General features: G+C 43.1%; 3 protein-coding genes across 3 annotated transcripts in view; all 3 read right to left on the reverse strand.

The window, feature by feature from the left end:
* met (MET proto-oncogene, receptor tyrosine kinase) overlaps nt 1-4,999 on the reverse strand; it is a 101,808-nt gene extending 96,809 nt beyond the window's left edge. The window contains exons 1-2 of the mRNA XM_080737408.1: nt 4,560-4,999; nt 875-2,105 (exon numbers count right to left, since the gene is read on the reverse strand). Coding sequence (XP_080593534.1) covers nt 875-2,105; nt 4,560-4,573 — 1,245 coding nt within the window. The 5' untranslated portion in view covers nt 4,574-4,999. The remainder of the gene's footprint in view (nt 1-874; nt 2,106-4,559) is intronic.
* A 22,372-nt stretch (nt 5,000-27,371) lies between these two features.
* cav1 (caveolin 1) lies at nt 27,372-36,126 on the reverse strand. The gene is made up of 2 exons (XM_080736078.1): nt 35,865-36,126; nt 27,372-27,759 (listed from the first exon to the last, which is right to left on the reverse strand). The coding sequence occupies exons 1-2, from the start codon at nt 35,967-35,969 to the stop codon at nt 27,418-27,420; spliced, it is 447 nt and encodes a 148-aa protein (XP_080592204.1). The 5' UTR covers nt 35,970-36,126; the 3' UTR covers nt 27,372-27,417.
* A 5,451-nt stretch (nt 36,127-41,577) lies between these two features.
* cav2 (caveolin 2) lies at nt 41,578-43,856 on the reverse strand (the record flags this gene model as incomplete). The annotated part of the gene is made up of 3 exons (XM_080737509.1): nt 41,578-41,728; nt 43,162-43,349; nt 43,701-43,856. The coding sequence occupies 3 exons, from the start codon at nt 43,854-43,856 to the stop codon at nt 41,578-41,580; spliced, it is 495 nt and encodes a 164-aa protein (XP_080593635.1).
* Nucleotides 43,857-71,927: the final 28,071 nt, after the last annotated feature.

Here is a 71,927-nt window from a genome sequence, read left to right on the forward strand (position 1 = left end):
GGTGGGAGGAACCGGGCGTAATGGTATGAGGAGATAATCAACCCAGGTCTGTCAGGGTTAACAAACATGTGACTGGCTTTACCAACAGCACCTTAAGTTGAGACTATGGCCATTTTTGTTTCATTGTAAGGGAAGGGAGGAAAGATAACTTAACCACTTAAAAAAGTCAATCTACAAGCTCGCAATGTGTCATGATGTGAAGTGCTGAGATCTTTTTTTTTTTTTTTAATGGAGATGTGTTTTTAAATTACCAAAATAGTAAGTGGTAAATATTTAGTGTATGGAATTTGCCATAATTGGGAAATGAGCACAGAGTTCTGATCTTTTTTTATATAGTTGTATAATATTGCAATAATAATGTGTGGTTGTCACAAAATCCCAAGGCACACCTGGACTTGTCTCACGGCACAACAGCGTGTCTCGATACACTGTTTGGGAACCACTGACCTACTGTGGTTGTCTTGTATTGACACAGCATAGACTGAAAAGGTATTATTAAACAATGTGAAAGATATTCTGTTCAGTCAAATCTCACATGATATCACATAATGATTATCGTTGGAACAGATATGCACGAGTATTTCAATTTCCCACAGAAAGCTGGAAACAAAAACTGGGGTTTTTAAAATGACAATTCTGAACTTGTCAATGCAACCCCCCAACACACACACAAAAATACACGTCACACATGCACGCGCACACACACACACACACACACACACACACACACACACACACACACACTCACTCACTCACTCACACATGCGGACAAGGACACGGACTCACACATGCGCGATTGCGCGCACACACACACACACACACACACACACACACACACACACACACACACACACACGCCGGCCACAGGTCTTACCACGTTGTAGCAGGACTTCTTGTCGGAGCCAGTGAAGTGGTAGGGGTCCACGGTGTTGCACTGCTTCATGTATCTCTTGAACAGGTTGTTGATGTTCTCCAGTGAGATGACGCAGACGGCAGAGTGGGCGGTGGGCTCCGGCGAGTCGGGCTTGCTCCGGGCGAAGGCGGCGAACAGCACGTCGTCTCCCTCCACCACCTTCAGCTGCTTCTGCAGGTCGGGGTCGTGGCCCACCTTGGTGACGGTGGCCGCCTGCACCACGTTGAACACCTTCAGGTCCTCCATGGAGCGCCGCCGCCGCCGCCGCCTCTTGTCCGGGGCGATGCACTCCAGGGGCATCTCCACGTAGCGGCGGATCTCCAGGTCGGAGGAGCACATGCGGACGATGCGGGTGTGGTAGGCCTCGGAGTCGTGGCTCACCCTCTGCACGGTGAGGAAGTAGGTGAAGGGCCCGCTGTGGAAGGAGTGGACGTAGTGCAGGTGGTAGCTCCCGCGCAGCGGCGGGATCAGGTCGATGTACGAGCGGTTGGAGAAGAAGGTGAAGCCGTTCTGGCTCGTCTTCATCTTCCTCACGGACATGGTGTGGGGCTCCTCATCGCCGGTGGCTTTGGAGGCGTTGCGCGGGCCGGGGAACTCGGAGTTCCCCACGAAGAAATGGATGACGTTGCTCTCGACGTTGAGCACCTGGGAGCCCAGCGGGCTGGTCACCCGGTTGGGGTCGCTGGGTTGAAATCTGTCGCTGGCTTGGAATTTAGACTGAAAGCAGTAGACTTCCTGGTCGACGGGTTGAAGGCCGGAACCCTCGTCGAGAACGTGCCGTCTGCAAACGCCGTGGTCGGCCGAGCCGCAGCTGAACAAGCCTTTGTCGTAAATGGTCTCCACCAGCAGGGCTATGTTGTGGTTGTCCACCCTTTGGGTCTCACCGGCACCTTCCTGCTTGCTTCCAGAACAGGTCTGGTTCCCAAACAGAGGCCCGGTGTGGAACTCTGACAGCACCTTGAGGTCAGGGGACAGGGCGTAGATCCGGTTGACGGCTCCGACGTATACGATGCCGTTCAGCGTCACCAGGTTCTGGATGGTGCTGTTGGCAGTGAAAGTGGGGAGGTCATAGGTCACCGAGAGGTTGAGTTTGGAGTCTTGGGGCGATTGATCACACTGGCTTCTCACCCAGGGGCACAGCGCCCAGAGCAGCACAGCCATGAGAGAGGCTTCCACTGAGCCGAGCTTCATCCTGTTCCAAAGATAAGAGACAGCAAAGTGAGAGATGACAATTTTAAAGCATTCCTGCTGCAAAGAACAAAGGAGTGCGAGAGAAAAAAATATATTCATCAAAGAAATGGCTACAAATCAGCGTTCTATCACCATACAAATGTCTGAACAGATGGGCCTACTTGTTTCAAGTCTGACGGTGTAGAAAAAGCAGGGAAAAAGCAGGAATCTCTGACTAAATAAGGATCATTGGGAGAGACTCATGTTCCATTATCAGTCTCACAATTGGAGCTACTGTGTGTTGGTGTCATGGTTTGCTCACTGTACAACAGCATCAAAAGTGAAATCATTGCTGATTGTGTGTCTTGTTGCGTTATGGCCTCACAAAGACTGACATCAACTTCATCAGCACTTCTACTGTGACTCCCCTGACCCCAGACCAGCCAGCAGTGAGCCACGACGTTGACCGAGCTGCACGTCTGTGGTCTTTTAGCTCTGTTTCCCAACCGGCCACAGCACAAGTCAATTCGGTGAATCACACACACAGAGTGCGGCTCACTCTGTGTCTGAAGGCCAATGCAACCCACAGGGCTAAGTTTAGACAGTGTTCTCAAGGGAGCGCTAGATAAACTCAATTAAAAAAGGGGGGGAGACCCGCCGCGCAAAATGATAAATAGCCCTGCGCCTAAATGGCAATCCACTGGGAGATCCTTTTACAGAGAGAGAGAGTGAGAAAGAGAGAGAGTGAGTGAGAGAGAAAGAGTGAGAGAGAGAGAGAGAGACCATTCACCAGATCATTTGCAAAATTAAGATTTGCATGATATCTGAATCTAACCTTTCACACTGACTCACCACAAACAGTGGATGTCAACCACAATCCAACTTAATCATAAACAATGCTGAGTTATTGCTCCTTTTTAAGATGCTATCCTCAAATGGTGCATGATGATCAGTGCCAAATGTTATTGAATGATCAAAACATTACTCATTAATAATAATCCCATGATCATCTTACTTTACTTCTCTCAACAATACAATACAATAACAAACAACAGCACAAGTAAGCTGTATAGATTGTGCAACAGGGGTCTTCAACATTTTCAGGCCAAGGGGACCCTTTAGTTGAGAGATGAAGCAGGGACCCCCACAACCTTTCCATAGATTACATATAGTTTCATTGTTTGACAACACAATTATCAGTGTATGTTGGATTCATGTCAGTTTGTGTTTTCAGATATTTAACAACTTGAACCATCAATATAAACTTGACCTTTCACTCTGTACTTAATCTACTCTTTTTCCCCAATACACCAAAGCTCTATGCCAAAAATAGAAGATCTGCAAACTCACAACACTTTGCAGCGCGAGGCGCTGTGAGCTTGTAGATTTTCTATTTTTGGCTACATTTCTCAGAATATGGACACTAAAGTTCAAGTGGTTAATATACAAAATATATATCACTCAAAGATTTGGAGGCCCCCCTATAGTAACTCTGAGGACCCCCTAGGGGTCCCGGACCCCCTGTTGAAGACCCTTGTTGTAGAACATAACAAACGGAGCAGGTGTGTGTGCAGCAGCAAAAACGTGGTGTGTGAGTAACTTGTTATTTATTTGTGTAAAAATACATGAGCAAGGGGGGGAATAATAGAAAAAACTTGAAGCTTAGCTTCACACGATTATTTCGCCACCTGCATCCGACAGGATTCATTTAACACCAGTGTTGGTCAGGGTTGTTTGAACACACAAAGGGGGGTCAGTCTGGTCAGTGCAGGAGTGAAATCGAGAGGAAAGTGACTCATAGCAGGGGGGCTCAGAGAAAACACCATCTGAAGCAAGTGTACAGGATCGTGAATTTCAAAACAACACGTTTTCAACAGCGCGAATTCCGGAGGAGTGACTGCAATTATTACACTTGTCCATCATTCATCGGGCATTCTTTCGGGCTCTGAGTCGCTCGCCGTTAGAAACCACGTGAAATAAAGTAACGCAAAACAGTAGCCGAAAAACCATAAAACGATAAATGACGCACACGTCAAGGATGTTGTAGGCTATGGCATCAATCACAATAAACAAAACGGGCACGCACCATGCGTAAAAGATCCTCAGCGTTTATCCATATCCATATGCTATGTAACTCTGAGACTGTAGGCTAAATTTTTAACCGAATGGTGCCTTGTTTGCAGTTAAAAGACAAATGGAAAATCCATTAACAAATGGATTAATGCAGTGTTTCTCAAACTTTTAAATTAGTGTGAGTTTGAAGGTCTCCCCTTAACTCTGACACCATACAAATGGAACCAAATGGACCCGTTAGAGTCCATTTGTATGCTGTCAGAGTTAGACTTGTATGGGTCAATTTAGACCCCATAAAGGAACCCATAGACTATATAGTCCCCGAAATCCACTTTGAGAACCACTGGATTAACGGAATCAGTTACCAGAGTTAGTTTGACAGCGTATAGCCGTTAAAACTCACCTGTTAGTCGGCATGTGTTTTCCAGTGTTCCTGCGGTTCAGATCATATTCCTGATGCGCTCTCTGGATGATGCGAGGGTCAGACAGTGTGTGTCCAGTCCAGACAGTGTCCACTTCTTCTTTCTGGACTCCTTGATCAAGTCTTCCAAAGTGATGCGGTGTCGGACTTTGATTAAGCTGTTCTTCTCCTACAGTTGTTTCCAGCTGTGTGTGTGTGTGTGTGTGTGTGTGTGTGTGTGTGTGTGTGTGTGTGTGTGTGTGTGTGTGTGTGTGTGTGTGTGGCGCGCGCGCTAAATAGTTATTTTCTCTCTTATTAGTTAGAGAAGTTGGAGTTCTCTATCTTCACATTACAATTTACAACATAGGACAAGACATGTGTCACTTATCTCCGAGGATGAGACGCGTGCGTGTATGTGTAGTATGGCAGGCTATGTGTGTGCGTGGGGGGGTCACCCTGGTATTCCAAAACGCTGCTGTCCCTGATGCCCCGCCTCTCCTCTCCTCTCCCCTCTCCTCTCCGCGGAGACTTGAGGGTTCTCGTGGATTCAGGTGTGTGAAAGGTGGTTTTAAATGTTTTTAGTCGAGTTGCTAATTATTTATGTTATACAAAATAGAAATATGTTGATGATTTAACTTTTTACAAAATGAACCTCCAAGAGCCTATTAAAATAGGTAATTCCCGTGACAATTAGGCTAAAAATGTATAGCAAAGGTCTGAGATAAAGAAAAAGTATAGTCATGGTGTTGGGTCCATGTTTTGCTGATGAATTGTCATTGTTTTTGCCCATTTCACCTGACTTCCATTCCCAGCAGCGGGACCAGGACCAGTCCAGTGTGAGTCACAGCTATGGTCTTCAAGTTTAGAACGGTGCGCGCTCAGCCGTAACTAAGTTATAATAAAGGCTAAACCAACTGTGTGTCTCAGCCATGAATCACGGTGGGGTGACAAAAACCCCTTTGTCCCGCTTCCTGAAAAAGGAGGGCAGTTGAAACTGGAGTGATTGGAAACCATGATAATAACACAGAGAAATGTAATGGGTATGAAGACAAGTTGTGTCACTCACTTTCTGTAATTCCCTTTTGTAGACGAATCCCTTGATAATCAACATATAACACTGCAGTCTAGAACAGCGGGCCTATTTATGATTTAATTTAGATGTCTCTAATTAAGCATCCACCAACCCTGATTGTTGAGGTAAACCTGCAGGCAGGCATCTCACAAATATTAGCCTAAGTGATGGAACTTCTTGAACCATATTAAAACTCAAGAATGTGTTGACTCTATACACCCCCATCACCCTATAAGATATGATTACATGACTGTGGTTAAATATTCTACACATTATAATCACAGACGATCACTGCTTCCCTTATGCGTAACTTTGCTATTGCAGAAAACATAGCCTAGTAGGCCTAATATCTACCTTTGAAATGGCCCAGATGTCCTCAGACCATGTAGGTCTATTTCATATTCTTGTAAAAAGGAGTCTATTACAAAAACAGTGTGACAAATACTAGGCCTATACTGTAGATGTAGCTATAGGTAAGTTGCAAAGTATTGATCTAAAACTAAAATGACTAATTGGCCAATTAGTAAATTGACTTGTGCAGCAACATAAACCTGAGTTAATTCTCAACGCACTCCTTCTGTGTCTGTTCTGTATTTTGCAGAAGGCTACTGCTACCTCAGGGTATATTTTCTGACGCACTTACCAAGGGGTGCGCCCGCGGCCCAGGGTGTGTTATGTGTGTGACTGTATATACCCGAGGGGTGTGTCTACTCTGTGTGGCTGCTGTGGTGGAACCGAGGGCCTGTTCGCCAAGGAGGAAAAAAGGTCAGCACGGTCGGCGGTCAAACCTCGCGACTGTAATCAGCGGTTGTCGGCATGTGGAAGCTAGAAACCCCACTGCATGACACGCGCTGCAGGAATGATCTGCATCCTGCACACACACCACCTGCAAAACATGGACATCAACAACTTGCATAAGTTGCATTCACTCCATCATTTCGCATCTAAACTGATTTAGTTTGGTTGGTGCCCCCTGCTGGTGTGCAAGCTGAACAGCATTGTTTTCCCACCCATTCCCACCATTGCTTTGGTGCTCATCTGCAGCTAATGAAAGGGTGGTAGACTAGAGACTAGAGTGCGAGGGAGTAGTAATCTCACAGACAATAGCGAGGGGATTATCAGGGGAAGAGCAGGGTTGTGCTCAGTCTTGATTTGCGTGTCTGTCATCCATCTCATGTTCAGTAACTAAGCCTATATTCTGAGAGAGGATATATTTATCACCTGCGGCGGTCAATACAAACCCAGGTTAACTGCTGACTGTGAAAGATACGGTCACTGTAAACTCTGATTGATGCCACTGACCCAACAGAGCCCCCAGGCAGCTTCATTCTGTTGATGGAGTCCTTTACCTTTTGGTTGAGGGATGAAGGGGGGTAATTAAGTCATTAAAGCCTCAATCTTTCAGCAACATAATATATATCCTCAGTGACACTGACAAAGCAACAGAACATCACATCTCCATGCACCACAGATTTACACTCCTGGGAACAGAGACAGATCAAGGAAGTAACAAACACATTGTTTTTGTAATTCCTTCGTGTTCAAGGTGTCCAGTTTGTCATGAAGGCCTGAGCGCAGGGATGTGCAGAGAATGTTAAAGAGAGGCAGGGGCTGAAATTTCTAAAAGGGACTTTGGTGGAAATATCTAAAATAGCAGACCTCCAAGCTCACAACGCGTTGCGCTGCGACGCAACGTGTTGTGAGCTTGAAGGTCGTCTATTTTCGGTGCGTTATATACTACATTGAACTAAGCATAATGAATTCAATACAAGAGATGTTGCGTAACGGCATGGATTTCTACACAGAGAGGGCAATTCTTTCAACACAAGATGCTGCGTTCAAGTTCAGGAGAGTTTGTTCAAAGCAAGTCTCTTGAAAGCTGCCTTCAGGTATAGCATGGAAAGAGGGCATTTGCATTTCTTTCACCAAAGTATAAACTGCATTCATGGTCTGGAGAGGGCACTTTCTACAGACGGATAAAAGGGCAGGGGCTCAAGCCCCCTTTGATGTGTGCACGTGCCTGCCTGAGTGCATGCCGTCATTCCATTTCCAAACCAAATGTCAGTAATAAACACGCGCCACAGAGGGGGAATCACATTGAGGCAGTGTTTTTGCCTCCAGTGAAACCCTGTGGACAACCCAGACCCTGATCACACATCAGTCACAGCTGTTCTACAACTGAACCTCTTTCTTTCAATCACTTTCAATAGATCAACATCTCTGGCAGAGGATGCAGAGACTAATGAAATGCATTGTATTGTAACTCCTACAACTGAACCTCATCACTTTCAATAGATCAACATCTCTGGCATTGGATTCAGAGACTAATGAAACGCATTGCATTTTAACTTCTCTAGGTAGCTCTACGTCTATTTGTCAGAGGGCAAGTCATTCTTGGTTCTTTTATTTGCTTCAGTGGATTTTAGGGTGATTAAGTGGTCAAGGCCTCAATCACTCAATGGCATATCTCCTCTGAGTCTGACGGGGGTCTTCTTTAAAAACACATGCCTGCAGGGGTTATCAGAGTTCACGGCTGATAACTAAATAGCTGGTACCCCTTGGTGGTACACTGTAAGATATTATAAGTTATATTCCAACAGCTGCTCATTTCAGTGTATTTAACACCATGTGAACCTGTGAAAGCACTTAATGTATTATTTACTTACAGTATATGTAGGCCTATTGAAAATAAAATTACATAATGTATATGGTTTTAATATCAATTCTGTTACAAAGTTAGATCATTGTATGTAGTCCAAAGTGACAACACACCTATGGTTCTCAAACAGTAAAATTGCTTGGTTAATTTTACCATTCTCAACCTTGCTGGTAAGGGACCAACATTTACTAGTTTTCTATTCAACCAAACTCAACTGTGTCTCAACTCTTCCAAGAGTTTGCTTGTTTTCTATTAAACCAGGTAGTTAATTGTGCCTAAACTGTGGTTTTAAACTCAAAAGCGTCATTCCTACCGGGCACGATAAAGATATTGTTTTAAAAATCACAACCACAACGATAACGCTGACATAATTGATGTGAATGCCGACATAACTATTTATCTTTATCGTGCCCGCTGGGAGTGACGCTTAAGGCCGTTGCTGGTTTTCTCTTCAACCAGGTGGTTGTTAGTTGCATACAGTATCCCACTATAAGTCAGTCCCATGGTTCCATGTCAATGAAAACCAGCTGTACTCCCTGTCCCCAGGATTGGAGTTGACAGCCACTGCCTTACATTATTTTGAGCAGGAGGATGGTAGACAATAGACATCCTTGTCTTACATCTCTTGTTTGTGTCACAGGCACACTTATAATGAAAAAGGAAATAAAAAGATTCCAATCTTGCGGTTTCCAGTGGAGATAGCTGCATTCATTGAACAGATAAGTGTCACTTAATAAGAAGCCACAGTCCGTATATCTGCCTATATCTCAGAAGGCACGCAGGGACTCACAACATAGTTCATGTTGTGACCTGCCAAAGGGCATCAAATGAAACTAATAAAGAAGAAATGGTATTGTCTGAGTGAAAGACAGATGTTGACTTGTCCAAATCCATTTAGTATTATAGAGTCAAGAGGTTTTTTGTTTAAATTTCATTTATCCAAAATAGCCCTGTTGAGATTGATAAGATCTTATAAATAAATACCAGCCAGCGGTGGTATGGTTTAGTTTAAAAAACAACGAGGGCTTCTTGTAGAAAGTACTAGATTATCTCAGAGAAGGTGAGACGATGTAAAGAGAAAAAGATAAAAGAAGAGGAAGGTACAGCGAAGAGAAATAGATGAATCTTCCCTAGGGCTGAGAACCGCTTTAAAGAACCACAGAAGTAATACATTTTCCAGTCTAATTCCTCACAGAAGAGTATTTAAAAAAAAAAATCTGTTCTATATATTCTGTCTGTCTGGGCTTTAGTTATTTTATAATAAACTACTTGGACAATCAACTAAACATACATGTTTGGATATTTGCTCATTGATGAATTCTTATACATTTGGTTTAGGGTTAGTACTGTGCATTAGGCATGAGTGCGCTATAAAAAACCTCCAGTAAAAACAAAATAGGCCCGAGAGTAGTGTATTGGCACTCTGTTAAAATATTACAAAACATATTACTATGGCTGATTGTATGATTTAAATAATTTTAGTTATTTTAATCTATTAAAAAATCTAATAAAATTACTTTCACTATGCAGAATTTTCCATTTACATCTACTTTCCATCCAGTCTCCTTTTCCTAGAGGGAAACTGCTCTCTGCTGGCATTAAAACTGTTTATGGGACACCTTCAAGAGCTCTTAAAAACTCTCCTCATGCTAGGTGTTTACTCATGGAAGTATGGACGTCTTTACTAAAACAAACTAAGCACCACCAGTGAATACACTAGGGCCTCTGTGCTTCTTTTCCCCAGCTAAATTCTATTCTGTTACGTTCAATTCAACTTTGGAATTATGGAATTATACCTAAATTAGAACACTTTCACACATCTTGGAGGGCAGGCAGAGGATAAACAATGCATTGTTTGGTAACCAGTAGGTAGCATTGTATTATCTAAAAAAATAATAATAATACTATTTTATTTGGAACAGTTGTTGTTAAGAACACAAAATATGCCAAAACGACACTTGAATCTGCTTCAGGATACATTTCTGCCAACCAGGCTAAGATGAGCTCTATGTACCATTTTCAGTTGAATTAGACTGAGACGTGCACATGAGGTACAGTTGTTGAAATGATTCAATATAAACCGTCTGGTAGGTAGCATTGTATATAGGCCTATCGTCCTCCTTCCTGTTTGTCCCCCCAGCAGCTAGATACATGTACAACAGTCACATAGTTGAAGACAGTCATGGTGTTGACTGGCGGTGAGGTGGTGTAAAACCAGGTGTGCCAGAGGGGGTAGTGGAACATCTGTAGCTGGCTGATGTGGTATTGGCCGGGCCTGGGGCCCATGGCTCCCCGCCAGCAGCCTTCCTGTTGTGTGATGTCATCGCATGCTTCATCATTGTTGCCTTTCACTGCAGCAACAGCTGATGGTGTGTCTGGCCAAAAGTCCCCCCCCCCCGCTCCGCTCCCCACGTGGGTCTCTCTGATGTTTCATTCAAGTTCAGATGCAAATCTGTTGTAAATGAACAAAACCAATAGTAGATGAAAGAGATTCTCCAGATTGTGTCCTCCCCAAAATATATTTTCAATAATAGATCTAGCCTGTCTGTGGCAGTCCTACTGTGTCTTCAGTTCATCTTCAGCTGCCTGGCAGAGCAGAGACTGTATGTTGTCACTATAGTGGATGAAAGGGTTCTTCAAAATTACAAAACTTGATAAAAGAAAACCAGCTGTTTAAGAGAGCAAAGGTAGCACCTTTATCACATAACATGCAGACATCTGGTCAAATATCACAGGCTGCACAAGCCATCTCAAATAGCCCAAAGTTATTTCACTGGTGTACAGTATTAATCTTGTTTATGGTCACGTAGATAAAGAAATCTGAGACAATTCAATTAAAGCCGTCTGACACGGAGACCTATAGGTTAATAGCGTGTGCTCCTTTTGTCACTCATGACCAGGACAGTCAGCATGGGAAAAGCACACAGGGCACATACTGTATAATAGTGATTTTCAAATGTAGCGTCAGAAGATAAAACATATAAAACATAGCAAATCACTTTCAATTAAATGAGTTATAACGAAAATTGCTTTTCATTTCTTAAATCATGGACAATTGTGTTCAAATAGGCAGGGCATGAAACTCTAATGCCATATCCTTGTCAGTATCTGAATTTCAGCACCACAATCCCCTTTCCTAAAAGGCTTAAATCGAAGGTCAGTGAATCCAAACCTTGGTATGAGTGCAGCAAATTAGCTATGCAAAAAGAGGGGAGGGGGGTTCTCAAATATAGGGAGATTACTACCTCAGAAATTCAAAACAAATGTGCTAATTTCACCTGTGGATGTCTATCAAGAGATTTAGAAGAAGGCAGCCCCTCTTTCCTCGATGATGGCCATGCAAGCAGCGCCCACTTATGGCAGTTTTTCATCTTTTATATAACTGTCTTCTATAAAGTCAAACAACTATAGGGATAAAAGGGACACAGACAGACATACAACAGTACACTGACAACAGCATCGTCAGCAGCACCAATGGCCATCAGCCTGGTGTCAAAAATGAAAGAAGGAAGGCAGACAATGGAAATAATTACATTTCTAGCCCTTTTATTTATGCAGCCCTTTTATTTATGCAGGTAATCTCCTTGAGATTGAACAATATTTTTCCACAGACACTAGGCCATGATACCAACATCAAAGATGCCTTACTGTAGATATCATCAGATTAAAGAAATATACCTCATCATCTACTTACCCCCCACTTACTGTAAACAAAAGACTATACTTACCACCTAATTCTTCCCTCTACACCAAATATCTTCGCTGAAAATAGCAGATCTACAAGCTTACAACGGGTTGCGACGTGTCGTGTATATGCCTATCTGTGTGCATAGGTCGACATAATAATAACCAATTAAGTCACTCATGACCTGGGCTAACTAGCCTACAACATAAAGGTACTCGGCACCCCACAAACGTGTTTATTGAATCTTGCTAAGATTCAGAGTGAAAATTAATTCTGGTGGTCATCCAGAATTCTTGGAATTCCATGCTTGTCTCCCATGTCCATTAGGTGGACTGGGGGGTCGGCAAGCAGGAGCCCTCTGCCTGGGCCCTTAGGTGGCCGAAACGACCAGTTGGAGTTGGCCCTGCTTAAAGGGAAACTATGTGACTTTACGACTATTTTTAATATATCGTTGTTGTCGGTTGGAAAACCTAATGTCCAAAACCGTCCGTTTTGTATTTATCATTTTAAAAATTAACTAAATTAGTGAAAACAGCAGATCTACAAGCACACAACGGCCGTTGTGTGCTTGTAGATCTGCTGTTTTCACTACTTTTGTGTGACGGCCTTATATGAAGAAGCAGGGCTTTACTTTGCGAAAAACGTACAAATTTGAAACTTGGAGATACAAGGTTTCGGCCCGACAGTGTATATACATTTTATAGCAGTCATTACCCTTTATCAGTCACTATATTATTGTGCTGGGGTGTACTTTGGTTCTGTTCCACTGTTTATGTTGACATTTATCCCTCGGAGGGATGTTTTTGTCAGAGGTAGCTGGTCAGGGCTCTTAATTGCTCCCTTTGAAATGTATGGTTTAGATTTAGAATGTATTTTGAAAGAAGGTTAATGAGTATGCCTGAAAAAAAATATTAGAGGACTCAACTCAGTCTCAGTAGGGAATCTACCATAAGACCACCGGGGGGGATTACCTGTCTCCCTCCGGATTATACATTTAATCTGCAAATCTGCATGCTCTGCATTCGCATCAGCAAAGAGGGTCACTGAGAGGGTTAAAGGTAGCCAGAATATTGTTCTCAGCACGGACCTGGAATGGTGGCTCTAAAACTGCAGAGGCAGCAGCAGCCGGAGAAGTGCCAGGCTGTAGATTATAAGAAGGGATCTAGTCTGGGCAAATTCAGAGGCTAACATATCCACCTTAAGAGAAAAGCGTTCTTCATAGGGTTCTCCATGTGGGTGTTGATGGGCATAAAAGGGATTCTAATGTATGGGAATTCCCAGATATGCGCTTAATATTGATGGGCATAAAAGGGATTCTATTAGTGTGGTTGGCCTAACAGGGCATCATCTGGGAATCAGATGTGGAGTCAGATGTGGAGGTCAGCTCCATATATGGAGATCTAAGTGATGATCCAGTCATCTCCATGTATGGATATCCATGAGGTCAGTCTTGTGATCTTCATTGCGACCGTAGGTCGCAGTTTACCATCAGAACCGCCACAGCTTGTCCGTAGACGTCCGTCCGGACAGGTAACGCCTGACACTGTGGTTCCCCTGACACATCACTGTGACATCACAGGTGACATCACAGTGATGTCAGATACTAAGAGCAGGGATCTCCATATATGGGCTTAAACTGGTGACATCACAGTGATGTCAGATACTCAGAGCTTGGGCTTAATATTAATTACATCAGTGATCTTCATATACAGTATGATTGCCAGAACATGCTGTCTTGTCATTGAGTCAACAATGTGATGTCACAACAGGTCAGCTATAGACATTGAGGCGTTACTCACTGACGGACAGTATCTGCCAGGTTTCATAGTAAACTGCATTACTTTTTGACACAAATGCATGTGTGTCCCCATCCGGAATTAATGGGGGTACATTTATTGTAATCAAATTTTTGTATTAGGAATGCGACAAAAACCAAAAAATATTATTGTGTGTCACGAGTAATCAATAGAAAAAAAGTCATTTTGGGGGTGACCTATACTCCTTTAAGCTGCTACGAAGTTGTGATGTAACCTGCATTTGTGTGAACAAAGAAACACCCATTGAGCTGGTGTAAAAGTGTGTAAATGAGTGTGTGAAATTTTAACTTTAAAACTTCCTTTAAAATTACGATATAATGCTGCCGTTTGTACTTGTATGATGCTGCTGCTATTTGAAGTGGGAGCACAAAATGTTGTACATTTAAACATCTTATCTTATCTAAAGAATGAAGTTAGACTTCCTTATACAGTATGAGTGTGCAAGAGTCAATCTAGTATAGTCCCAAAAGATCAAGGGCCAATGTAAAGTGGATCTTCTCTAAACAAAGCACAGAAACGTTTAGTGAGCTAATAAATTGAAGCATCCCATAGACCCCAGCATTGAGATGGGCGACTGTCTGTACTTGATGTATTATGACAACTAAAAATCACCCAGGAAACACTGTAGATGGCCCTTCATCATAAACTCTCACTCTAGTGTGTATGTTATGTCCGTTGCGAGAGGAAACAGCTGGTGCTGATGGAGTCATGCAGGTGCTGAAAAGCCACAGTGTTTATGTCACCTCACCTCTGTGTTTCCACTGACGAACACCACTGTCAATGGCTGAGTCATCCTGACCTGCGAAAAGGAAAGGAGACCACACATCACGACTCACTTTGGCCTCACGTTTGTTCATCAATTTGATTCAGTTCAATTTGCATGGATTCATCTTGATTGCATTTTATTGGGTTCAATTCAGTTGAGATACATTTAAGAATTTGAGTTAAAGAGTTGGCACCATAGTTTTGTGCTTTTTCTGTTTTGTATGTGTCTATGGAGTTAACATGATTTACTCTAATAGACCCCCAGGTGTGGTTATATGCAAATATGTCTTCCCTGTGTATTTTTGGTTACTTCCTGAAAGTCAAAAGTTCCAATTGAGATACACTGATATAATGACATCATAATATCATCCCCTCCCCTTCTTACCATTCAACAACACTGTGGGTGTGGCTAAATTCAGCTGGGTCACTCACTTCCCACCTGAAAACCAAGCATACTTAATGATCAGGTGGGTGTGGCCACATAAAAACACAATTTTAACACTTTCTTTGAAAAGAATCTTCCTCCAAGTATAATCGTTGTAGGTAGATGCATACAGGGCTCTATTTTGATTGTATTAACAGCTCTTATGCCTTAACTTAAAGGCCTGTCCATTTTTCTACGACCACCAAATTCTTCGTTGTCGGTCTGGTTCAACTACAAAATGATGTCACTCGCATCTTCTGAAAAACAATTAGCCCGAATTAGAGTTCGGAAAGCTGCACGTCGGAACGTGGACTGTGTCGATATTTCAACATAACATTTGTTCTACGTCCCAGTATTTCAACATGGGTGAATGTTAACCTATATGCCTCAACCTGACCCAAACCCTAACCTCAGTAACCCTGACGCTGGTGAGTAGCTAACATGCCGACGCCCGTGGTCGAAATAATGGGAGGTAAAAGTCGGAAATCTCTAACGAAAAGTTTGGTGGTCAGAGACAGTATGTACAGGCCTTTAAGTTAAAGATGCAGTGCCATGCCCCCCCCCCCCCCCCCCCCAAAAAAAAAAAAAAACATGATTATCAGCCATTATGATTATACTGGGAAGAAGGTTTTTTCCAAAAAAAAGTGTACAACAAGAGTTAAAATTAGGTTTTTATGTGGCCACATTATGTGGGGTCTAATGAAGTACTGTCAACCTCATAGACACATGAAAACCAGAAAAAGTACAAAACTATGGCACCGCCTCTTTAAAGCATGAGAGCTGGTACTTAACTCATTCTGTGCCAATCACGTGTATACACGTGATATATTAGCGCATCCCACAGTGCCAATCACGTATATACACGTGATTTAAAAAAAAAAAAAAAAAAAAAAAAAAAAATTTTTTTGAAAAATTTTTTTTGAAATTTTTTTTTTTGGACCCCATCAAAACTAGTGAACATGATTTCAATCGCGATTTTGCATGTTTAACCCCCATACAACCCCCATACAACGCAGGTAGCAGACCTCCAAGCTCACAACAGTGTAAAACATAATGGCTATTATCTCAAGAATGCCTGAACGGATTTCCAATCGGATTTTTTTGTTTGAAAGCTGTGAACAAACTGCACAAACCCACAACAATGCAATCCAGGATTGCATTGGATTTTTTAGAGCTCATTCTTCTCTGTTTTTTTCCCATGCATGAGGTGTGCAAGGTTTAATCATGGCTAAGTTGACGAAAATAAGGCTTTTAAAATGCTTGGTAGCCAATAGCTAACTTCAAGCTAACTTCATCCTCTTCCTGTACATGCACAAAGGAAAGTGTTTAGGCAAGTCATGGCTGCAGGGCTTCTGCATATACCAGCATATCTCTATGGGATTGTCTGTGGCACACTGGGCCCCCTCTAGTGGTGAAAGGGTGGCATTAAATGAGTTAAGACAATCAAATTAGAGCCCAGTCTGAATGTGTAATAATGTTGGATCATCTGGGAATTTGAGCCTTGTCTACTGTTGGACTTATTAGTAATTCTGGGTGACATTGTCAGGTAAATGTAAATAGCTAAAAAGTGATGTAGTGTAATGAATCAGCTCGATTCAGTTGAATCAGTCAACACGTTTACAGTGTGTCCCCTTGGAAAGAGCAGGTGTCAGTGTTGATTTACTACCATTACATAGGTGATGTCTATAAGAGAGTGTTGTATAATGTTGTATAAAAACATGGCTGACTGAATTTATGAGTTTGCAGTTAACATGGCCTGGCATACACTCATTCTGCCAATAATTAGAAACACGACATCCACCACGGTGTGTTTTGCCTGGCAAGAATCCATCCACGTGCCCTCTTTGTGGGCAAGTGTACAGACCAGCACCTCACTTTGACGTAAGCCTAAGTAGTCTCACACGCTCTCTTTGCCATCAAACTGGTCTGCGAGGGCTATTGGCCTGTTAAAGGTGCAGTGATTTTTATTGCAACCGTAGGTCGCAGTTTAGTATGTGAACGGTCACAGCTTGACCGTATCTCTGTCTGTCTATAACGCCTGACACTGTGATTCCCTGAGACACATCACTGTGAAGTCACTGTGATGTCAGGGGAACTCTAACAGAATGGGTTTGCTGCTCTGACATCACACTCTGACTTCACTGTGATCCACACTAACAGAAATTATTTTATGCCCATACATGGAGATCCCTGATGTCATCAATATTAGGCCCATATCTAACAAGACTTCATATGGGAATGCCCATATATGGAGGCCACATCGGCCACATGCCACACTAACAGAATCCATATATGGCCAAGACAGCCCATATCTATGTGGCTGGTTCTATAGACAGGGATCTCCATGTATGGGCATAAAAGGGATTGTATGTATGATGTCAGATGTCATAGATGTCATAGGACTTTCACATAACGAATAACTGAGTAAGCATGATTGGGCTCTCACAGCATATCTCCATATAGAGTACATGGATCTCCATATATGGGTACCAGCCCAGGGGTCTCCAAATATGGGTAACTGGTCCGATATACATCACTGGCCAGACGGGCAAGACATGGCGCAACCTCGCCCTTTTGGGCAAAGTCGCATGTCGCCCTGAGGCGTCTTACTACTATTATTGTAAAAGTGTTAAATAGCTACAGTATACATTCTGATAGTAATCATTGCAGAGTATTTGTTCGGTAACAGGGGTCTCCCTTTCTCCTCAGCTCTTTAGTAAACAGAAAATGTATTATCAGGTTGGGATACACATTTTATCCAATCAGAAGATGGGAAGTGATGGCACAAAGAAGTGAGCAGAAATTGAGCATTGGAAGTGGCTCTCCTGATTGGCTGACTTTGACAACCCACCTTTTTTTCTTCTTCCTGTTTATAAAGAGCTGGAGATGGGGAGACTGCTGTATAGCAACGTATAGCAATGATTAGATAAGCTATTATGAAAATATATAGCTTTAACCTTTTACAAAAAACAAATGTTTTGTTTAAAAAAAGAATTGGGCCTATCGCACTCTACCTTTAAGTAGAGTCATGATCAAAAGGAAGAAACTGGTTGTGCAAAAACTTCAAAGACAGACAAGTATTATGATTAGGCCTTGGAGGAATTTCAAAAAAAGTGTACAGAAAGTATTAAAATGATGTGTTTATGTGGCCACACCCACCTGTTCATAAAGTATACCTACTACTACTATTGTAGTGTGTGTGTCACTGCATGTACTACTTCTGCACCTATTCCCTCTACTACAGTTGGAAGTAGAACAATAATGCATTTCCTTAATCATTAATAATTATCTGCCAAATATCAGCATGTCTGCAACACATCCATGTGTGAATGGAATCCCTGCAAATATTGTGATTCTGGTTACTAGTATTTGTTTTTCACTATTAAAGTTTCAAGCAAGCAATTCTGAAATATGATCACTAGGGGGAGCCATTGTATTTGTTACAGCTGTCAGTGGTGAAACCCTAGAAAGTTTACACTACAGTATATCTAGGCTATATAGTGCCGTGCAGCCAGCCACAAATCAATGTCACCTGAACAAGAGCTGTTCCACGGCAGTCTAAAATATCAATCAAGGGTCAGTGTACTAAAGTATATTTACCTGCCTTCATTGATATAAACCGAGTCAGGTTCGGTTGACTGGTGGTTTATTTAAGCACACTTCTGCTGCTCCAAAACCAACGTAAAACTGAAAATAACGCATAAATTGGCAACAAGACAATAATAAATAATAGAACATAAATCAACATGGGTAACTTAAACATAAGGAAATGATAATACAAAGAAAGGACAAATACAAACAATTTGTTCACAAACAATTTACCTCACTGGCTGCATCCATGACAATGAAGGTAATGTGTACAAATGCCCAAAAGTACACAACTTGTCAGTGCCACGCTGCTTACAAACACACAAGCCCGTCTCATCTGCATGGACGTGTGCTACACACACTGAGCCTCTAGGGACTGGGAGCCGGCATTCACCGGCCGGAATATACGTGGAAATCAACTTCCGGCACATTACTTTGAGCAGCAGCACCTGACTGATTGAGCTGATTGGAACAATTAGTAGCATTGATAAACACTTAGGCCTATTACCCTACTTCATGCTAATTATGGATTGATTGATTGATTGATTGATTGATTGATTGATTGATGTATTTAGGCCTATTAGATGATTGCATAGGGAAAGGTACAGTTTCATGACAGCAGGCCTACAGTTCACTGGTACAAGTTCAACTAAAAGGAAACTCAGGTAAGCCTTGGCTTATTTCCACGGACATAATTTTCTTTAACTCATATAACATTGAATGACAGACAGATAGAACACAGTACTATGTGCAAATTGCATTATCTATAGTGTGTGCCAGCGGTGACGCAATTTTAGTCCTTAGCGGACATTTCTTGGGTCAAAACACAGGTGTTTCAATTGTTTGATTGCATAGAACTAATGCTTTAGTCTAATCAGAACACCTGTGTAAGGCTGTGTTGACCCAAGAAATGGCCGCTCTTAGAACTACATTTGGCACGGAGCGGCAGCATTATTTGATGTCAGCCCTGGTACCATTTCCAAACTTAGAACCAAGTTCATTGAGACTGGTGAAGTCAAAGACAAAAAAATCAAACCTCGGTTCGAAGTGGAGCGGTGAATCTGAGCAGCTATACCCTGTGTGTGTTGCTAAATGCCTAAACTGTAAACTGTAAACTGTGCCTGTGAGTGAGTGGTGAGTGTGCCTGGCCTGCACAAAACAGCGCCCCTCCTTTAACTAGTGTGTTGTGTGTGGCCACTCAAGGTATTGCCAGGCTACGGACACGGCCAGCCAGCCAGCCAGCCAGCCAGCCACCCACCCACCCAGCCACCCAGCCACGCGTGATTTGGAATTGCACACGCGTTCTGGGCAAACCCCGCCCATGGAAGCTTTTGATTGGCTGAACCGGCGCTAGGGAGCGCTCCTTTTTGGTCGCTTGGACCGCACGGCGGTGCGTTTATCGTGGGCTTGCCCAGGCCTTACGGCCTGGGCATAAATATAACGATTGCATTCACCACGGCTTCGTAACTCGCGCGGCGCTCCGCCGGCCGCGCGGCCCTGGCCCGCTCTTCGCGGCCACTCGCGGCCACTCGCGCCTGCGGCGCTCGGGGGCGAAGAGCAGGACCAAGGTCCGCTGGCCTTCGCGCCGCTTGCAATGTCGTGGACAATAATCAAACGCCTCCGCCCAGAACGCATGTGCAATTCCAAATAACGCCCCAGCCACCCACCCACGGACATACCCACGGACATACCTGTCTATTGGGAGCGCTTTCACCGCTCCAAAAACAACACCAAGGAGACCTCACACTTGCTTCACAGGGGAAACACAGGCTTTCTTCCAGAGACTTAAGGCCTCTCCATACTTCGACCGAAACCGCCGTTTTCGGTCAAAAGGTCCTTTTCTACCATAAAATGATATCCCTCAGGACTTCTGAAAAGCATTGGACTGAACGAGAGTTCGGAAATTTGCACGTCGGAAAACACAACTCACCGAACATTTCGGTCGAAGTATGGAGAGGCCTTGTTCGGTGAGTTGTGTTTTCCAATGTGCAAATTTCCGAACTCTCGTTCGGTCCAATGCTTTTCAGAAGTCCCGAGGGATATCATTTTATGGTAGAAAAGGACCTTTTGACCGAAAACGGCGGTTTCGGTCAAAGTATGGAGGGGCCTTTAGACAACATTACAACAGAACAGACAGAACTGTAAACATTGCAGCACCCATGCTGCTCGGGTGTCAGTCACACACCTCTTGCAGGTCGCTCAAAACGAGAATACCAACAGAAGCATTAAGGGATTTTGGATGTGTTGCTCATTCCGCGATCCTCGTTAAGGTGACTAATCAACGATAATGATATAAAATACAATACCAGTTGGTATTATTGAAGGGGAGAAATAATCTGACTTAAGTTTCCAGACTTTTTTTGAGGGGCCTTAGTGACGAAAACAGAACTAATAAAAAGGCCACCCTCCCCTACACTCCCACTGAACCACAGGTTAACACAGACAAACAACATAAATATTGGCAAAACTGAGACACAGAAGTCTGGTGTGGTTGGAGGGCCGGGCCGGCTGGTCAGGAGGAAGACATCTGATCCACATGAGACAGGCAGCTTTATAGTCAAGTCCATGAGAACATCAGTCAGGAGCCTATCACCTGCTGGAAATCAAAGCTGGCAATCTATCAGTCACTCATCACCACTCAATCACACACACCAATGAGGTGGAAAGGGCAGGCAGAGACGGCACGCAGCAGAGTACCAGAAAATACACAAACCCCCTCCGGCCAGTCGCCCTAATTATCTTCCGCCGACCTCACGCTCACCGGTGGGGTGGTTTTTGTATACTTGTAGGCTATTTGTTTTACTGAGGATAAGATGAGAAATAAGTTTAGGGTTAGACAGTTTAGAGTTAGCCTCGTAAACCAGAGTGTTTAAGTACAAATTTGAGGTCTTTTTTGGAGCGGTGAAAGCGCTCCCAATAGACAGGTATGTCCGTGGGTATGTCCCTGGGTGGGTGGGTGGCTGGCCGTGTCCGTAGCCTGGCAATACCTTGAGTGGCCACACACAACACACTAGTTAAAGGAGGGGCGCTGTTTTGTGCAGGCCAGGCACACTCACCACTCACTCACACAGACACACACACACACACACGCACGCACGCACGCACGCATGCGCACACGCACGCACGCACGCACGCACGCACGCTCAGATTCACCGCTCCACTTCGAACCGAGGTTTGATTTTTTTTACTTTACTTGAGTATTTCCAATTTCCAATACTTTTACTTCTACTCCACTAAATCTCGGATCCAAATATTGTACTTTTACTCCACTGCAGTTATTTGAAAACTTTTACTGAGGCGAACGGCCGGGAGGGTGAACAGACCTGTATCCCATAAGGTTACCCAGGATGCCTCTTGTAGAACACATCTTCATAAGGCCTGTTGCACCTACTCAATACCATTACCTCACAGGTGTCACTGTCCAGTGCCACAGTCTGTGTATTCTCTCATCCTCCTGTTATGTCCGATTGGCTTCCCACTGTGTGAAGCGCTGGAAATTTCCCCTGAATGGAGCACCATGAGTGGGTTTACTTGTCCAGGCCTTTTATGCCGTGTGTCTTGTTCACTGCAGAGAGAGCTGCTACTCAGTAATGTTCTGTTGTGGTCAATGGAGCATGTGTTGGGTAGGCGGGCTATGTTTATGGTGCGTTGCGCTTGAATTATTCCAACCCCTCCTTATGGTCAATGGAAGCCTGTGTAAGTTTGATGTTGTCTGGACAGTGCAGTGTATAATACACATGTGGCTATTGTAGATCGAGGGTCTGCTACAGTTTTCACCTCAGGCTTGCTCTGTTACAGCTGCATGGTTGATCCAAAGCCACCGCATGGTTGTTTAGAAACTTCTTCTTTTCTTTTCACCAGGAGTAACCAGGCAGGCAGGACTTACCAATGTTGTGCAAACACATGAACCAGGACAATATCTTGAAAGGAAACAGGCTGCAGTGCAGTTACTATAGCCTAGAGCAGGAGTCTTCAATGTTTTCAGGCCAAGGACCCCAGATTACATATAGTTTCATCGTTTGACAGCACAATCATCAGTGTATTTTGGATTCATGTCAATTTTTGTTATCAGATATTTAACCACCTGAATCGTCAATACTTAATAAACCTGACCTTTCACTCTGTACTTAGTGTGCTCTTTTTCCCCTCTACACCAAACCTCTTTGCCGAAAATAGCCGATCTTCAAGCTCACAACGCCTCTACAAGCTCAAAACGCTCCGCAGAGCGAGGCATTGTGAGCTTGTAGATCTGCTATTTTTGGCTAAAGTTCTCAGAATATGGACGTTAGGGTTCAATTGGTTAATATCAAAAGAGGACAAAAAGTTTCTATCACACAAAGATTTGAAGGACCACATGTAGTAACTCAGAGGACCCCCTGTTGAAGACCCCTAGCCTAGAGTGTGTATATTTCAATGTTCACTTTATAGATCTTTTGGTTATTCTACATAGACTGATGATAGGTTCTTGGTTTACCTATGTTCCTAGATTACTATTATTCCCTATATTGTCCCTTATAACTGCATTAGCACCTGGTGTCATCGTGTATGGGACATCTTAACTTAATTCCACTGCTTCTGCTGAAATCACAGACTAGAGGACAATAAACAATAGCTGGCCTGAGAGAACTTGGCCTATAAACGTGTTCAGACTGGCTAATAATACAGTTTTGAGTCAATGATGCTGCTTGTCGTGGGCTGCATACTTTTGATTTGCACATATTTTGGTGTAAAGCAACAATGCCTCCGGTGTATTACTACCCAGGAATTGTATTTGTTTCTTGTTACCATGGAAACATAGTACCAACTACCAAGCCTAAAAAAAGAAAAGAAAAAAAAAGAAAAAATATTGTCTACTGTCTGAGCCTCTGTAGAGCACATATATATTACATTGAAGAAATCTCAGACACAGGATTTAGTAATATTATAGAAGGTACTGCTGCTGGAAATTATGTTTTTTTCCAACCTCATTCTGATTACGTTATGTTTTCCACAGGTACTCTCAACTGGCTGTTTTGTTCAAGGCAGGTGGGTGAAAATAGAACACTAGTGCTCATGCAACATTAAGCTACCATTGTAGACCCAAAATAAAACCATGTACAGTAGTTGAGTACTAATATCTGCCACCGTTTTTGATTACAAATGATCTAGACCCATTTGATTGCAAATAGTGGAAATAGCTTTAAAAAATATTATTATGTCTTGTATCCAAGTAATGAGTGGAGTTTGTCTTGCAGTATATGAGTGCATAATTACCGGTTCAGTGTTATAATCTCACCTGTGGCCCTGTCGCACCACCTGTCTCTGTCAGGATGGTACGTGTTTAGATTAGCCTCGTAAACCAGACTCTCCAGTTTACTAGGCTATGTTTAGATGACCATCCCTTTATAAAACATAGGCCTACATTGTATTATTTAATAGAGACAAATTGGCTATTATGTTTGAATCCAGGGTACAACATGAAACCCGTGGATTGCAGCCTTAACTTTGAGTCTGAAAAGATTAATGGTCACGGTCAAAATCAAGAACAGATGGACACATTTTCATGACACTTTGTGGGAATGATCATTAGGCTGCCCTGAAGAGATCATAAACCTTTGGGTAAAAAGTTCAAAGGTCAAGTTAATCATCATGTTCAGCACAGGCTCACCTAGCAGCTCACTTAGCGGCCTTGTTTAAGTGAGAGCTCTTGTCCGGCTCCACACTGAACTACCAACATTTCAAACTTGATGATCCATGCATGTAAAAAGTACATTTTTGGTTATTTAATTGTGATGATGTTGGTCTCATTGGTGATGTCTGTCTCTTCCATAGACTGTACATAGAGAGAGACAGAGACAGACAGACAGACAGACAGACAGACAGACAGACATCATTCAACTCAAGCCCATTTCTGATTAACATCAATAAGTTATACATGTTGTATGTACTGTATGAGGCACATATGTGCAGGTTTTGTAACTACTGTTCTGAGGTGGTACGTTTACATATAAATGAAAACGTATCACTGACCACACGATCACTATGATGCGTGCACGCTCATGGGACAAACAAACACAGAGGGGGAGAGACACGCAATGTGACATTACTGCAGAGATTTGCACGCACTGAGCGCACCTTTTTTGTTTTTATGTCAATTTAGATAGATATGGGACATTAGAGGCGTGCTTAGGCTAACTGTAAAGGGTATAGCATCAATATATTGCATATTCCTCATTGCATTAATTGTATATTAAAGTTATACCATGTAACTTTTTTTATAAAACAAATCTTAAAATTGTCCTAACTGTTAAATCGCTAAAGTTTTAGAACACCAACTCCGTGAATTTCCTCCCCTAAAGCCTTCTGTAAATATGTTTTCTATCATTCTGACCGGGGACCGGATTTCGCGGCAAAATTACGTCATCATACACTACCGGCCAATTCAGCGAGGGTTATACACTGCCGGCCAATCACAGCGCATCTTGCTGACTTCTCAGGAAAAACGGCCGAAAGACGCGAACGCGACCGCGGTTTGCTATACAGCTCTGACCACTAGTTGAGCAACTTACACAGTATAGCTTTAACTCTCCGGTCCGTCCTGTGTTTACCTACTCCAGTGCTGCTATGATATGACATCTGAATTCCCCCCACAGGATCAACATAGGTCTATATATATCTCATGATTCAAAAATCTAAAACAGAGACAGATTGGATTATATTACAATTTTTAATGTGCACAGCGTGATATGAGATTGTACAGTCAGTAAAAGCAGGGAAGGGGGAAAAAATCATCTCATATAAAAATATTACCTTTTAGAGCTTTAAAAAAAACTCATTCAAGAGACAGGTGCTATAATATTACCATCCTCAAGTAGACAGCAGATAGACAAAAGGTGACTGAGTCAAAGTGAGCTTCATGTCAGTAATACAAATAAAACACACAAACACATAGCCTCCCTCTCCTCACCCATCTTTAGGGTTTGGGAGGAAAGCCCTAGTTTGATGCTAGTCCATGACAACGTTGTGTCCACAGTTAAGCAACAGGACAGTACACCAAACTACTCACAGGGGACAAAACAGAATCTAAAAAATAGACCATTGAGAGGATGCTAAGACATAATGACCATATATCATCAATGCAGCTTGTGTTGTGCATACATACTGTACATACAGTACATACATTGGCAAAGATATAAAATGAAGGGAAAAACACTATTAGCTACTAACTACAGCAATGTGCATTTTAAAAGCCTTGAGCTTCACGGAAGAAGGTGTACGCTAAAAAATGGTTTAAGAAATCTGTGGTGCAGTTACAAAGAGAAATTACACAAGTTCAAGTGACAATTCATAAAAATTTAAAAGGCTAACATTCTCTGTCACACATACACAATTTACCAGGAGGGCTGTGGAAAACATTATGTTTCATTTATACTCGTCATACATACCGGTACATACCACAACGGTGCCTTGCTGAAACGCGGTGTGATCTTGTGGATCACCTATTTTGGCACTGTCACACAACGAAGTATAAACTGGGTTTGGTCTTTTTTAAATTTATTTTTTCAGAATGGAGCGGAATTACTTGATGCAGGAAAAAAAGTGAATTACAATGCGGGAGTGGGCTGAGGACAAGATAAAGGCCCATTCCCACTGGGCCAGATAACAGATCAAAAAATCTCTTTCTCCAGATATTTTTCCATTCAAAGTGGATGGTAGATACAGATAAAAAAAATATTTGCCACAGATAAAAGTATCTGTGGTAGATATTTTTTTTTTGAATGGAAAAATATCTGGAGAAAGAGATTTTTTTATCTGTTATCTGGCCTAGTGGGAATGGGCCTTAAGTCCTGCATGTGTTACTGTCGCTGTCGCCCTCGCAACGTGTGGCGGGCCTTATTTGACAGCGAGTTGGCTCCAATGACAAGGGGTGCATGCAGAAACAAGGGCAGGTTCAGTGTGTCAGACTGGGAGGCTGGCAGAAGCTGGGGGAGAGGTTCATGGGGAGGGTGGGGTAGCTGAGGGGGGGGGGGGCGGGGCACCAGAGGGAGGGGTCATTGTTGAGAGGTTTGGCTCAGGGATTTTCTTTTCTCTTTTCCGCTGTGTCAGGTGGAATTTGGCAGATCTCTCGCTCTCTCCAGTATTGGGGACACTCACTTTGCTCCTCTCTTCCCTGCCCTTTCCCGCCCCACCCAAAGGCAGACACACACATGCACACACACACACACACACACGCACACTCACACTCACGCACACTCACGCACAGGCACAGGCACAGGCACACAGAAAGCTCCAGAGTGGACAGCGCCATTGGCCCACGGTCAAATGGCCAGTCAATAGATTTGATAAGCTTCCATCAGAAAGAATTTACATCATGAGAGAAAAAGAAATTCCAGCTGGCAGAAAACAAATTTAAAGGTAGCTTGCTTAGCTTGACAACATTGACACAAAAAATGTCAAATAACTAAAGAAAACAAACAAAGAATGACCATTGATTGACCCTCCTGTGAACCTGTGTTGCACCAGCACTGGAGAGAGAGGGAAAAAAAAAAAAAAAAACGTCGGAGGAGACAGGTAAAAGGAGGTGGGGCTTAGGTGTGACCTTTGTGGCCTCCATAGCCACGCCCTCACAATTAAAGCCACACCTTAAAGCCCACCGCCCCAGCACAGAAAATATCCAACCTTCTGTTTCCGAGAGGCAACACCATACGGTATCGCCCCTTCTCTTTTCCTTCTGACTTTTCTCTCCATGTCAGTGTTACCCCCCAACCCCAACCCCCCCACCCACCAACAATCCCTTGTTTCTCCATCCTCCGCCCGTGCCCTCTTCCCCGGGACCACCACCACCAACATCTCCATTCTTCCTGTGGGGAGGCTACACCTCCTTGACGGTGGCGACGCGGATGCCCCCGAGGCACTTGCCCATGGCCTCGAACAGCGGGTCGCAGAAGGTGTGCACGCAGATGGAGTACACACGGCTGACGCAGTGGATCTCGATCAGGTAGCTCTTGACGCACGGCACCACGGCCCAGATGTGCAGGAAGGACAGGATGGCGAAGAAGATGCCCCAGATCAGCGCTAGAGGGATGCCCACCAGCGCCGTCAGCAGCCGGTAGCACCAGTACTTGGTGACGGTGAACGTGGTGAAGCTGGCTTTCCACACGCCGTCGAAGCTGTAGGTCCCCGCTGGCTCGGCGATTATATCCTCAAAGTCCACCTGCACACACAGGGAGGGGAGAGAGATAAAAGACGTTGATTTCACATTTGCATGGGTCTCGACTTGCCAGTAAATACATTTCGTTTTTCACTGTTTCCTTACATTCTGGTAATTATTTTTTTTTAAAGGGGGGGGGCAAGGAATTCCATGAAAAAAAAAGTATTAGGAAGTAGTCAAAATAGTCGATCTACAAGCTTACAATGCGGCGCGGCACGAAGCAACGTATTGTAAGCTTGTAGACCTGCTATTTTCACTAGTTTGTCACATTGTTCTAAAATCAGTTTTTCATCATGAAATGAAAGTCAATATTGCTGTGAAAAACAACAAATGACACATTACTACATCACAGTGGAGTGTGGCAGCATGTCACTTCAGATGTGCTCTAAAAGCGGTTGTAAATCATTTGTAGCATTTGTGTGAACTTTCTCAGACAGGGTTAATTGCATCACTGCAATTCAGATAGTGTCACCTCTTATTCATCACATGTACTAAGTACTGCATACTACAATGACTTTCAAGTATTATCCTGTCATTGTCTCAGCGTTCTGAAAGGATTTAGATATTTTCCTAAATGCGGCACTCCCACACACCTCTTGCACATGAGCAGGTGAAAGCAAAACAATGTATTAGCAAATCATATCGTCACTGTCGGGCAGAAACCTCATATCTCCAAATTTCGCTTGTGTAAGTCTTTTCGTAAAGTAAAGCCCTGCAAGACTACAATGACTGTCGTGCAAAAGCAGTGAAAATAGCCAATCTACAAGCACACAACAAGGCATTGTGTGCTTGTAGATCGGATATTTTCACTATTTTAGATAATTTTTGAAATGATAAATACAAAACGAACGGTTTTGGACATACAAGGTTTCCACCCGACAACGACGATAGTTGACCCAGGTCAGCGGGCGAGCAAAATCCATTGACAAACATCACAACCGCCAGCTGTTGCACCCAAGACAAAGTGATTGCTCAAGATGCCAATATTGAATGTAGGCTACGGAAAACCAAATAATAAGCCTGCATAGACGTTCATTAAATCCCTGGGATTGGGGTTGCTTCACTCCATGGTTGGTAATCAGCTTGTTGACAGAGATCAGGGGGAGATTCCAGGAGAAATTTATGGCTCCCCTCACAGAGACTGGTACTGTCTGAACCCCACTCCGCTGCCCCACCCCAAACACTGGTTCCTCCACACGGTACACATCTCTCTGGAAAGAAACACCCCAAACACATCTTTCTCCACTCTGTCACTGCACATTCCTCACTGGGAAATCTCACTCTTTCGATGTGTCATTCTCTCGACAACCAGCGTCGGCAGGTTAGCTACTCACCCGCGTCACGGTTACTGAGGTTATAGGGTTAGGGTTTGGGTTCGGTTTAGGCATAGAGGTTAAAGGAGTAGTTCACCCCCAAAATGACTTTTTTTCTATTGATTAGTCACGCCATGGAGACTAGAGTTCAATAATATTTTTAGTTTTTTGTCGCATTCCTAAGACAAAAATGTGATAACAATAAATGTACCCCATTTGTCCCGGATGGGGGCCCGTTTCGAAACGGGTCCCCATCCGGAATCAATGGGGGTAAACTTACTCAAATCAAATTTTTGTCTTAGGAATGTGACAAAAAACAAAAAATATTATTGAACTCTACTCTCCATGGCATGAGTAATCAATAGAAAAAAAATTCATTTTGGGGGTGAACTACTCCTTTAACATTCACCCGTGTCGTACATAAATTATGCTATGTCGCAATATCGACACGCTCCCATTCCTCACAAGGTATAAAAGTGATAGATCAATAGATATAGATAGATAGATCAATACACAGACAGACAGACAGACAGACAGACAGACAGACAGACAGACAGACAGACAAGACAGACTTACAAGATAGATAGATAGATAGATAGATAGATAGATAGATAGATAGATAGATAGATAGATAGAAGGTTCTGAGAGAGAGTGGTTACACAATGCATGAGATGGTGCTCTTTAACCCAAGCACTATCATCCATCACCAGCTGGCCCCTGTATTACACTTGAACTCACTTAACCCACTCACACACACACACACACACACACACACACACACACACACACACACACACACACACACACACATGCATGCACACACACGCACACGCACGCTCACACACATTTGTATTACTATACTTGTGAGGATCTCAATATTTAAAGATTCCAATTTTGATTTCTACACCATTTCTACACTTTGTTTTAGGCCAATTTTATTCCTAACCCAATAGTTGAAAATAACCGCCTAACTCTAAAAGTAACCATAAAACAACTACTGTATTTTTCTTGTGAGGACCAGCAACACACACACACACACACACACACACACACACACACACACACACACACACACACACACACACACACACACACACACACACACACACACACACACACACACACACACACACACACACACACACACACACACAGCCCATCAGTAGCCAGCATCCTGCAGAGATGAGCATGACATTTTAATTCTCCTCTGTGTAAACAGAGCTCACAGGCTGTCGGCCTTTAAATGGACTGTCCTTACTTCCATCACTGCAGATACTGTACACTAGTGCTTAGCTGGTGTATACTCTACACCACGTGCACTATACACACACAGGCCTCTCTCTTTCTCTCCCTCCTGCTCTCTCTCCAGTTTTCAAACACTTTCTCCCTCACTTAACCTTTTCTCTCAGCAACGCATTTGTTGCTGAGTACGTACAGGACTTGACCGTGCGGCACCCGTTTAACGCAACAGGACTGCCCTGCATCTGATGTTGACGTGGCGGTCCCGTCACACTGCATGTTGACGTGGACCTCGCACCACACGGCAAGGCCACTCTCTCACTCCCCGTTCCTCTCCACTCCACTTGACTTGCTACTATGAAAACCATTTTTCCGTATCTCTGTCTGTCTGTCTATAACGCCTGACACTGTGGTTCCCCTGACACGTCACGGGTGATAGTGATAAATGTAGGAGTTCAGATGATGACTATCTCATTTTAGTACTTTTGGCTCCCTATACTCCCAACAAACGGCAGCTTATGGTTTCATTCTTAAAACTCTCCCAAATGCACAGGAGAAAGCCTCACTCACAGTGCCAACGGCCTGACTCACTGCAGCCTTATAATATAAATCTCGCTGCAGCCACAAAACCCATGCGGCGTCCATTTATTTTTCCACAGCTACAAATTTTGAAGCGGGACCGGTTCTGCGTCAGTTTCCATAACTCCTGATTGGGACTAAATGAGAGCCTTCTGTAGAATGGCACAAACACGCGACCACAAAATAATGATGGAGACTTTGGGATTTGAAGGGAGATTGGGGTCTTTGGCTCACTGCAGTGCAGAGCTGTGTAGTGAACGGTCTCATTCAATCTTTTCAATACTTACAGCTATATTTTCGTCCACCGCTTATTCCTAAACTTATTTGCCTCTTTTTACTATTTTGAAAAACATTTTAGAATACTTCAAAAAGCTGATCTACAATCGACACGCTGTGAGCTTGTAGATCAACTATTTAAAAAAACAATTTCAAAATAGTAAATGGCAAAAGAGTTTAGGGATAAGGGGTAAGGCATGGAAAGAATTATGGCCCATAGGCTATACTTGCCTCCAATTGGCGTGCATGTTTTTGTGATAGATTTAAAGAGTTATCTGATTAATCATGTGTGTACTTGTTCTTTTTTTTTTACCACGGCCAACAGCTCCTCTTCCTTTTTCTTTTCTTTTCTTTTTGTGTGTTAGAGATGGTTAAACTGAAGTGATATTGATAAATTCCAAATATTATCAAAGTATTCTGCGGATTCATGTGGACTTGCCGCAGAATCAGGGCATCCTGATCTATGACTTCATCATTGTGTGCTGCCCCCCTCCCCCTAATTTGTACTTGGTTGAACACATGTGTCGCGCACCACAAATAGCAGATCTACAAGCACTCAATACGTCAAGCTCTAACAAAGTGTAACTCAGTCTTCATTACCCTTCCCACTCTTGGTTACTTGTAATGTTGGTGTACATTTAAGTCACACTCACTGTAGGCTTCACTGGATATGGGAATAGTAATTATAAAGGATGTTATATCATGCACTAGTCATCAGTCAATTCTTGGGTTGTTGGTGTGGGTGTGATTCAGTGTTTCTACTTCTGAGGTCCCATTACAGCCTTGATATGAAACAATGGAGTCTCAGGGTCAGCGTGTGACTGGGCTGCTTGGCAACAGTATTATTAAGTAAACAGAGCGATGTGCCACATTCCCAGAGCTGTGTCAGCAGTGTGACAGCATAGAGAGGGAGCACTAGGGTCCTGGGGGGTCAAAGGGTGGGTAGAATATAGAATATGTTTTACTTTTAGTTGAGGTGTCAGGATAGAATCAATAGGGGGAGGCATACTGTACGTCAGTCCGATGTCTAATTACTCCGACTACATCGTCTTGCAGCCATCATAGTCACAATAACATGTCCAAAAATACCCAAAGTGCTCACTCACACGCATGCATGTACACATGCACATACACACATATACACTCACATTCCAGCCTCTCTCACAGACACTCACAGAGCAGTGTGTTTGGCATGGAGCTGTTGTTAGCAGCTTCTGGCTAGCAGCGGTGTGTGTGTGTGTGTGTGTGTGTGTGTGTGTGTGTGTGTGTGTGTGTGTGTGTGTGTGTGTGTGTGTGTGGACATGCAGAGAATGATAGAGAGGCAGGGGCTGACATTTCTAAAAGGGCCTTTTGGTGGAAATATCGAAAATAGCAGACCTCCAAGCTCACAACACGTCGCAGTGCGGCGTGTTGTGAACTTCGAGGTCGGCTATTTTCGGTGCTCGATACCACACTAAACTAAGCATAATCAAGTCAATACTGGAGATGTGGAGTAAGGTATGGATTTCTACACATAGAGGGCAATTCTTTCAAAGATGCTGCATTCAAGTTCAGGAGAGTTTGGACAAGGCAATTTTCTTGAATGCCGCCTTCAGGTCGTGGCATGGATAGGGGGAATTTGCATTTCTTTCACCATAGTAAAAACTGCATTCATGGTCTGGAGAGGGCACTTTTTACAGATGGATAAAAGGGCCAGGGGCTCAAGCACCCTTTCATGTCTACAGTATGTGTGCACGTGCCTGTGTGCCTCTGTTACATTAGCTGCCCTCAGGAGCAGGGGCGTCACAAGGGGTAGGAAAGTGGGACTGAGTTACTGGGGCCCCAAGGTGGAGGGGCCCTAGTAACTTTATCTATTGAAAAATAGCAGATATACAAGCTCACAGCGCGGCACCGAGTGCCGCGCTGCGAGCTTGTAGATCTGCTATTTTTGAAAAGTTGTGAAAATGTGTGAAAATCTTTGAATATATGTATTTTTTAAGCGAACATTTCAAACTCAAATTTTCCTTCTGGGGGTCCCTAGAACTAAATGTTTTGAGATCGGGGTCCATGGCCAAATACATATCATCTTGGGGGTCCTTGACATACATTGCACACATTTTCACGATTTTTTAAAATAGCAGATACAAGCTCGCAGCGCGGCACTCGGTGCCGCGCTGTGAGCTTGTATATCTGCTATTTTTCAATAGTTAACATTCATGGGGGGCCCGCAGTGAATCCTTGTACCTAGGGCCCAGAATTTGGTGTGACGCCCCTGCTCAGGAGTTCCACGCAGCCTCCTCAGACCTCAGCCTGGCCCGCAGGGACCCACAGCCATGCTACAGCCCCTCCGGTGCTGCTATATAAAGACACAGCACTGCTTCTCCAGAGGAAAAATATTCTATTCCCAGGGCTAAACTCAGCATGGATGTCAGTGCTCGAGCGACTTTGATGTGGCCAGCTGATTGAGGCCAGCTGCTGACGTACGGGAGAAGGGCTATATACAGGGCCTGTTTAATTGCGGAAGATGGAGAGAGTCATGCACACATGCATGTGGGTGCGGGTGCAGGCAGATTACAAATTGCTTGTTGGAAGGGATTCCCTCCGCTTCTACGTCACAGGAAGTGCACACACGCACGCTCGTGCGCACACGCACGCACGCACACACACGAGCACGCACAATGACCCAAAACAAAACCCTAGAACCCCTGTACTGGACAGCCCCCCCACTCCTTCCTTTTTAACCACTTAAACCCTCTATTCTTAGTAAAACAGACCTGAGTTACAACTGTACTTGGAGCGGTGTCTCTTTTTTCTACAACAAATCTCTTCGGACCTCACACACGCGTGAGCTTTTCGCATAGATCGACATTACTGCGAATGTTTCCCCCAGAATAGGGAATGCAGCCAGGGGTTCTAAGTGTTTAACATGACGTCATCATTATTGAAATCAACTGGTGAAATGCATACCTACTGTATGGGCAGCAGTGCAGGCAATGGGACACCCTACTGTCGGGATCAAACAGCGAGAGCGAGAGCCTGCACTGGAAAGCATGTGATTTTGAATAATTCTACCAGTGGGGCTGCTAAGTTGATTAAGAGGGGGGCCGGCCAATCATAAGGCAGCGTGCTATTCTGGGACTGACTGCAGGGAGATTCTGACTCACTGTCACAATGACCAGATGAGGAGGGGAGGGGGCTGAGAGAGAGAGAGAGAGAGAGAGAGAGAGAGAGATACCGTGAATGAGGAAGAGCGATAGGGATAGTGAGAGACAGAGAGAGAGAGATAAAAGGAGTAGCCTATATGAGATGAGGGGAAGCCCTGTGGCAGTAACGTAATCATCCTATCCCCCAATAGGATACATCAGGCAAAGATAAGATTATCTTTCCACAAACTAAATGCTCAGTTTGAAAGATGACCGCAATGTACACAAACACGCCTTGGATTATCAGCATCAATAAGCTCGATGGGGAGTGTGTGTGTGTGTGTGTGTGTGTGTGTGTGTGTGTGTGTGTGTGTGTGGGGGGGGGGGGGGGAGGGAAGGAGGGGGCGTTAAGGGATATCCCTTACACCAGTTCTTTGGGTGTTTCCCTGTGTACAAGGCAAAGTTCAACCGTTTCAAAGGGTTGCCCCCCTCTACCGTGCAGCGAGGCGTGCTGACCCCAAACGCACATGAAAAACCCGGCTAGGCTCAAGTCAGTTGGCCCTCAACGATAGATCGCTTGGGACAGCTGTGCCTGCTGCGGTTCACACACACGCACGCACGCGCGCGCACACACACACACACACACACACACACACACACACACACACACACACACACACACACACACACACACACACACACACACACACACACACACACACACACACACGACACACACACACACACACACACACACACACACACGTCAGGTGGTTTTCAGCGCTATCACAAGGCCCCTCTCAACGGACGCCTTGTTTAAATAAACACCTATGTTTATGCGGTCACACTAGACTCTTACGGAAAGAATTTCGCTCTCCTGAGCACTCAGAGACAGAAAGAAACGGCCGGGAGTTTCTGTGAGACAAGGTCTGTGCGCCTGTTCCAACAACAGGAAATTCGTAATGTTTCCTCTCTGCGAGCCACTGGGAAGATGATGTTATGGACACACTTTACAACAACGCGCAGCCAACCTCTGTTTTGGGGGTCCATCGTTGTTAAGCCCATGCGTAACCTGACTGTCAGTCACTGTCACTCACTAGTAGCCTATGTTTGAACAATCAGTCACTCAACAGTCAACACCCTAATCCATCACAGGAATGTAACTTGGTGGGAAAGATGGATCTAGTGGAAATACAATGCAATCATTGCGCGCCACCCACCACGAGCGTGCGCAACAGAAAGCTGGTGCGCCTTTGACGCACAAAAGCCATGGAGGACATTGACAGCTCCCAGAGCGCATGATGCCTCTGTGCCGTTTCCCACACAGACAGTGACTGACAAGCGATGACATGTAGCCTCCTACATAATCACTATCGGAAACACATATGGGTCAAGTTACTTAAGTAGGCTAAATGTGTATATTGTCAAAATGATTGACCATAATTAAGCCCAAGAGATTATACGGGATGAAAATCAATAGGCCTAAGGAGCGGTAAACGACTGCAAAATACAATCTAAAATAAAACATAATAATTCACTGAAGCTCCATGCCTGAAGAGTTCAATAATGAACAACTCACCTTTACTACGTCGTCGTTTACGCGTTTGGGGTCCCGGTTGACCAGGTCGATTTCCTTCGTGTGCATATCTTCCATCGTCTTCTCGTTCATACTGTCGTTATCCATGTCTTTGTTATTGGGCTTGTATATGTTCCCTTGTTTCCGAATGAACGGCGAATGCACAAACTCCTGTTAAAAGAAAAATCCAGAAGAAAAAAAAAATAGTTGGAGAAGATCGGGGAATGTGTTGAGAGGAGTCGGGGGGCAGTGTATGAGCGTGAGTGCATGTGTGTGTATGTGTGTGTGCATGTGTGTGTGTGAGAGAGAGGAGAGACAGGGAGGGGAGACGGGAGCGCAAGTTAGCAGGCTGACCGAGGCTGGGATGGTTTTAAATGGATCAAAGTGCAGCACCACACCCCTCAATCGCCGAGATCCGATTCCCACCGCAAGGGGTCATCACCAAGCGCTCGAACAATGAGTGCGTAAAGAGCCTATTATCCCACATCCCATAATATTATGTTCGCCCTCCGCGAACCTGTCTGCACAGCAAGCATATTTTATCATACAAACAGCGTTTTCATTATATACAACACAAGTTATAAGCGCACGATAGGTTACTACAAGTACAACTTACACAATAGAAAATCGTATAGTGAGTTTAGTTAGACAAATAGACCATTGCGCACGCCAAATCAAAGGTTCAGAAACGCGTCAAACGCCTAAAAAGATAATCCACATGGTTACCTTTTTGGGAGGAAAAACGGTCGGTTGGCAAATGCAATCCAACACACCAGTGCTAATGGGGCTCGCTGTGTGGGAGTTGCTCACGAATAGGTGCCAAGGAAGATAAAGTAGGCTATCGGCAAATAGCGCACGGGGAGTTTAAAACAAACTTTAAAATTCCCGTCTTTGAAAGGCTTGCGAGGTCCAGTCGTGGTCGGAATTCAAATTACGGCAGGGAAGACTTCGCACTGTCTCGGGAAAATAGCCGGTCTTGCAAATATGACGCGCTACTGTAACATACCTGAAAGAGTCAAGACCAGAGTGACGCCAGTTTTACATGAAAAAGCACAACTGTAGCCTACCTCGTCTGTTTCGTTGTCTTTAAGTCCGCCTGTCATGCTGCCGCGCGCCTCAAGTGCAAAAGGATGAGCGCGTTTAACAGGCGAGAAGAAGATAGGAACTGAAGTCAAGTGGGAGGTGTAGGGGACTGAGGGGGCTCCTCTGACTGACTGCTGCACTAATTCCTGCCCAGTTCTCTATACGTGACACGCATGTAATGAATGCCAATGCCAGGGCTGTGAGAGAGAACTCGGTGCGCTCTCACAGGTCTGGCGCATCTTGTCTTATTGCAGCCATCATAGTCACCTGCATGCGCAATTGCGCGCACTGGGGCATCACTCAGCTGGAGCCCGAAACTGTCTTAACTTGTCATTCAACACACGTGACGTTACCAACTCTCCAGTGGCAGAGAAACTGACACGATTTCCAACAATTAACTCTGGCTAATTGGCATGATTGTAGCTTCGCCTATAGGGGAATATTGCATTGAATCTGTTACTCAAGCTACTACTTCGTTATTATCTGTTAATAAGCGTTGTTTTCATTACCAAGGTCATGTTGCCTGCCGGTCTCTCTAGTTTGTTTACATTCTTAAAGGCTATCAGATTCAGATGACTCACCTTGAGGCGACACCAGTTAAATGTAGCCTACAGCCAGGAGGACCCGCACTGTGTTTTGATTGCAGCCAGACGGTGCGACAGCAGTTTATTCACTATCTGATGGCGTCACGTCGAATAGATATCAAAACCTAGTGAAAGTGAATGTGTTGATAGTTCTAATATTACGCACACACAAGGTATATTTCTATAATAGAATAGATAATAAGAGAAGAAGAAAAGAAAAAATACGCCTATATGAACGGTGTCAAAGTTTCATGACCTTATCTGTGGACTGGGCCCTATAAGCAAGGCAGACGAGAGGGAGAGGCAGTTTTACCCTTTGTTTTATCATGCAAATGACAATAAAAATGCTGCATGTAATCTTTCATTCAAGGATAGGTTCCAGAATGAGGCATAGTCGTTTAGGCTACCGTGTTAAGCATTTGTGTGAGTGAAGGGTGTGGTTCTAGTGTAGTGATCTACTCCTTTGGCTTAATACCACATTATGCAGTCAGTAGGCCTAACAGATGCCTTTTTGACCTTGATGGAAAGTGGTGTGGTGTGGTCCAAGGTTTCCACTTGGAAAACCTAACCACTGGTAGAGCATGTTTGAGTATTTCCAGTATTTCTCAAACGTTCAAATTTCAAGATCTCCCCTCACACTCTGACAGTGTACAAAAGGAACCAAAATGAACTCGTTAGGGTTTATTTTACTTTTTACTTTTACATGTAAGGGTCAGTTTAGACCCCCCTAAAGGAACCCACAAAGTCCCTGGAATCCACTTTGAGAACCAATGCAGATAGGCTACTGTAATTATGTCAAGTGATTGAAGTGAAGCTATAGCCTATATGATATATCCAATTAAAGAAGCATGTTGTGTTGTGTGGTAAGCCAGATGCATGTGTTGTGTGCTCTTACAATTGGAATTGATTTATATTTTATTTTGCATGCATGCATATGAGGTGTGCCATTTATTGGATCATACAATACACTTGAATACCCCAAATTTAAACAAAACACTGAGTGTGTGCAATGAAGTATGATGGTGGTATGAGAACAGAGGTTATTTCTACACTCACAAAACATACTTTACTAGCTGCTATACCTTAAATTGCTGATATAGGTTTTGGTTAAAACAAATGGTTTTTATCTAGAGTTATGTCTAATTATTCTGTCAGTAATCATTGCTACTGTAGAGTGTTTGAACAGTAACATGGGCCTCCCTGTCTCTCCTGCTCAGTAAACAGAACATTTATTTTCAGGTGTCACCAATTTAATCCAATCAGGGAGGAGAACTTAATCAGCTTCAATTTCACAGTGTTCCAATTCTGTGTGCTATTTTTTTGTTTTGTTCCATCACTTCCTGTCTCACTTAATTGTTTATCCTGGATCATGATTAGATCAAATTAGTATCTTGACATGGAAATGTATTTTTCAGTTACTACAGGGCTGCAGAGACCCCATTCAACACTTATTTAATCAGAGATATCACTTACACCCATTATAGCAGTATAAAGTGCTGCCAAAATGTGTGTCAGTGTCAGCAAGACACTAAAGGGTTATTTACACTTAAGTTGTGTGCTGGTGACATGGCACTGAAAGAAAATAGGTGATCTACAAGCTCACAATGTGTCACAGCGCAACTTGTTGTTAGGTTGGCTGTTTTCTGTGCATAACAAAGTGCACAACCTAGTATAACTCAGGCTTAACTTAACTTTATCAGATTAAACACAAACATTTACCTGCAAAGGTCTAAATGGAAATATGGATTTATGTGAAAAACTATGATATTACCTATGTAAATTTACCACCACAAAATGTAATAAAATCGACAACATTCTAAAGCAGTGGTTTTCAAGTTGAGGTCCGGGGACCCAGGAATCCTTGAGGGGAGTCCCCACCAAATGGACACTTGCAGGTCTGTAACTCTGAGAGTGAAAAGATTCCATCTGTGCACTTTCACAATAAACACTGACGATTTTACCATAAGGTTGGAGCCACAGATATATATTAAAACATGATGTCAGAAGATGGGGGCCTATGGCCTAATGTACATGGGGTCCTTGATAATAAAGAGTTTGACAAATCACTGGCCTACCGCAATATTCTAAACTAAAGAATCGTATAGAGTTCATTGCGGCGGATAGAATGCTGTGCAGGCCTGTAGGTTTATCAGTAAGCCCCCAGGTCATGTTCCATATTCCCAAACCCCTGCTAAGATTAAGTGATTTACGAGTCAGTTCTGGCACATAGCTGTACAGATCACATCCCTGCTGTTCTCATCCACACTGACAGAACCAAAAGAGACCCATATACAGAAAATAACACTCCTCTTATTATCTGATCAGGAAGAACAATTTTATTTTTTGGTTTAAGTTTAAAGTTTTGTTCAAAAAACATGTGGGTCATAAAACTATAAGAAAAGAAAAAAGGGCAATAATATGCATTTCAAACAAAACTCTTTGGGAGAGTATAACAAATTATCGACAAAATCGACTGGATTCTCTATGATTTTATATATTTTGATTCCTAGGATAAATATCTTTTGTAACAAAACCCTCCAGCTGCATTTGCAGATCTGACTTGAGCACACCTGTCTATTGCACAACCTCAAATTTCCCCCTAGTCAGTGAAAATCAGGTAGGCCTATACACTTCGTCGTACAACGTCTATAAATGAAGCATTCCACTGTTTAACCAACCACTGACATGCTGGCTGGCAGCTTGTCAATATAGCAGACTGACAGAACCATTGGGCTCTGCCTCTGCTGTCGGTAGGAAAACATCAGGTCTAATGTAACTTTGGTTGTGTCAGGAGCCAAACTTGTGGCATTCTCTGGTTTGGATAACAAATCTGTTTAGATTATCTAGCAGAGCTACAGCAAATGGACATGAATGGGAAAGATTATTTTCGCTTTACCTGGTCTTTCTTCTTTAGTTTCATAGCATGGACTATTAGTTCGCTGGCAGTGATACAGCTCATAAAAAGCATGATACTGCATTCTTGGCACCTGACTCAGAGGTCTACCAAGCCTTTAGGACTGCTCGCTTTGATGCTGTCAGTGACATTGTCTGTCAGTTTATCTATTGTGATTTAATATAAAGCCTGCAGCATATTAGTTAAGATAAAAACATTTTTTATATGCATAACATACCGGTATACCAACAGCTCAATCAAGCCCTCCAGGTCGGGAAAGAGTTAGGCTTTCACCACATTGTCGTTACTCAAGTGAACTCCACTTGAAACATTTATTCACACATTAAATTTATCACATATTGAGAAACGCATTTGAACTCAAGTGAAATGCAACGTAAAGTATTTGGTAGCGCAGGCCATAAATTAAATTAGCCAGTATTAAGACGACATGACATCATTCATGTCCTAAAATGTATTAAACTATCTTCATTTAGGTTCTCATTATACAAAACAAATGTCCAACAGTATTTCCCATGCACTGCTAGATGAACAGAGCAGCATCAAAAGAGAATTAATTGATGATTAAATAAGCTGGCTAAGGTGCAATAAGCGGCATTTTGGCACCTGATACAGTATATATTATCTGTGTTTGACATTAGCAACATATTACATCTTTTCATTACATTCAACCTCTAGCTGAATGCCTTGCAATATATACACAACACAAGGGACTGCAAAAATAAATGTTACATCTCAAACAGCCTTAAAAGTAAAAAAAATAAGACAAAAAAAAAGATGTACTCCGGTGATGAATCCAGCCACAACTTGGAATGACGAGAATATATTTTGGTCACGTAAAGTAAAAAAAAAACAGTTAAAGTAACTATATACTAAAACTCTTAATCATGGTCATATTTCTAAAGCTACATGTCCTATATTGTTGGAAACTTACACAAATCACTTAAGTCTCTATGCCCACTTAAATCTTGATGCATCTCAGTAATAACAGCTTAACCACTTTTTACCAGAATCTACCAGCTATATTCAAATGTAGGATTTTTGAAAGCACTATACTTTCATCGCCCCCACTCACTCATCCCTCTCATTTGTACACCCTGATGTTTCCTATATTTCTCCCCGGACAGAGGTGGCAGTGTCAGTTGTGTGTGGTCGTGACATGAACAGAGGACAGTATTTTGCCAGCGCTTTGGTAGAAGGGAGCTACAAACATGTCCGTCAGACTTCTCCACACGATCTTGACCGACGGTAAGGCCATCATACAGCTCTGGATCACCGGCATTGCAATCCTGGAGAGAAAGGGTCAAAGGTTAATGAAACAGGTAACAGGATATAATGTATTATCTCATCTACCAGTGGAAAAGGATCCATTTTAAATGCTGAAGCAGTGGTATCTTAAAAATGCCAGTATACATTGGCTTTCTTTTTAAAAAAATATTAAAGTTCGATCACACTTAATTTGTAGTGATTATAGAACAATATTCTGTAAGAGAAATCCAGCTCTGTTTATACCGTCAAATACTCTCTTCTCTGTGTTATGAAAACAATGCCATTGGTGAACCAATCAAAGGAGTTCACAACAGTGACCCTAGCGTCTAGACAGAAATGTTGCAAGAGTTTTGACCATGGCAGTGTGTGGAATGCCAACAAGAAGAAAAGTGATGGGATGCACACTGTAAAATTAAGAGTAACATTAACATTAATGTGAAGCAGTGAACCCACTTGACTAAACATGGCAGCAGAATTCAGAAGGAGGGTCAAAACGTTTTCAAAACATTGGGACCGTTATCACTTGGTATGTGGCACTTTAATTCAAAGGGATTTTCCCCAGAAAGAGTTGAACAGTTTCATCATAGCCCAAAAGTTTTTGGACAATTAGGAGAGGTCAGAATTGCACTTTGCCACAATACATGCACAATGTTATCACACAAAATAAGAACCAGCACATGCAGGCCCATTGAAAGGCAGCTATTGTGAAAGGTACATGAATTTCTATCCCTAACATTCCACATACAGTAGTATATTGATCAGATGAGTGGCTGCTTTATCTACCAAGCAAAAGACAATTACTCTATTGATGAACCCAGTTAGTTTAACATAATCAGCCCTGAGTCCAAGACCTCGCTTAACAGTGTCAGGGATAAAGGTCACATAAAAGTAATTATGACATGCCCAAGTTGCCCCCTCTTCGTATCTCAAGAATGTCCCACTCTCGTCTCAAAATAGGCTTGAGTTGCTGCTAGTCCAATAGATTGCCAGCTATCTGGCTGAGAATATGAGTTCCAGTGGAACTCTGCATTCTTCCTAACTTTCCATAATGTGCTGCCTGTTGGGCACTTTGGGGCACAGTTTTGATGTTGTTTCAGTGAGTGTAAAATTGACTGAGTGTTAAATGGTTGCAAACCTGGAAAGTATAGGCTACCAAGCTGGGGGGTGTAGGTTATGCAAAAGCAGACAAGCTATGAGATAATAATGAAAATACACATGAAACAACCGTGGTGAATTTTAAGCATGCAAGTGAGGTTAACTACCGGTATATAAATAACTTATGTCAAAGGCCAGAATAAATATAATTGCAATTGAAGGCAATGGAACATTTGGCGTCTGTTCAAACACTGACACAAGGTGACAGTGTGTACAAGCCATGCAGTATATGTACTGTAGGCTACAGGAGCCTATGTGTGTTCAGGAAGCCTCCAAACTTTTCAAAAATGTCTCGTACCAAATGTGAATACAGCTGAGCACCCCGAATACAAGTCCCAAGATGAAGGCCATAGGGACGGCCAGGAGCGTGGTCAGCAGTCGGTAGAAGACGTATTTCACCAGCTCAAAGACGGCATGGCTTCCTATCCACACTCTGTCGAAACTGTGTGCTGAGCTGGGCTCCGCGATAACATCGTCAAAACCAACCTGTTGGGCAGAATAACACAGAGAGAGACCATGCAGGAACCTTTGTTAATTGTGAAGTTGGTTATTTATTGTGTAGCCGCCTAGGGTTGATTGTTTTGTCGCTCTGGAGATGATGGATCGGTGGAACGGGAACTAATGCGCGCAGGCTGCACTGCAGCTTCCAGGTATACTTTACGACACAGTAGGGATTGTTCACCCGGCAGCAATTTGTTGTTTGTAATTAATACAACCATATTAGGCACTAACTCTAGTAGTTACGGAAGGAAGTTGGAACAACTATAGCCTAGTAGTTTCACGTTTAAACACCCATTGTTGCCAAATTGCGCACGATCGATGCACGCAGTGCTTTACCTTCAAGTGCGCGTTGATATCGTTCGGATCCCGGTCCGGAGGAGCCGTCGTCGTGTACACCTTTCCTTTCTTGGATAGGATCGGTTCTATCGATCTGTTGAACTCGTCCTCGTCCATTATTATGCTCGTATCAAATCTCTCCTTTTCGAGACCCATTTTCAGTTATCAGACGGTGCTGGGACTCAGGGAGTGAGATCAGCCTGCCAGTGTGCCTCCGGTGCGCTGCGCTCTGCGCCGAAGTGAGCCGGTCTGGCTCACGCCCCGTGCGGAAAGCGCCACAGCGGGGGGCAGAGGAGACACAACAAGATAAAAGTCACGTCCCCTGCCCAGTCCCCCCAAATCCGCTTCAAGTTCAAAGTGAACAACGATGACATCCATTGTGCTGATAAGTGGTGGCTAATTTAAGCTAGGTTAATGAAGTCAATGAAGATGGAGGTTGTGTGCACAGACTCACACACCTGAGAGAACTATTTTTTTTAAGCTATAAATAGGTCTACTCACTGTAGGCCTATATGCTAGAGTGAAAGTATAGGCCTAATTTTATGGATTGCAGTTTGAAAGTTTAAATTTGTATTCTATCATGTTATTATTATTATTCACTTCTAACAGCAGCACTCTTGATAGTTAAAGGTAAAGCTGATAAAGTTTTCATATAGGTCACCTGGATATGACATTCAGACCTATGTGACAGCATCAGATCAGAGTTGTTCCATGTATTAGGCTATTATTCATGAAGATCTGCTGTAGTATTCAGCTTCTCATACAAGATGACAGACTGCATGGAGAGCCAATTATAATATGGATCATCAAGGCTTGATTTTGTTGGTTTATCTTGGATACCCAGCCTCTCACAACCTAAACCCTAACTAACCCTGGAACTGTAATGCTGAACTATGTAACTATCCTCTTTAATATACCTCGGATTTGAACCCAGTTTCGGTGCAGACACTTTTAAAGAGCCTGCCTACTTGCTCAGGGGATACATTTAATCTTGACAATCAGATCAAAATAATTTGTGTCAGATCCTGTCTCTGAACAGACATAGACATACTGTAGACTTTGTCTCTGAACAGACATGTAGCACTAGCAGTGTATGAGACTAGACTCAACACAGAGATTGTTCAGGGGTCTTCAACGTTTTCAGGCCAAGGACAACTTAGCTGAGAGAGAGACAAAGCCGAGCAAAGCTCACAATGTGATGTGTCGTAATGCAACACTGACTTTCTGTGAATGTTTCCCCCATAATAGGGATGCTAGGGTTCAAGCGGTAAAAACTCTATGCTTTATTGTCAGACATTTTCATTAAAAAAAGAAAAAACATTCCTATCATAAAAAAAAAAAATGTGGTGCCCCCCTGTAGTAACTCTGAGGACCCGCAAAGGGGTCCCGGACCCTCTGTTGAAGACTCATGCTCTACGTGTTCACTTTCATTCACTGGACAGTTTCCATGCCTTCACAGATTTATGTCTCTGTCCTGTTTATGTAAGATGAACACTTGTCTGACATTTGGCCTTGTGGAACTCCTCTGTGAACACATTAGAAGAGAGGTCTTAACAAATGTCTAAACAAAGGAAATCTAACAGGAAATACTTTTTCCTATAGCATCATCACTACCGTTTTACACATCTAAAATGGCCACCATATAGTGGCATATCATTTCAGCCATGACCCAAGTTACATAAAAATGCTGAATGCTGGTTGACAGCAACCAGGAGAAGCACAGTGTCAGGTGTTACCCGTCCGGACAGAGGGATGGATACGGTCAAGCTGTGACGGTTCTGATAGTAAACAGCGCAAAATAAAACAAAGTTACAAAGTGCTTTCCAGGGGAAGAATAAAAATACAGTGCAACAAGATAAAACAACAACAACAGTTAAAAAACAAACAGTTCAAAACTAATACATAAAGAATCCAGAGTCTATAAGTGAAAGCCTTAATGTACATAGGCAAGTTTTCAGCTGTGACCTAAAATAATACAGTGAGCTAGCTAGTCTTAAAGCTTCTGTCAGGGCATTGTGTCACCCATGTGGTGACAAGTTGAGTAGTGCTAACAAGTGGTGGGAATAATTAAGCATGTGCAACTAGGCATTTGGTGATGATAAAATATGTGTATGGAATGAACACAAACAATCTATCTACAGGCTGATAGACCAGCTGACTTAACACTAATAGCAGAGAGTAATTTATAGAACAATGAACAGTTTCACATTGGGTATACAGGCATGGCTTTGCTCTCTTGTCGGTCTGATGTGCTGGTGAGCAATACGGGTGCCCCTCAGGGCACTGTGCTCTCACCTTTCCTGTTTACTCTCTATACATCGGATTTCCGATTCAACTCCAAGACCTGACAGCAAAGCCAGATCTCGGGTGACAACACGGCTGAGCACGATGGTGTGGTGACTGGGGGACTTTGTGCAGTGGAGCGAGGCTAACCACCTCAGGCTCAACGCGAGCAAGACCAAGGAGATGGTGGTGGACTTCCGCACTTCCAAGAGAGTTCCCCCTGTGCCAAGCACCATAAATGGAGAGGTGGTGGAGTTTGTGGACAACTACAAATTCCTAAGAGTGCACCTGAACAGTTCACTGGACTGGTCGGACAACGTGGAGGCGATTCACAGCAAGGGGAAAAGGAGGCTGTTCTTCCTGAGAAGACTGAGATCGTTTGGTGTGTGCAATAGGATGCTACAGATGTTCTACCAGTCTATCATGGCAAGTGTCCTCTTTTTTGGAATAACCTGCTGGGGTGGCAACAACATGCGGGTGACACCTTTAACCTAAACAGACTGGTGAGGAAAGCGGGCTCTGTCGTTGGGTCGTCTTTGCAGGGGGTGGAGGAAGTAGCCAGAGTGCGAACGGCTAGGAAGCCGGACTTCATCTTGAAGAACTCCTCCCACCCCCTCCAACTTGAGATCTTCAGTTACTGGAGTAAGAGAGGAAATGACCGTTTTGCCTACCCAGGACGGGAGAGTGTTTTCTGCTGGTGATGATTCAGTCAGAGTGTATCAAAGGGTGCGTTCGTAAATGTGCACCGGGTGTGGTTAGGGTTAGGGGTTATGGTTAGGTTTAGGCATAGTTTTACTGAGGTTAGGGTTAGGGTTAGGTATAGTTTTACTGAGGTTAGGGTTAGGATTAGGGTTAGGTTTAGGCACTCACTACACTGAGCACACACCCGGTGCGCATTTCCGAACGCACCCTTTGATACGCTCGGACTGAAACACCAGTAGAAAACACCATCCCACCCAGGACGGAGATGCGAGAGACTAGGAAAGTCTTTTGTACCGGCTGCTCTAAGCTGTAAAACGAGACACAAAACGGTCGATTGGCGAGGACTACCTTCCTAACCTAGGAAGACGGTAACCTTTTTTTACTGGAACTATAGTTGTACTGACTCTGACCTCTAAGGACCTTCCAGGGAGGGTGCTCATGTGCGTCTTGCTGCGTCACCCTTTCTTGCCCCAGTACTTTCTCTCACAAGCACACACGCACATGTAACGCCCGGGATTTGAACCTATAGGTCTTCCACTCGCAAAGCCATCATCTTTCCCGCTAGCCTAAAGGGGATTTCCCCCTTAGCCAGGGAAGATATTAGGCTTTTGGTCATCACGCAGAGGCTCTGAGCCACTCTGCTACCAAATATTTGTGTGATAGGATGATTATTTTCAATGAAGAACTTGAAACCTCCCATCCCTATTCTGAGGAGAACTTTAGCCAGAACTTGAGAGCTTGTAGAGCTGATATTTCTGGCAAATAGGTTTGGTCTAGAGAGTGAAAAGGTCAAATTTACTAAGTACCGGTACCTGCGATTTCACGAATCCAACATAGACTGATGACAGTGCTTTCATGAAATCGATGAAAATCTGCAACACATATACAGTATGTAGAGGGGGTCCCTGGTTTATCCCTTAACTGAGAGGAAGATAAAGTTTGTTCACAGAACTAATGTCTCTTACAGTATGTACTGTTAGCACAGTCATGATGAAGCGCTGTCATGGTGGAACCGGTAGTGGTACTCTTCCCCTATTACCATCCTCCCCTTCCTCTAGCTCAGGGGTTCCCAAACTTTTCTGGCTCAGGGCACCCCTATATTCTTTTCACCCGAGGCACCCCTACATTATATTCATAATTTTCACTCTCAGCATCTCATAGCATATTTTAGAGATTATGTTGCGAGGAAAACATTGAGATAATAGCCATTTTGGTTAGAACTGACTAAAAATAACTTTGTACTTCAAGTTTAAAATGCTACTAATTATTTTGTGTCCAGACAAATTCCAAATATGATAAAATTATCTCGCCGCACCCCTGGACTGCCATCATGGCACCCCAGGGTGCCCATCACCCACTTTGAAAACCCCTGCTCTAGCTACCTGTGTCTGTCTAATAATTGCCTCTGCCCCATGCACTCTGTTCATTTGCATCTCATTTGGTGATCCGTGCTAGTAAATACTAACATGTAAACAACAATCTCCTCCTGTTTGACTGTTTGATATGGCTCTGGGAATCAAGACACGCACAGACCGTGTAAAGGTCATAGATTGTTGAGTGACTTTGACAGTCAACGTTAATAACGATTGTCACTTGGTAGTTTTCACCATAGGTATAAAAGAGTGGGTGAAATTCTTTTGCACAAGTTTCCAAAAAAATTTAAGTTACATTAAATAATAAATAATTAAAAATTTTGAGAAAACAAGAGAAAAATATGCATTAAAGGGGGGAACCACCCATTTTCAATATTGAACTACAGTATGATGTCATCTCTTTGCAAGCCAAACTCCCAGATCAATCCTCCAGTTCTAGGCAACACGGAAGTGGGGAGACTTCTTTCTTATTTCCACATAACAACTCAAAGGTATATTAATGACATACCGGTAGTTCAATGTTGAAAATGGGTGGTTCTCCCCTTTAAGTATTATGACATGTTTTCGTCATCAGATTAAAGGACAACTTTGGTTTCATATTTTAGATTGTAATTAGAGAAAAGAAAAGGTGAGTGTTAAAATGTTTTCATTTGCTTCGTTCTATTGTTTTATCGCGTGTACAGTGCTAAAATGTGGGGCATGCGTACGCATGGGGGCATGCGTACAAGTGGCTAAATATGTCTTTTTAGACACAATAAGCCAGCAGTTTCTTTATTGCTATTTACAGTAACACTTCTTGCCCCCATAAGTCACATCCAACCATGAAAGGTTGCGTTGTATATTGGGAATGGGCTTATTCTGTGTAAAATGACATATTTAGCCACTTGTACGCATGCCCCCAACCACTGAAATAAGAATCTCTAAAACAATAGAAAGAAGTAAATGAAATAATTTTAACACGCATCTTTTATATTCTTTAATTACAATCTAAAATATGAACCCTTGTTGTAAAAAACTAAAGTTGTCCTTTAAGTATTATAGGGCTGATTATTTATACAATTTATTGCACAGGAAACAGAAAATCTCATACATGGCATGTTGGCATGCACGGATACAGCACTCATATACATACATACAGTATATGCACACATGTAGGCTACTGTACATGCATTTCGTCACTGTCAGGCAAAAACCTTGTAACTCCAAGTTTCAAATGTGTTCGTTTTTTTTGGTAAATTAAAGCCCTACTTCATCATACAAAAGTGTTGCACAAAAGTAGTCAAAATAGCAGATCTACAAGCACACAACGCCTCGCCGTGTGAGGTGTTGTGTGCTTGTAGATCGCCTACTTTCACTAGTTCAAATCGTTTTTTTTAATGATGAATACAAAACGACCAGTTTTGGACATACAACACAACAACGACATCTGCTATTTTTGCAAGACGCAAGAACTACCGATTTAGAAGGCATTTGTAGAATCGGCCTCAGCCTGGTCTTGTAACAACCATGCCAAATGAAGCCTTTTGAATTGAGCTGAATTGAATTGTGTGACAGCAAAGCAGAAACAGGCCAGTGCAAACACACTGGCCTACAGCGTAGACACTATAGACAAGAGTTCACAAAGCCTCCTGGATTAACACACACAAGCAGCTCTCTGACAGACGAGCATGTGCCAGGGGGCTGCTGGGGTGTCACAGTGAGCGTGCACGCACGTGTGTGTGTTTATCCACTGGTTTCCAAACAGTGGGTCGGGACCCATTTGTAGGTCGCGGACACATTTTTATTGGTCCCTTAATTTTTTGTTTCCTGCATTTTGTTTTTAATTATTATTATTTCAAAACATTTAAAAAAAACTTTCCCCAATTTTCATGAAAAAATAAAATAGATATAATATAATAGTAATTTCATTAATAAATAAAATAAAAATCAAAGAAATTACCCAAATTATAAAACAAATTTTTAAGAAGTAGTGAGAATAGGTGATCTACAAAATCACAACACAGTGAAGCTACGCATTGTGATCTTGCAGATCTGCTGTTTTCACTAGTTTGGGTCAAGAGCTAATGTCAAATTTTGCCTGTGACTTTTGGGTCACATTCACTGCTAAAAGGTTTGGGAACCACTGTATTATAGCCAGACCAAACGGTGGAGACAATCTTTTGTGTACTCAAAATGTAAAACATTTGTAATATTTAAATATGATGCAAATGAAGAGGTGATTGTGCGTCAAACACACACACACACACACACACACACACACACACAGTCACACACACACACACACACACACACACACACACACACACACACACACACACACGCACGTGCACACACACACGCATGTGCAGTCACGCTCACACGCACGCACGCAGACACACAAACATTCAAATCTGTCCACACACTCTCACAGACACACCCTCACTCACAAGCCCCTCCTCACCCACACACCCACAGAGCAAACACAGCAGGCATACAGTCACAACACCATCTAACATGAAACATTACAGCATCTCTCATGACTGTAAACTCCTGTCACATACCATATTTATCTACATCTTATCTGAAACTCACCCATTGGATCCTTGGATCAGGACCTGTGAGACACACACATTTACCTGGTTCACTACAGGGATGTTTCACAGTGGCAAAGTAATGCATGTTGTTGCAACAACACTATAAATCGGAGAACCTGAAACCAACCCATGACTGGACGGAAAATACCTGTCAGAAAGTTGATCACTTGCAAATTCAACCCATGTAGCCTAGTATACATGTTGACCTGCATGAATGGTCTTGCCCAGTGCTTAATTTGTCAATGAATAGGTGCCTGATCCCAGCCTAAGCGTGTGCGAACTGTGTATGTAAACTACAGTTTTCTTTTTTTTTTATATCTTTTTGACCTCAATTTAGCACCCAGTATAACATTAGCAGCAACATTGGGCAACATGTGGCCCATCAGAACACTAGTAGTCGATCTATCAATTTGGAATGATAACAAAATTCTATGACACCATGTATGTGTGCATATAGCTTGTCTATTGTGTTTCACTGTCACCTATGAAGCACCACATCATAAGAATTACAAGAAATTGAACAAAAACATAAAAATAAAAAGTAAAGAAAAATGCTGCAGCCAAAGAGGTCTTTATTTGGAAGGATGGAAACATAAATGACCAAACAGCACTATTTTGATTGACAGGGAAGGACCCGGATCCAATCAAATAGGTGCTGGATCCATCGGATCCAATCAAATAGGTGCTGGTCTGCTGGATCCATCGGATCCAATCAAATAGGTGCTGGATCCATCGGATCCAATCAAATAGGTGCCGGATCCATCGGATCCAATCAAATAGGTGCCGGATCCATCGGATCCAATCAAATAGGTGCCGGATCCAATCAAAGAGGTGGGGGAACATGTTCCCCCTCAAATTAAGCACTGTGATCTTGCCCATGTAAGACAAACAAAATGGAATTTAAAATCACATTTAGTTGAGTATAAATGACAATAAAAATGCACATGGACATGCAAACACTGCCCACACCAACAACTGTTGTTGACCTTTTTTTAAACCCCAAAATCGGGGCAGTCTACTGATCATATATTTCATGCAACTTTTGTTTTGCATCGATTATGATTAATTTATTATAGTGAAAATAGCAGATTTACAAGCTGACAATCTGAGTTTAATACAGTGTTGAGTATTAGTGGTTAATCAGACTAATCGAATTAGTCAAATTTCTGATATAGATTTTAGATTTTCTTCGAATACCTGCTTCTCGTTTATTTGATTAACCTAATCAAATGAACTTAAAAGATGAAGTTGCTTATTATTGGGGCTAAATATCTATGTCGATATACAGGTATGTGGTTCACTGCCGTTCAGAGGCAGTATAGGCTACAGAGGAAGTTCTTATTTGAATTGATTTATTTGAAGTTCTCGTTTTCTAGAACAGGCATTTTTTCAGGTCAGTTTCACTATTCTGAGCACATGGGAGATACAGTATTATGTAAGATATTATGTATTATGTATAAAGTAGTTACTGTGTGCTATAGCCTTGACTGATGTACAATACACCTGCTTCTCCATTGTTCCCATTATAGCTTTGCTCTATTACCATAATGTGACCACCAGATGATTCAAACAATGACTTATTCCTGTCAGAGCCCACAAACAGGCGTCATAGAATGGAAGTGAACGGGATGCGACTGTGTTAGCCATGCATGTGTGAATTAAAAGAGCTGATCTATCATCTACTGTACAAGCTCACAAAGTTTGTAGATCTGCTATGCTATCAGGCTTTAGGTGTCAGTTTAGGTCACAAGGTCAGCTCATGTCACTGCATTCATTACCTGGACTGGGGGAGGATGCAGGCTGGTTGAGGGGATGGTTGTTTGTGCTGTGTGCTCAGTGTGGGCCAAACGCAGATTAAACAGAGATCTGGTCGCACTGGACCTCAAAATATTATTACGTTCTTGATTTCTTGTTTTTATAAAGACTCTCAAATCATACTACAGAGCATGAATTAAGCTATAGACTCATAAAACAGAGAAAGGATATTATATAAGCCTTTCCTACTGAATTGCTCACCTTTGCTGCAGGTAAAAAGGTGATGCTGGAATCCAGGGCATACTGGAATGCTGATATCAATAGATTATGGACCAGAGCTTTATTGAATAATTTACTGAGGGGAAATCAGACTTTTGGATTAACATATCCTATGCACTGACCTAGGTTGGAATGGGGAATGGACCTGGACACATCTAGATTTCATTCCAAACTGTATCCTCATCAGACTTGTTAGGTTATTGTGTGGTCACAGACAACAAACTATTGATCAGGCTCTGTTCGTGGAAAGGTGCAGTTTCATTCATAAGTAAAAATCAAACCCAAGTTTGAAGTGAGCGGTGGTGCCTGCACGTGTGTGGGGGTGGGGGTGTGTGTGCGTGCGTGCGTGTGTGTGCGTGTGTGTGTGTGTGTGTGTGTGTGTGTGTGTTGCTCACAGAGGTGTGTGTGTGTGCGTGCGTGTGTGCGTTGCTCACCCAGCTGGAGTGTGTGTGTGTGTGTGTGGGGGGGGGGGGGGGTGTGTGTGTGTGTGCGTGAGAGAGAGAGAGAGTGTGAGCCATACTTGATCACTCAGGCCCCAACTGGTTGCAGTTGATGCTCAGGGTAAGCTAGACTCAACAGCACCTCTCTGGTCACCCAGAGGTACTGAGGCTACATACACCTCAGGCTACAGACAGACAGACAGACAGACAGACAGACAGACAGACAGACAGACAGACACACACGGATACACACACGGCCACGCTATGGAGACGGTGTGACCACCGCTCAAAAACCTGTGCGTTCCCATGTCCCACGTGAATGAGGGGGCCAATGATTCTTTATCATAATTGGTTCAATTAAAATTGCCAGCCTCTCACGGCTGACCTGCCACTGACCTGCAAGCCTTTCTGTTGCTCCTGTTAACTTTAAATGAATTCACCAAGCAAGCAGCCACATTCCAGGACCTCCCATCTAGGGAGACCTAATGTGGAACGATGTGGAAAGTTTCCTCTGATTTAACCAGGAACAAACACATTCTTGTTGAACGTTTCCAGGGGGAACAATGATATCAGCGCAACAACAGTGCACAAGGACTTCCTGTCAAGGGGCCTCGTCAGAGAGCCTCATCACCCGTGTCTGTAGACATGTAGTGTGTGTGTAATGTGCATACAGGGGGGAAAAGTGGGACTGAGTTACAAGGGCCCAAGGTGGAGGGGCCTTAATTATTTTATACTTTAACTATTGAAAAATAGCAGATCTACAAGCTCGCAGCGCGGCACTTGGTGCCGCACTGTATTTTTGAAAAGTTGTGAAAATGTGTGCAAATCTTTGAATATACCGGTATGTGTTTTTAAGTGAACATTTGTTACTCAAATTTTGATTCTGGGGGGTCCCTGGAACTAAATATTTTGAGTGTGTGTGTGTGTGTGTGTGTGTGTGTGTGTGTGTGTGTGTGTGTGTGTGTGTGTGTGTGTGTGTGTGTGTGTGTGTGTGTATACAAATGTGCTTACGGTATGTGTACAAGCACGTTTGGTGTGTGTGTGTGTGTGTGTGTGTGTGTGTGTGTGTGTGTGTGTGTGTGTGTGTGTGTGTGTGCAAGTTTGGCAATCATTACTTTCCTCTGCAATCAAAGATGCATGTATGCACCTGGTCAGTTGTTGTCTGTGCATGTATTTGTGTGTGTTTGTACGAAACAGGATTCTCCCAGTGCCAAGTGTGTGTGTGTGTGTGTGTGTGTGTGTGTGTGTGTGTGTGTGTGTGTGTGTGTGTGTGTGTGTGCGTGCATGCGTGCGAGCATGCCTGTCTGATTGGGAGACATGCTCTCTCAGGTGAAGAGAGCATATTCCAGGACTGTCACCACACACCTCAGTTTGACTAATATAATGGACAGATATGGGATGTGTATGTGTGCGCGCACTCGTATGTGAATGCGCATGTGAGAATGTGAATGTAGATAATGTCATTATGTACATTGGACAATGTATTTAAGTGTGTGTACCTATAGCTATCATCCTGCATTTTGTAAGATATTGTCTTTTAGTTTTACATTGAAATAAAGAATGCTGTATTTTTTCACCCACAAGCAACTATATATAAGTATAACTCATTGGGTTGGATTAGCTGGGCTGGTGGGCCGTAAGGGTGGGGTGGTCCTTAGCCCCAGAGTATGGCACACCCAGCAGCCATTTTCTGTTCCCTCGCTCACTCTGACTCATTGAAAATAGTTTCCATTAATAATGAAAGTTGCTCCCTGGCACAGAGTGAGCTTGTTAATCGCTGGGTCTGTGTAAGAGAGGGAAAGAAAAAAGAATCTCAAGAATCTCAAACAGGCCGCATAATATAATATATATTACAAAGCGCCACATAATGAAATATTGTTCAAATGCAGCGGCTTCTGGAAAGTTGTTGGCAAAATAAAAAGAAAAAAAGAAAAACCCTGACAATAAATAATCAAAGATTATGGTATTGAATGACCTTCTTTGACCACCATATGTCCGATTGAGTTAGAGATCTAATAAATAAAGGTTCATGGCCTTGCATTGCGATCTGATTCATTGCAGACAGAGCGACATACAGTAAGTACACTACATATACACAAACAACCTCATTACTAGTTTTACAATCACTTGTTGTCCAAAAGGTGCAACACTTCAATGTGTAAGTTCATACCTCAGTGTCCTATATCTCTTGTTTTTTCTTGGCAAACGAGCGGGCCAACATACGACAGTACAAACGTTTGATGGAATATGTTGATTTGGGGCCAGGAGGGTCCTTCTTCTACTGGTCAAGGTCAGTCGACACACCTGGACCATGCCTGCCGTCGCCCCCGGCAACATAACCTGAGAGGAAGCACTCCTGGTACTCAAGGGCACCTCATAGGATGGACGTGAGGAAGTTCTTCCCTTAATTTCCCTCTAATCTGCATCTCTCTCTCTCTCTCTCTCTCTCTCTCTCTCTCTCTCTCTCTCTCTCTCTCTCTCTCTCTCTCTCTCTCTCTGCCGTGGCTTTGGCATCAGCAGAATGAGAGAGAGGGATGAAAGTGTAGAGAAGCTTAGACATGTCCACAGCTTTTCTGGTTGGAAATAAAGCAGAGATAAAATTGTTAAAGCACAAAATCGATCAATATGAAAGTTGAAATGAAAAGAAGATAAAATGCCTTCCAAATGGTGAGAAAGCCTGCATGCCTATAATCTCTTTAGGTGAAGTGTTCCATAGCTTGGGAGCGTAATTGGAGAAGGACAAGGTTACATCTCCAATTTTGTTTTGGGTAGCGTTTTATACACTATCTATCAAGCCCGCAGCAGATGATCTAATTCTAAGGGCTTATGTTGTGAAGGACTAAATGCCTGTAGGCCGGCCAGGCATGTGCACACATAGACATCAAAGAGGGCTTGAGCCCCTGCCCTTTTATCCATCTGTAAAAAAGTGCCCTCTCCAGACCATGAATGCATGTTTTTACTTTGGTGAAAGAAATGCAAATGCCCTGAAGGCAGCATTCAAGAGAATTGCCTTGCCCAAACTCTCCTGAACTTGAATACAGCATCTTATGTTGAAAGGCCCTCTCTGTGTAAAAATTAAGCATCGAAAATAGCCGACCTCCAAACTCACAATGCGTGTTGTGAGCTTGGAGGTCTGCTATTTTTGATATTTTCAGCCAAAAGGCCCTTTTAGAAATGTCAGCCCCTGCCTCTCTAACATTCTCTGCACGCCCCTGATGCCGGCCCTAACCGCTTGATAGCTGCTGTATATACGCAAGTAGAAGGAGTTTAAAATAGATTCTGGAAGAAACAGGGAACCAGTCTATTCTAGCTAAGAATGGAGTGATGTGTTCTCCCATTTTTGTTTTTGCTAGCAGTCTAGTAGCAGAGCTCTGAATAAGCTGCAACCTTTCAATGGACTTTTTAGGATAAAACGTGCATTGTAGTTCGGCCTATACTTGAAACAAAAGCATGAAATGGTTTTTCAGCATCTTGCTGCTGACTGAGTTAAGAATGGTTATATGCGATATTTTCAAGATGAAAGAATTTCGCCTGAAGCATTGAGAGAGCATATAGTGTTGAAAGGCGTTTGCAAGAGGGCGTGGCGTCCTGACAGGCCCCAGACGGTCACCTGCTTGTTGTGATGTGGTGGAAAACCTCCGCAAGGTGCTCGGTGAACGAGTTCCCTCAAACCATTTTCCAAAACAACCTGGCTGGGTCCGGAGGAGCAGGCTTCATCAGTGTCTGCCCTGACAACTCCTTTGAACTGCGTCGTCGTTTTACTACTGAGTCAGCTGTGACTGCAGAGCAGCAGGGTTGCAGACAGTTCACCTGCATGTTTTTGAGAAGCAACCGAAGCATAGAGCTCGTAAAATCCTGACTGCTGATTTAACTGTGATCGTGTACACATTAGGGCATTAACGAAAACGTCGACATAGTCGACTTCATTACACAAGTCGATTGCCACCAGAGAAAGTCGAAGTTGAAACGAGGCGTTGTGAGCATGTAGATCGGCTATTTTCACAATTTCTGCCTCTATATATTTGACAATTTGGACAATGTTTAATTTGCCATTTTAGAGGTTTTAAAAAGTCCTTAAATTGGCACTTTAGAAATGTGAAGATACCCTCTATACACTTAAACTTTATTTTGGTTTGTTAACAGTTGAGTGAGAAAACAATGTTTCACATTAAACTCATTTAGTGCCCACTAAATTAACGGATTATAAAGTCCACGATGCCACCTTCAGGCTGGCATCACCGCCGGTATCTTATTTTGAAGGCCAGAAGTCCACAGCGCAATCACTTCCGGTCTGACGTCATCGGGTCCTGCGCCGGAACCGATCCTTGTCCACGTGGAGTTGTGTAATGGCGGACCGGGAGCTTTTATACATGTGTAACATAAGCGAGCATCTGCCTCCATCCTAGCTTCTAAAGTGTAGTTTTGAGATAATGGACATTAAAGATGAGATCGGCCGTCCACCTCAATGTTATGGATGGGACTATTTTGTGCTCGTGGAGCCGTGATGATGCGAAATCAGCGACGGATTTCGTCTCCGGACCTCCGGCCATTCTTCTCGGTAAAGTATCCGCCGTTACAGTAATATATTACTTTTCACGAGTATACTCGGGATTGGCACTGCGGATACTCTATTACATTTCACGAGTCTTCGCGGGATTGGCACTATATGAGTTAAGTTAATCATCTGGGGACCCCACAAAATAATTGGGGGGTCGTATATGATGACGTCATCAAACGATAAAGTCGACTTCAACTCAACGTTTTACTGAGTCGAGTCGACTTGCAAAAATCACAAGTCGTTAATGCCCTACACATTGACCAGAGAGCATCTCTCAGAGTTACTGCACATTTATACTCTGGATTTGACTGTGTAATGAGGATAAGATGGGGTATAATCTGGCACAGTCTGTGTACACCTTCATCAACTGACACAAAGTTACGAAGGCTTCCAAAGTTCAACAAATGGAACACAATTGTAGAGGCGTGAAATATGTGAATGTCTCAAAACAACATGCTCAGTAGGCTATAACAATTTCTTGGTATTTTGATTGGACCATATCAAGGTTAACAGAGGAATTGATCATCTTGTCATTCCTTTCAACACATTTCTTCCAAAGCTAAGCCAGAAACAACAACAAAAATTACTGGAACTGTGGTTAAACATGTCCCTTTATCTGCCTCCTATCAGCCAGTGTTGCCTAGAGTTGGGACGTTCGCGAACGAATCGAGTCTTTTGAACGGCTCTTTGAAATGAACGATAGGATCCGGTTCGCAGTATGGGGGGCCATTCTTTTTTTTTTGAGGAGGGGGAGTAAAGTCTTTACTTGAGTAAAAGTATCAATACTGCAATGTGGAAATACTCTGACACACTTAAAGTACCAAGAGTAGAAAGTACTCATTATGCAGAATGTCCCATTTCACAAGTTTTCTAATGAATAAAATGTAGAAAGATAATTTGAAAATAGCAGATCTACAAGCTCACAATGCGTCGCAACGCAAAGATCGGCTATTTTCAAATGTATATACGGTTGAAGTGATTTCTAATTATAATAAAAATCTAAAAAGTAGCCTAACTAAAATGAGCCAGTCTTTTGAACGGCTCTTTGAAAGGAACGGATCCCAGAGATCCAGCTCACTTCAAAGAGCCATACATCCCATCTCTACTGTTGCCGTAGTCTCGCGTAGCCAGACAACTATTCCACAATCTCCGAATGCTATATAGAGTCTGGAACGGAAGCTCCCGAACGGCGAGTATCGGAAGTAGCCACTGCTGCACTGAACTGTGGTCCCATTGGAAACATAACAGAAACACAATAGCTCAGACAAAGTCATTCGAGCGGCCTATTCTTGTTATGAGTGTAGTTTAAGAAAACGTTTGAAAACATCATGGAGGTAACACCAACAACACCAGAGAAAGACGAAATAATGCCCCCAAAAATAAAGGAAGGAGACATAACGCTTCCAGTAGGACTTGTTATTGCTACTGCACCAAAGGAGCGGTTGCGTCACATCCGCTTTATCTCGCACTCATCATTTCTATTCCGGCCACGTGAGACTACTGTTGCCGTGCAGTTTCCCTCATTCCTCCTCCCTCAGCGCGCCAGGTGACATCATTTCCTGTTGTTTGGTGGGAAGTGAACAGGTGAATAAACCATAGACTTCAGAGTGCAGCTGAATTCAGCACAGAGCCAAAGACAAACAGCGTCGAAACAGACAGTCGTTTTACCTTGTCTATCGGCGTCAGATTAAAATGTGAAACTCCTCTGCCCCAGGCAGAGTATTGGATTATTGATGGTAGCCGGTCACACAGCACAAACCAAAGCTAATTCAGGAGCAAATAAATGGTTTGCCACATGTTGATAAGCCGCCAGCCTCAGGGACACATCAAGCTGCGGCTGTCAAACAAGTTTTCATTTGTCCTCATAACCAGGTGTACAGCAGATACCACATGTAGAGGCAGACATGTGGCAAAAAAAGAGAGTAAGTAACGCTTTGCTTTGCTATGTGAGTTTGTTGATCGGATAGATTTCGTGTAGTAGTAAAAAAGGAGAAAAGGAGTGAAAAGAAGTACAGACCCCTGGTCAATGAAGTATAGGGTTTAATTAAAACACTTGCCCACCACCGCAGAATGCCCGCCAATGGTGCCTTGGCTGGGCGCTCCAACAAACACACTTGTCAGTGCTCACAAGTGATAAGCTGTGAGAGTGTCAAATGATATCAAATAAGTATACAATATCAAAATAAATCAATAGGATAGGTGCATTTGTAAATTAATAATAAGTGTACGACGCACAGCAACAAAGACGTGACTAGGCCTACACTGTACAAACAAATGGTGGATTGCTAAAAGTTATATATATCTTTTATAAAAAATATAAGAATAAAGTACGCAATGATTTTGGCCTCCAGGTTCCATTCGTTTTGCTGATCAACATTATACTGTGACAGTTGATTCTCGGCTAGTTGGGTTATTATCCTTATTAATATTGAGTCTGAAAGCCTTCCCCAGCACATCACAAAGAGCACAGAGGAGAAAATAATAGCAATGTTATTTTAATTTCATTCCCTCTGATCTTTCATTGACAAACCCCGTCATTTCAACTCTCAGAGATTTCACGGCTCGTGCCAAGGAGGTGTAATTTCCTGTCACGCATGGCGGGTGAGAAACCATTCACGAAAGCATTGAGTGTTGGCTCAAACCAGGTGGAAGACAGTGATGTTTTTTCCCCCCTCTTTAAAGAGATTTTGTGGATGGAGCGCAAGTGAACCCTAGATGACGGCATAGGAAGGTATGTGGGACAGCAGTTGGATCATGCATAGAAGGCACCGGTACACATTTTTCTTCTGGTGGAGTCACCCATGAATGACAGATTGATTCAGCAACTGGCACCTCGTTCTGTTTTCCATTCTGTAGATAAGAGAATGGAAAGGAGCGACAAGGTTCAGTTTGTAAATTAATATACGGTATGTGTTGTCAAGGCTGACATGATGTTTTTGATGAATTTAAGCTTGGGCCAATGATGATGATTCATCGAGAGCTTTATCCAAAATATACAAGTAGGCTAATAATATGTAATAACCAGTAAGACTCCCTAATCAGGAGATAAGCGACCGTCACGTCGCATACACAAACCTTAGAAGGCAATCATATTGCCAATCAGGAGGGAATATGGGAAATGGGACAGATCCATGTTGATGACATGACTTTAGAGATGTTTACCGTTTTGCATGATTTTAGGCCAAAATCTGAAGGAGCAGTGTCCAAAAATCAGCCTGATGGTGGCACTAGAAGAGAAATCAGGGCTGGAGGTTGTGATTTGCCATCCAAGGAGTGTGTGTGCAAAGTTTGGCATCGATAGGGCCAAAGGTGCCAGAGAGATGAAGTAGGGGCAAAAGTGTGACATGGCGGACAGACGGACAGACAGACAGACAGCCGGTGGAGCTTTTCATAGTCAATTGCGATCTACTTTTATAGAGGCTTCACCAAAGGGATATTTATATTTTCACCTCCTGCGACATTCTATAACCTCACCTCTAGTCGCGTGATTAAAAAAATGCCACAAATCATGAATACAAAGTCTGATTGGCATGAAAGCTCGCACACATTTCCAAGGAAGATCTGCCAACCCAAATGTTTCAAATCGGCCTCATGGTGTCGCTATAAAAGGTCGCAACACAAGGGTAGGTAACCCGGCCTGGCGGGGACCTGTGCTCAAAGGAGCTCACTTTTCTGTTTTTTAAAGTATAGTTTATTTAACTAACTAACTTAGTTAGTTGCTTCTGACCAATCACAGAGGTATGAACTTACACATTTTGCACCTTTGAGGAAATTACCTGCATTGACTTTAACAGAATTCAATAAACTAAACTCGCAAACATCCCATTTCTCAGTCTTTGCTGTAGCATGTGCTGTGGGTAGCAACACCACAGGCACAAATCAACCTTTGTGCACATTAAAATATTTGCAAAATGTTTATGAAACAGCTCTGTGGCTTGCTGTTGACTTTCACAATGCTGGGGACTTCAGAAATGGAAAGTTGCTTCACCCATGTTCCATAATCTCTTTGTATTTGGTCGGCTGGTGCCAGAAGATAAACTGGATGAGGCAAATGTCCTCAATTCCCCCTTGTGTGGCACAAGTGCATTCATAAGAGTTTAAATGTACAGTATGCAATATGAGTAGTGAAATGATTTCTGAACTACTGAATTACTATAGGGGAAGCAGTTAAATCAGCGTTGAATTTAGCCTTTTATAACAGAGTGGTCCTAGTCAAAAAATCTTATAGGATTTGTTCCAAAACTTTATAGGATTTTTCCTTCAGTATGTCCGCACAAAAGTAGACCCATCACAGCTACAACGAATAATGTCACAAAACAGAATTTTAACAGTGCCCAGTGCAACTCGCTGCAGAAACAGCCCTGGCCTGAAGTAAGCGATTCGTCCACAAACCGAACATAGCATTTGTGTGACCTCATTCATGAACTGCACAAATACTCTACTATCAATAGCAAGATTAGGCAGTGTTAGATTCTATATCATTGGTTCTCAAAGTGGATTCCAGGGACTCTGTGGGTTCCTTTATGGGGATCTATATTGACCCATACAAGTTTGTAACTCTAACAGCATTCACATGAACCAAATGGACCCTAACAGGTCCATTTAGTTCCATTTGTATGCTGTCAGAGTTAAGGGAAAACCTTGAAATTTGAAAGTTTGAGAAACACTGCTCTATGTTATGCACCGGAAGGCAGATCTTTGTTACTTCTGCGGGGGAAATTCAGTTTAAGCTTCACCCAGCTGATGGCTGCTCAGATGACGGTCTTGCTCAGGGACACTTCGACAAATCGAGACCTACAGTACACCTGAACCAGTGACCTTTGGATTACCATACGCTGAAGGAATTGAATGTGTGAGGAGAGGCACTGTTGGGATTTGATCCCAGTCCAGCAGGACCACTCAAACATCCAAAAGCACCACTGTCCATGCTTTTTTATGGTGACGTCCAGTAGTGTCCCCATCATGGATGCAACACAGTGGCTACTCTGCTCTAACTGCACTGAAGCCACCGTTATCTTAAGCAATGTGGATAAGCTCACACGTACATGCACACATGCACACCCGTGGCATGACGCGCATGCGCCTAGAAAACCCACGCAGTTATCAGACTGGGGTAATATCTGACCCGTTTCATTCCATGATAGCGTGTGAACACACACACACACACACACACACACACACACACACACACACACACACACACACACACACACACACACACACACACACACACACACACACACACACACACACACACACACACACACACACACACACACACACACACACACACACAGCATTATAACCACTTTACTCATAGTGTGTTACAAATGGAAAAGTTAGAGAGTCTGGAATGTTTGGTTTTCCTCACGAGTGAGAGCTTAATGGTTGATGTTTCTCAGGCCACTGTTGAGAAGACAAACACTGTGCTCATGGCTTCACAAACAGGATAAAAATCTCTCCCTCAGCAGTCCAAGATTAGAACCACTAATATATTTCTATTTTTCTGAAGTAAGTATAAGGCAAGTTTATTCAGACATTTCAGCAACAAGGCAAGTTGTTGTGATATAAAACAGTTTCAGAATCACAACCCCTGTACTAAACCGTCACAGTGTGTATGTGTGTGTGTGTGTGTGTGTGTGTGTGTGTGTGTGTGTGTGTGTGTGTGTGTGTGTGTGTGACACAATAAGAAGTAGGTTACTCTTCATTCCAGCCAGTATTAACAGAAAATACACAAGTGCAAAAGTCTTGATTTGCTGCTTCCCTCCCTGCAACTTTCTGTCTCCAACGCTGTTGTTTACTGTCAATTCAATTCGATTCAACCCCTGCAACTCCAAATCTTGCTAATCAATGGGGAGGACAACACCAAACGGACCCAAATGAGCAATGTATGCCGGTAGTGAAAGGTAACCAAGCACATGTACAATAGCTTTTAGACCAGATGAGAATGATGCCTTTTTCCAAATCCTACAAGTCATTTCATCATAGATTGTGTCCGGTATAGCTCAGTTGGTAAAGCACTTTCCTTTGGACCTCAATTAAGGTCTGAGTCGCTCGTTTAGTTGATTCTAAAATATGTATTATATCAAACATATCAAACATATCATTTTCCAAATGTCTATCTGAGTGAGTGAGTGAGTGTCTGTCTGTCTGTCTGTCTGTCTGTCTGTCTGTCTGTCTGTCTGTCTGTCTGTCTGTCACAGCGTTTCTCCTCAGTGGCTGGAGCAATTGATCTGAAATCGCATCACCATTAGCATATGAACACACCTGACATAACTGTGAAGCCCGTTTGTCACTTTCACAAATCTTATGCTGTATATTAGCATTTTTATGGTGTATCTATCTATTCTGCATCTAGCATGAGGCATATCTAATCTGCATCTAGCATGAGGCAATTTAACCAGCTCTCTGTGTGTGTGTGTGTGTGTGTGTGTGTGTGTGTGTGTGTGTGTGTGTGTGTGTGTGTGTGTGTGTGTGTGTGTGTGTGTGTGTGCGTGTGTGTGTGTGTGTGTGTGGGTATTGGCATGTACGGGTATTTCTTACATTGATGCTCCTACATATTATCATGTAAGCACCAGTTAAAGTTACTTTCCATCCCTCATATACTGTGTGCACAGTGCACATCCCATAACCCACACACTGCACATCATTTCAGAGCTCATATCTTTGAACGGGTAAGGGCTAGTGTATATAGATTTGTATAAATATGTGTTTATATAAAAGAAATTAAAATAAAATTTACCCAACAACGCTCTTCTCAATTATTCAATTAAATCAAAAAAGGGAAAAATAAATAATTGATATCTGCAGCTGTAATGAAAGGTATTTTGGAATAGACCTCTTATTATGACAGATGACACATTCATTCCCCAGTGAGGAGGATAATGTGATTTTGGTGGTCTGAAATGACTCATCCATTCATCTCTGACACAAATAAAGGATTGGTGCAACACACCTCTCCACTCCCCATGACTATATAGCATCATTCAAATCTCACATCTGCACCGGCATGAATTTGCCAAACCACTGTTCTCTTGAAATGCTGTGAATAACAGTTTAAAGATGTCTGCTTTTTTCCTTTCGGGTTTTTACGAGGCAATGCACGTTCCTTCACTCCTCGTTCTGTGAAGGAATGCTGGTGCCTGACTATCACTTGGCAACGAGAAGTGCGAAACTATGCGACGAAACCGTCGCAAGCAAGCAATGCACTTTAGTGTTTCAGTGACAGATTTATCTGCAGGGAATTATCATTGCATTTCTCTCAACTTATGAAATCTCTGCTGAATGGTTGACAAATGTTTCTTTCCTGTAAATGTTCAGGCTGAAATACCCATTCTGCATACTAGAATAGAATTTGATACTGTAATGCAATACCATACAAACTGATGTGTTTATTGTGTTCAGTATAATATTTTATTTAAGTAGAGAGGTTCAGTGGTGTAGTAAATAAGTACATTTATTCAAGGTATTTTTTACTTTACTGGAGTATTTCCAATTGTCAGTACTTAGTTCTACTCCACTACATCTCAGAGGCAAATATCCTACTTTTACTCCACTACAATTATTTAAAAACTTTATTTACTAGTTTCTTTGTAGATTTTGATTATTATTACAAAATATACAGTGACTTCATCCCTGTATGCATTTCGGCCATTTGATCTACAAGCTCACAATGCGTCACGATGTGACCCGCATTGTGAGCTTGTAGATCTGCTATTTTCAAAAGATTTGTATAGATTTGAAAACTTGAAATGGGACATTCTGCATAATGAGTATGTTTATACTTTTGATACATTAAGTAATTCTGATACCAATACTTTTGTACTTTTACTCAAGTAAATTTTGAATACAGGCTTGAATACAGACTTCTACTCGTAACAAAGTATTTCAACATTAGTATTAGTTGATACTTTTACTTATCACCTAAGAATGTGAGTACTTTTTCTACCACTAGGCCTACTATTGTCTTTGTCAGCAGCATCATGAGTTTGGCTATCGTCACTGTCGGGCAGAAACCTTGTATCTCCAAGTTTCACATTTTTTACGTCTTTTCGTAAAGTAAAGCCCTGTTTTCATCACACAAGACTGTCGCGCAAAACTAGTGAAAACACCAGATCTACAAGCGGCGTTGTGTGCTTGTAGATCGGCTGTTTTCACTAGTTTCAGTCATTTCTAAAATGATTAACCTCGCCTACCAGGCTTTCTGGGGGAAAGCCTGGTGTTCGTTCACAACAGGCCGTTTGGTTTCCGCCTAAAGCGCGGAAACCACTAGAAAAAGCGGCGTCGCTTTGATTTGGTTCCCCCCGTTTGTTTCCCCAATCCCTATTAAAATGCTCGAGTAGCCTAGTGTAGGCTTGCCAGTCGCTAAAAGTTGGACTAAAAGATGCATATACCAAACAATTTTTTCAAAAGCAAAACTACTCCGCATCAAGGAGTTTATTAGGTAGGCCCTTAAAGTATGTCCTTGAGCACAGGGGAATATTTTGGGTTAAAACTGAATCCGGTTTGATCTTTCCGGCAAATTGTAGTCCTTTGAGTACTACAACATGACGTGTTGTGGTTTCTGCTCCAGACCGGTTACAAGCCCGAAAAGTGAAGTGATCCCAGACTATAAAATGATAAAACGAACGGTTTTGGACATACAAGGTTTCCACCCGACAAACAACGCTATGCTGGAAGGCCTGCTGAGGTATTCTCATCTCATTCCTGAGGAGTACTTCTCCCTCTCCCTGGAACGGCACTGAGAGCACACACCTGACAAACACATGGTGGGTGTGGCCAATGCGTGGACCCCGGGAGCCAATAAGACATCTTTGGTTCGGTAGCAGTGGCTTCCTGGTAGTTTTCCACAGAAATCTGACCCCGGGACGTGAATGATGCTTTCACACAAAATAGCCGTGGCTGGACAGCTAAAAAAAAGGTACAAAGCTTCCATTTAACAGGGGGAACCTCCAGGATTTTTTGGTGATGCTATTTTGTGTGGGTGGGATTTCCCCCCTCAAGACAGTGCACGTGGCTGCATGCAGATTCTCAAATACAGCGCTGCATTGTTTGCAGACACTCCACGGTGGTTTCATATTGAAATGAGTGCCCTCTACGCTTGGATACTTGGTTCTTCTCTTGGTCTCAGACATTCTTCCCCCCCCCCCCCCCCCCCCCCTTTTTGGCCAGGAAGCTTTGAAGGAGTACCAGTCCATCACTCCTCTGACGACCGCTGGTATGCTGCTGTCGGTACCGCGACCGAGTATTTCCCGGTGAATCTGTGCGCAACGGTGGGGGCTTGGGAGTGTGGGGGACACGAACCACTGACTATTGCTGATGATGGAGAGGTTATATAGTTTAGCTTTTATGTATTATGTTATGTAATGTAATCTTGCCGATTTAGTAAGAGACTCGTCGCCAATTGCAAGATATTTAAAAGTTATTTGGGGCCATGATGATATCCTTTTCTTCCCACAACTAGACTAAGGATTTATATTGTCTGTGTTATTGTTTACAACCACAATTATTCACGTGTGGCAAGATCGCGGTTCACTAGTTTTTAGTAGGCTATAGTGTAGGCTTAGAAGCCTTTTCAGAAGTTAATTTAATGTTTTCCATTTAATGATTTCCTTTATCCTCATCTAATCTTGCGCTAATGCACGCAACTGTTTTTGCCATGTTTTAAGGCCGTGTATGCTTTTCAGAAGTTAATTTAATGTTTTCCATTAAATGATTTCCTTTATCGTCATCTTCCTCTAATGCACGCAACTGTTTTCGCCAGGTTTTAAGGTCTTATTTTAGTTGTTTCTCATAAGCTCGCGACCCTCCTTGCCCATCGGCCCCCACCTTTGCGCACAGATTCACCGGGAAATACTCGGTCGCGTCGGTACCTACAGTATGCTCCAACTGCTCCAGTGGAGATTGGCAGTGGGCTAACAGTGGAAGCCTGTGGAGGCAGAACCGGCAGCTCTGAGATGTGACTACCAGGGACGTGCAGAGAATTTTTAAAGGCAGGGGATGAAATCTCTTAAAGGGCCTTTTAGTGAAAATATTGAAAATAGCAGACCCAACAGCTTGGAGGTCGGCTATTTTCGGTGCTTGAGACCACACTGAACTTAGCATAAACAATTCAATACTGGAGATGTGACGTACAGCATGGGTTTCTACACAGAGAGGGCAATACTTTCAACATAAGATGCTGAGTTCAAGTTCAGGAGGGTTTGGACAAGGCAATTCTCTTGAATGCTGCCTTCAGGTATGGCATGGAAAGAGGGCATTTGCCATTCTTTCACCATAGTAAAAACTGCAGAATTCGTGGTCTGGAGAGGGAACTTTTTACAGACGGATAGAAGGGAAGGGGCTCAAGCCACCTTTGATGTCTATGTGTGCACGTGCCTGCATGGTGACTACAGTACACACACGACTGCATGAATATCAAGCAGCAGGTCACATGGAGCTATCCTGGATAAATAAGTTGTTTCTTTCAAACGTGATTACTGTACAAGGCAGGCCTGGGAAGCCCAGCCCGTTGCCTCAGTAACGACGAGGCCAGGAGGAACCAGTGTCTGCTGCTCAGTGAATCAAAAGGCTACTAGGTTTCAGTGTGGAATCTCCCCGCCTGCAGGACGGTGGTTGCCGTGAGACCGACAGGCAGCGGTTGCTATGCTGAGAAGGGACCACAGGGTTGGCCAAACAAACAGACCTTCTCTGACTCACTGGCCGCCTCCTCTTCTCCTCTGCACCCCCTCTCCTCCCCAGATGAGGACTTCCCTCACCGCCGGGCCGTGGCTCTGTAATTATGCTTGAGCTCACCTCTTCTCATGTTTGTGCACCCTCTCATTCTCTGTCTGCCGCTTTCTCTCTCACTTTCTCTTTCTCATGCACGCTCTCTCTCTCTTGCATTCACCGTCTCACCCCTCTCTTCATCTGTCTCGCAACAACTCTCACGACTCCTCTCCTCTCCCGTCCTTTCCCCTCTCACCTCCAGGACAGGTATTGCCCTAAATGTCTCCCAGAGGATATTTTTAGCACGGTTTCCCTCCCCCTGTTTTTCTTTTTCTCTTTCCCATGCTCCAACACGTTCCGCAAACATGCACTCAACTCCACTTCTAGAAGAGGCAGAGTCAATTCATTCACTCATTAAAGGCCACAACTCACATGAATAATTATAACCTCACCATCTCTCTCTCTCTCTCTCTCTCTCTCTCTCTCTCTCTCTCTCTCTTACCAAGTGTGGCTGTGTGCGATTAAATGTGTGTGTGTGTGTGTGTGTGTGTGTGTGTGTGTGTGTGTGTGTGTGTGTGTGTGTGTGTGTGTGTGTGTGTGTGTGTGTGTGTGCGTGTGTGTGTGTGTGTGTGCAAAGAGGATTGCCTGGACTGCTAGAGAGTGTGTGTGTAAACAGGAGGCGCAGTGTTGAAGGCAACAGGGTTTCAGTTACAGAGAACACAAACCTGTCAGCGTGTGCACGGATGAGTGCACCTCATTCTGAGCCTAATGTCTCCCCTGGCCCATGACGTCCATCAGTAGCCGTGTTACACTCAACCACTGTTGGCTCTGGACAAAGCCTAGTTCACACCAAGGGCTTGGGGGTCGCAAATTGAGATGACACAAAGCTATTAAGCCTGATGATTTATACTCGTAGTACGGTACACAGAAAATAAAGCCTATTTTCGGCATGCGACACCATCATGTGACGGAGCATAAATGAAGTATTTGAGCTGTCTGAATTCCCCCGAAGAGCTTCATTCTTGCACACTGTAATAACCAACTACATCTCCATATTTCCATCATGTTTCTACCCTGTTATTTGAATCTCCAACTGAATCCGCTTTGTTTTAAAACAAAACTCTCATTGACTTGTATTCTACATTATGTACTCATCGCCTGGGCAATCATTCCCACGTAGCCACCTCCTCCCTTTCCTTCCCCTCTGCCGCTGTTTTCGTTAGTTCAACTTCCCTCATGCTTGCACTTAAACCTTCCATTGCACAGAGAGAGAGAGAGAGAGAGAGAGAGAGAGAGAGAGAGAGAGAGAGAGGGACTGACGTCATGCCCTAATATAGTGGTTTGCATGGTTTCGCCTACTTTGTGTGGCTCGGGAGCTTGAAAAATGCCATCTTCACTTGTCCTGTTGCAGGTCCCTGCACTACGATACTGCACAAGGACAGACACAATCACTCACAGCATTATGTATACGATCCCCATCCGTCTCTCACAAATTCAGTGTTGATACAGGCACCTCTAAGACAATGGTGGACTCACATTGGTGTCACAAAGAAAGAAAAGTAAAAAGAAAAAAAAAAAAACAGCTCTGAGGCCCAGAGGGCTGGCTAGTGGTTCGAGCACCGAGGCTCCTATAAGTGGCCTGACAGAGCATTGCAGGTTCGAGTCCCATTCCCAACGATCTTTACTGCTCCCTAGCTCTCTCTCCCTGTTTCCAGTCTATCTTCACTATTCACAATAAATGAAGGCATAAAAGCCCCCCAAAATATATAAAAAAAAAACAGCACTGAAAACAACATGTGACACAATTGACCATGTTACCTTCCTACAGAATACGCTCCCGAGGCTGAATTTCATAATGCTGTCTTGCATGACCTCACTCTAACGGCTGCATGTCGGTGGCTGACCCAACACAGGGGCAAAGGTCAGGGGTCAAGACATTTCACACACACATGTCACACACACAGACACACACACACACACACACACGCACGCACACACGCACGCACGCACGCACACACACACGCACGCACGCACACACCTAGAACCGATGTTCCAGCAGGTCATTTCTTCGTGTTTTCCGAGGCGGGGTCATTGGTCATTGTTGCCTTAACAAGTCCAAGGAGGAACATTCCTGGAAAGAAAAAAAAGAAACAAGGAGGGCGTGTGATGAGAGCAGCCGATATCAGACCACACATTTCCTCTGTTTATGAAGACAACCTGGTGGGAGGATGGGACCCGTTCCATGTTCAAAAGGCCGCACCCTCTCACTCCTCCTGCAAGGAAAATACGGAGGCGGACGAGGAGAGGAACTCACATGGTCAGTGGTTGTGTGCGCGCGTGTGTGTGTGTGTACACTGTGTACGTGCATGTGTGTTGAAGGCTCAGGTAGGGCCAGTGCATGTCAGTGCGTGTCAGTGAGTGTCAGTGAGTGCATGAGTATATTGACTGGGTAACAGATGTTCTAGATGAGAATGAGATTCATTAATGAATCACACGAGTTGAAGAGATAAATCAAATCGGATGTGATTTTCACTTGCATGTACTTGAGATGGCGGTCTTACTTACTATCCAGGGTGACTTACTGTAAAGGCAGCTATAGTATTACATTCATACTGTAGATCACCAAACAATACAACCAAATAATTAAGGCTATAATCACGACTGCCAGTGCCAATACCCAAATGTGCAGACAATATTGATATTCCTGTGTAATCCAATCAGGATGTGCCAACAGAAACAGACATTTCCTTAAGAGCTGTGTACAGCACTATAAATTCTTTAGGATGTGGCAACTATAGGATAGAGAATCACTATGTGAGTGTTTACATGCGCTCATAAGTAAATAACCTTGGACAAAAACGGTATGAATACAGGCCATTTTACATTTAAGACACAGCAAGATTATTAAATGCTCCCTTACCAAAATCTGTTCCTTTCGATAGTCAACAGCATCATACTACAGATTATTGGGTTTAAAACAGACCATACTCAATACTGAAACTGCCAAAGAGCCAGACAACTGTAAGATGGTGTGTGGACAGAGAAAGTGAATAGGCTACCTGAGTGCCAGTGTACCAAGGTCACTGCTGTACCACATTGATGTACCCAATAACAATATTTCAAAGGAAGTGCACAAAGGCATTGCACATTGTTTGGACACTATACTTAGTGAGTGGTTACTCTTACTTAAAGTCAAAGTGACTTCCTTCTTTTCAAGTGAAAGAATAACCATTCTGAATATGATCACAAGTACATATTTCTTTTATATAAAACACACACAAAAATATTCAATGAACATTGCTCTATGCATACATAATAAATCTATCTTTAGTTTTTTTGTTCCCACCAGAGTTTCTGAGGTGAAATCAGGGCAGACATAATTACTCTGTGGTGCTCATTTGCGATGTAAACAGCGCCCCTAGTGGAGAGGTGTAAGAAAGACAGAGAACTAGTGAGAGCTATTATGAACCTCGCAATAAAACCTAGGGAGGAGGGGGATGGAGAGTGAAAGACGGACTGAGGCAGAGATCAGTGGACTTGATGGAAAATCATAGCTG

This window comes from Nannobrachium achirus, assembly GCF_963921795.1.
Source record: "Nannobrachium achirus genome assembly, chromosome: 11".
Taxonomy (NCBI): domain Eukaryota; kingdom Metazoa; phylum Chordata; class Actinopteri; order Myctophiformes; family Myctophidae; genus Nannobrachium; species Nannobrachium achirus.

Bases quoted from the DNA above. Each gene is read 5' to 3' on its own strand.
- cav1 (XM_080736078.1), bottom strand. From the start codon at position 35,969: ATGGATAACGACAGTATGAACGAGAAGACGATGGAAGATATGCACACG. The intron at 27,760-35,864 runs GTGAGTTGTTCA...CTGTGTGTGCAG, and splicing joins TAAACGACGACGTAGTAAAG to GTGGACTTTGAGGATATAAT.